General features: G+C 34.8%; 4 protein-coding genes and 1 pseudogene across 6 annotated transcripts; 2 read left to right on the top strand and 3 right to left on the bottom strand.

The window, feature by feature from the left end:
• The first annotated feature begins 6,107 nt into the window (after window positions 1-6,107).
• On the top strand, window positions 6,108-11,224 carry LOC145039534 (uncharacterized). Its single transcript, XM_078987571.1, has 4 exons — window positions 6,108-6,232; window positions 9,848-10,013; window positions 10,111-10,774; window positions 10,845-11,224. The coding sequence occupies exons 1-4, from the start codon at window positions 6,108-6,110 to the stop codon at window positions 11,222-11,224; spliced, it is 1,335 nt and encodes a 444-aa protein (XP_078843697.1).
• Window positions 11,225-14,110: 2,886 nt separating this feature from the next.
• LOC145041694 (uncharacterized) lies at window positions 14,111-17,146 on the bottom strand. 3 transcript variants are annotated; one of them, XM_078989845.1, is made up of 3 exons: window positions 16,048-17,146; window positions 14,894-15,773; window positions 14,111-14,810 (listed from the first exon to the last, which is right to left on the bottom strand). In XM_078989845.1, exons 1-2 carry the CDS (start codon window positions 17,016-17,018, stop codon window positions 15,737-15,739), a joined length of 1,008 nt encoding a protein of 335 aa, XP_078845971.1. In that variant the 5' UTR covers window positions 17,019-17,146; the 3' UTR covers window positions 14,111-14,810; window positions 14,894-15,736. The 3 variants fall into 3 exon arrangements, with proteins under 3 accessions (XP_078845971.1, XP_078845969.1, XP_078845970.1); XM_078989844.1 differs by having other exon boundaries at window positions 14,114-14,810; window positions 16,048-16,916; XM_078989843.1 differs by having other exon boundaries at window positions 14,113-14,810; window positions 14,894-17,146.
• Window positions 17,147-18,419: 1,273 nt separating this feature from the next.
• LOC145041693 (putative serine/threonine-protein kinase At1g01540) lies at window positions 18,420-21,001 on the top strand. The gene is made up of 6 exons (XM_078989842.1): window positions 18,420-19,168; window positions 19,626-19,730; window positions 19,818-19,940; window positions 20,087-20,257; window positions 20,362-20,491; window positions 20,571-21,001. Exons 1-6 carry the CDS (start codon window positions 18,579-18,581, stop codon window positions 20,799-20,801), a joined length of 1,350 nt encoding a protein of 449 aa, XP_078845968.1. The 5' UTR covers window positions 18,420-18,578; the 3' UTR covers window positions 20,802-21,001.
• A 4,515-nt stretch (window positions 21,002-25,516) lies between these two features.
• Window positions 25,517-27,274, bottom strand: LOC145039533 (E-beta-caryophyllene synthase-like; annotated as a pseudogene).
• Window positions 27,275-30,401: 3,127 nt separating this feature from the next.
• LOC145041692 (protein BPS1, chloroplastic-like) lies at window positions 30,402-32,607 on the bottom strand. The gene is made up of 2 exons (XM_078989841.1): window positions 32,299-32,607; window positions 30,402-31,620 (listed from the first exon to the last, which is right to left on the bottom strand). Exon 2 carries the CDS (start codon window positions 31,600-31,602, stop codon window positions 30,571-30,573), a length of 1,032 nt encoding a protein of 343 aa, XP_078845967.1. The 5' UTR covers window positions 31,603-31,620; window positions 32,299-32,607; the 3' UTR covers window positions 30,402-30,570.
• Window positions 32,608-72,089: the final 39,482 nt, after the last annotated feature.

Here is a 72,089-nt window from a genome sequence, read left to right as displayed (position 1 = left end):
CCTTTCAGATTGTAAGTTTGGGTCTTAGATTTGGACAAGGCTAGGTTAAGGGTAAAATGATCTTTTTACCCCAGGTATGGAGTTATGGTTATGGATTGGAACCCAACTGTTAATTGGCTGGTGTTTTGTTATTGATAGTTCGGAGATCTGTCAGCCAGCAGCCAATGGTGTTTCTGTAGGATTCAACAATGCGATGTGAGTCTTCTTATTAGATCCATGGGTTGAAAGCACCAATGCCGGCCCATTACATGTTATGTAGTATGCTAGTTGTTTCTGTGATACTTGCATGGAAGAACTCGGGGGGAGCCCGTGGCATTTGGATATCAGACCATTGTGGGAAGCCCATGGTATTCCAGGTATAAGACCATAGGGGAGCCCATGACATCCCAGATAAAGACCATGGGGGAGCCCATGGCAACTATATGTATATTGCATGATATTTTGTGGGTGTATGTTGTATGGTATTTTGGGGAACTCACTAAGCTTTGTGCTTACGATTTTCAGTTTATGTTTCAGGTACTACGGTTTTCAAATGGAATGGTTTGGGATGATTGCAGAGCACATACCACATGTTTCCGTTTTCTGTTAATTACTTTGATTTGTCAATGTTTTGATAAAACCTAACTACTCTGGTTTTATGGGAAGACATGTATTAACGATCTATTAATCTAAAAACCAAAAAAAAATTATGTCATGACTTTCAGGGCGTTACATTCAAAATAAAAAATCTTCTTGGGAATTTGTTTTCAAATACTTTACTGACAACTTGATAATTTTGTCTAAGAAAAATCATTTTGAATTATGATATTACAACTTACAGGTATGATAAACAAGAATCATACAACTAATATAATTTTATTACGACTTGCATTAAAACTTAAAACTTAAAGGTATGTTTCAATTTTAATGGATTGTTTGCTTTATTTTAAATTCCTTTTGAGTACCGAACAAATTAATAAATATTTTTATATTCAAAACAGAAAAAAAAATATTGTTTTAAATTTGGCCGATGACATCGAGTTATCTACGTTCAACTGAACATAATATAGTTCTTCATTTCTTCTCTAAATTATGTTTGTTGGTATGATCGATGAATTTCTCTTCATAGTTTGTTTGTTGTAATGTTTGCTACTTGGCTCCTTGTACTTTGTTTTTTGTTTGGCTTCCGGCTAGAGTCTTAAAGAATTTGGCATTGAAAAAACTAAAAACATCAATTGATCCCTAAATCAAATAATAAAAGTTTTATGAGGGAAGAATTCATTGGGTTGCTTGGGATACGGTGACAAAACCTAAAAACAAAGGTGTTCTTGGTGCGGGAAGCCTTCATTCTATGAATATTATTGCTCTCCTTGCTAAATGGTGGTAATGGTCGAAATTTGAGAATAATGTCTTATGGGCCTCTTTGTATTAAAGTCTTGCATAAGGTTAAATGCATTAATGGGGAACCTTTTGCTAGATGTGGCATCTCGGGCATTTGGCTCTCAGTCTATAAAATAAATGAGGAACTTGGAGAATGATATTTATCTCTTGAAGACATTTTTTATAAGAAATTGGGGGATGGAAATCTCACCCACTTTCGAAAAGACTTAAAGAATCTTTTTCGAACTTATACAAGCTTGAAGCTAATATAAATTGATTGGTTTGGAGAAGGATTTCTGGTGTAAATGTTGAGGAAACAACTGAGAAGGGGCACTAAAAGAGACAAGTTGGTTGTTTTGACTGAGGTTGTGCAGGAGGTAAAGCTTAGCGCAAACTCTGACTCTTGGCTTTGGAAGGCGGATCCCACATGTGTTTTTTCGGCCCGCTCTTTGAGGAATCTGATGTCGAATAAATTGAGGGATGACAGCCTTTTCTGTAATTTTAAGTGGGTAAGTTGGGTTCCAGTCAAAACTAATTGTTTTGTTTGGAGATTGATCTTGAATAGAGTTCTTGTGGCTTGTACTTTGGGTTTAGCCTCCATTGTTTGTCATATGTGTAACAACGAAGACTAAAATGTTGAGCATCTATTTTTCAAATGTGACTTCTCTATTCACATGTGGAAATGGTTTTTAGTTTGGAGTGGTATCTTGCATTCGATTCCCTATAACAGGTTAGAGTTCCTCATTGCTTTGAAGACTGCAACTTCAGGGAAAAACAAAAAGAAGCTCAGTTTGACCTTATATTACTCTTTGGTTCGGATGATTCAGAAGACACGAAACTCTTTGATTTTTAAGAAGTTGAGATGTTCTCCAATGTAGGCGGCAAATGATTTCCAATTGATAGCGTTTGATTGGATGAAACATAGATCACGTTTTAATTTTATTAGTTGCTTCTATTGGTGTATTTCTCCTTTTATTTAAGGCTTGTAACTTTTAATGCGTGTACTTTGTTTTGTCTAGCTTCTTGCTAGCCTCTTTTAAAGCATTTGCCGGAAAAAAAAAGTTGGGAATTTTTTTACACATCAATCTAATATTACCCTACTATACACCAATCTATTTTAATCTATTCCCAATGCAGTTTAAATTTCAAAAAAAAAAATCTTTATTAATTTTTTTAGATAGGATCCTCATTTCTTTTATTAAAAAAAAATGTTGTACACACCATTTTTTGGATGCCACAAAACTTTAATACATTATTCTTTTTAAATTAATAAAAATACCAACATAGGTCATGGGTTTATTAGTTTTTCCTAAAAAAAGTTTACTACTAATCAGTGTTTTAAAAGGCGCGCCAAAGTGCGTCATGGCGTGAGGCGCGGCGTCGCCGTTACGAAAAGCTTCATAACGTTGCTGTTAGGCGTGACGCGTTATGGCGTATGTTTTTTCGTTTGAGACACGTTTTTTTTGCTCTTTTTTATACCTTTTCTAATCGGACATACAAGTATTGTGTTTTTTTATTAACTTTCTATTATTAGTTGTTGATATAACACTTCTAAAACTAGGTATATGTGATATAAATTTATATTTATGCGGTAATATAATTATAAATTAATACAAAATCGCCGCCTTACATCACGCCTTGAAAAACGTCATGGCTCGCAATAACTCGTTAAGCTTGAGGCTTGGCTTTGCCGCCACGCCACACCTCACGCCTTTTAGAACCTTGCTACTAATAGATATATATGTTTAATTAAAGTAAAATACAAAATTTAATCATATTATGTTTTAGTTCTTTATATTTTATCTTGTAGTGTTTTTTATTTTGCAAAATAAAAAAAAAATATCTTTGATTGGTATTTATTGGTTTATTAATATAAACAATTAATTTATTATTATAAAAGGATATGGTTGTTTAGTAATTTTTTAAGTAATGATTAAAAAAAATATTTAATAATCAAATAATAAAATGTTTTAATTTTTACTTGTTTAATATATTATTTAACAAATAATTTTTTATGTATAAATAAAAACTGATTATAAAAACAAATTCATCAAAATAATATTGTTTTTATTTATCAAAAAAATGTATTTGCCATAGAAAAAATGATGTAAATATTAAAATATGAAAAACCATCCCCAAATATGAAGTTTCAAACGTTGTAAAAATTATTCTTAACTTTTTTACAACTCATAAATATTTTTTTAAAAAGTCTTTTTTTTTTTTTTTTGTGAAAAAAGTGTAATAAAATATGTTCATTGTGAAATGAATAAATATAAAGTTTCAAACATAGTAAAAAGTTTAAAGAAAGCTTGAAAAAAATAAGAACAATTATAAAAAAAAATTGTAAAAACCGTTAAGTAAAAGCTTATGTAAAAGTTTTAAAAGATTAAAATATCATAAACATTTAAAGAAAACTTAAAAATATGTGTAAGTAAAAAAAAAGTTAAAAGTAACGAAAAATATTAATAAAAAGTTTGTAAATCAATTTAAAAAGTATGATGTTTTGTTTTAAAAAAAGGACTTATAATAAATAGTAATATATATATATATATATATATATATATATATATATATATATATATATATATATATATATATATATATATATATATATATATATATATATATAAAGTTTGTAGGTTTATGAAAAAAAAAACAAAGATAAAAAAATGATGAAAATTTATTTGGAATTTTTTTAATATATTTGTATTATTATATTATAAAAACAATATTATTGTTATTTTTTTTATCTAAATAGAAAAATAAGTTTAAAAATAGTTAAAACGAAAATTATAATATTAATATTAAATTTTTAATTATTATGTTATAATAAAGTAAAATATAAAAGTTAGTAAAAATGATAATTATATCATAATGATTACTTAAAAATAAAGTTAATGACGTGTATGATGTATACAAGATGGTGTGTTAGGCTGGTGGGTATGGGTGCGGTCCAAGACCGCACTCCGTGCCACATAGGACGCGAACACCGCCCCCAGACTGCGGTTTGGTGCGGTCTTGGCCGCAATGCGGTCCTCCAGTACTGTGAGTTTTTTTTTTTTTTTTACATATCAAATTTTTTTTTTTCACAACACAATCTCCTCTATCTCTCAAATTTTTTTTTTTAAATCACCACTCTCTCAAAAATAAAAAATTTAAATGTCATGTTTTTTTTTTTTTTTTTTAAAGTAATCGCAATGTACTGTTTTTTTTTTAACTTCAAATAATAAAAAATTATGTTTTTTTATTAAAATAGAAGTTATATTAAATTAAAATAGTTAAAAAAAAGTTTTATTAAATTAAAATATCAAAAAAAAAAAAAAAAGTGTACCACCACACCCTTAGTGTGACATGAAACCACACTTGAGTGGTAAAAAGTGACATGGTGCTTATGGGGCGGAGGAGGGAATGCGGTTTCGATAGCACCACTCCCTCCAGCCATAGTAGAACTTTAAATCTAAAGATGTATGATAATGGTATCTCTATAAGAGAGGACCTAAAAAATGTTTTTAGAGGGGAATTAGTAGGTTTTAGAACCTATAACAATGGATATTTTCAATGATACTTTTTGATATTTTGGGCGATTTAAAAATTTTGGATTATAAATCAATAAATCATTGCATTATTTTTTTATTACATGAATAAATGAATAATCGCTGTTGGAGTTGTTGTAATCCATTAACTATTTAATTATTTATAATGATATCTCTTTTCAAAATTCCTTTAACTACTAGAGGGGGATTAGCACTACCCTTTCAATCATTTCCTGTTAGATTCCGTGGAAATAATTAGCGAATAATATTTTCATAATACAAATTTAGAATATTAGTCTTTTTCGTTATTTGGCTATCATTTTATTGATTTTTTTATGGAGGTTTCCAATCCCAACAAAATCTACATAATTATATGGGGACAATCACGGGGTATACCCGTATGCTATGTCTAACGTAAGAGTAACACATTATTGTTTATAAAAAAAATCATATGAATTATATTAAAAAAATCATAATTACAAATTCCTAAACGTTGCAAAGAATTATTGATTGATTTTAATGCCCAATTATTATTTCTTCTTCATTTTTTATAGCTTTGTGATTTTGTCTTACTTTGACTTTGATGTCAAACAAACTATATGTATCAGTTATAAACTTCATGCGAACGTAACAGATTTGTGATGAGTTATAAACTTCATTCGAACGTAACAGATTTGTGATGAGTTGTTGATCATTTACATCAAAAGATACGCTAAATATTATTAATACAAAATTGTGTTGCATATTAATTTTTTAGAGTTCAAATTAATATCATAATGCATAATCAAAATAAAAGAATTATTTTTCCTACTTAACTAGATGTGCCGTTCTAAAAGAAATATATAAAAAAAATTACTAGATGTTATATGTTAAGGCCTTATGGTATGATTGACTAAAACACGCATAGATTCTAATTTAGCATGCCAACCTACGTGTGAACACCATCCCAGGTATGTATAGGTGGCATATGGCGTAGTCCCATCCACGAACGAAGACAATGAATCAGGTGAGGAGAGAGAAAGCAACTGTCGCTTATTCGACGTTTAATCAACTTAAAAAACATATTATTAAGCCTTTAAATTTAAATAACTTCTTACATCTTTTACCTATATATACTACATATTTTACGACAAAATTGCAAAAATGGTCCCTGTAGTATGTAAATTTTTGGGGTTTTAGTCCAAACCCCGAGTTTTTTACGACAAAATTGCAAAAATGGTCCCTGTGGTGACTGATTATCGGAATAGGAGATGGGAAAGAGAGGGCTTTTGGTCAAATATGGTGGCTAATGGTGGTGATTCACGGTGGTCCAAGGCTACCGGTCGTGGGTTTATGGCAGGGTAATGGTGGTGCAGGAACGATGATGCAATGGTGGTGTTAATGATGATAATGCATGCTTTCTTTTATAACCACTAACGCTAAGCATAGAGGTGAAGGTGGTGAATGGAGAGAGAGAGAGAGAGAGAGAGAGAGAGAGAGAGAGAGAGAGAGAGAGAGAGAGAGAGAGAGAGAGAGACCTTTTTATAATTATAAAAATAAACAAATAGGTATTATTTTTTTAAATGGGGATATATTTTTTTCAATTGCAAAACTAGTCCCTTAAAAGTGAAAAGACAAATATACGCTCACGTGGGTGGTACATGATATAACACCTGGTTTCTGGTATGTATTTTAATCTAAGTATTTTTGCATTTTTTTTAGCTGGAACTCGGCGACGTGTATGCCCGATTCGCCGAGTAGAGACGAGATATCGAGCACGTTTAAGTTGGGGACTCGACGAGTCCATATCCTGGACTCGGCGAGTCCGCCAATCTGGATGAAATCCTAATTTCATATACAATGTTGTATAAATCATGATTATATTTCATTCATTCATACTCGTACATAGGTAAAGAGACTACATATACATATATATATATATATATATATATATATATATATATATATATATATATATATATATATATATATATATATATATATATATATATGCAATTTTTTCACCATAAAGATGTATAAATATAAATGTTCTTTAGATGGTTTGGAAAAGGGATATATTTAATATATTTTTTGATGTTCTTTTATATGTTATATGTTATTTTATGGTGTCTAACCATTATATGACTTACTAAGTTTTCCATCCTAAGGTATTATTTTGACATATACATATATGAAAACCATGCATTATGGTATGTATGGATTGAAAAGAAAAGATAGTCACACAAACATAAGTTTTTTTTTTCGAAAATAATGAAAATATAAAGGTCTTTTTCTAAGAAAAACAAAAGATCTCAAGATAATTTCTTTTAGAGAAATTTACAAAAATAGCCATTTACACTAATGATATTACAAAAATAGTCAAAAAAAATCGAAATTACAAAAATAGCCACTAATTTCGCAGATGAGAAGGTCCCATCTGCGAAATGGGCTTCTCATCTGCGAAAGTATAAGTACCTAAAGCACAACTGTGCTTTAAGTACTTGTACTTTCGCAGATGAGAAGGCCCATCTGCGAAATGGGCTCTCATCTGCGAAATACCATCGATTTTCACTATAAAAACGTTTTTTTTTCTTCATTTTTCACTCTTCTCTACACAAAAACTCTCTCTAACTTTGGGCTTATCTCGGAATTTTGGCTAGTTTTTGAAGAAAATTGAGGATTATGTCAACAATCCCGCAAATATGGTTAGATTTTAACTCTTTTAATGTCAACAATCTCTTTATTTTATCATTTGTTGTATTATTTAGTGTTAAAAAAGGGTAATTTTGTTGTGTTTGATAGTTTTAATATTTTTTTAGTATACTTGAAGTTTAAATGCAAGTAGATACAAGTAGAGACTGCGTAGATAATGTTTACAATTTGTTATTTTTGTTGTTTTTTTAGTTGTTGTATAACCTGAAATCTTGTATATTCTAATCGTATAGTTGTTTATATAAAGTGCAAAATAGTCGTTTGTATATATATTTGTCGTATAGGTATAACATTTGTATAAGTTGAAAATTTGTGGTATATATATTGTTAGAAATTGTTTGTGTTTGTTGTATAAGTAAAACATTTTTATAAGTTGAAAATTTGTTGTATATATATTGTTAGAAATTGTTTGTGTTTGTCGTATAAGTAAAACATTTGTATAAGTTGAAAATTTGTTGTATATATATTGTTAGAAATTGTTTGTATTTGTCGTGTAAGTTGAAAATTTGTATAAAGTTGTCGTATAACTTGCAAAACTGTTAGTTTGTTTGTCGTTTTATTTTTAATTTTTTTTTTTGTTTATATGGTTATAAAATGTTAGTTTTAATTAGAAAGATAAAAATTGTTTATATATTTGTCGTTTAACTTGAAAATTTGTTTAAGTTGAATATTTGTCGTTGATATATTTGTCGTTTAAGTTGAAAATATGTTTAATAAAATATTTATATAATTATGTATGATATTGTTTTCTATCGTTAATATATTAGTTGTATAACTTGGAAAATTGTTTATATATGTGTATGTTATTGTTTTTTATCGGAAATATATATATTAGTAATTAAGAAATTGTATTTGCAGTTCGTAATCATATATTTAAAAAAAATATATTTTTTAGTTATCTAATTTGTTTTTGTGTTTATGGAGAAAACGTTCCATTGAATATGCAATTCATTTATGAAGAAAACGTTCCTCAACAAAGTAGTCATTTGGGAGATTGCGGTGTTTTTCTTTGTATGTTTATGGAGCAATTGGTTTCAGGTCAACCAATACGTGTTCTTATTGAGCCAAAGAACGCAGCTTTAGAGTTCTGTCTCCGGATGGCAAAAATTATTTGGGGGTCTTGTCTTGGTCTTATGTAGTTGGATTATATAAATGTATATACACATTAATGTTGGATTTCATTATTAGTTTATTTTTACAGTTTACTCAACGGACGGCAAAAAATATAACGTTACGACAATTACAACAAATTAATGACCTACTAATTACTTAACATTACATAGAACATAAGAACGACTACAACATTTGTTTTAACGTTACAAATACAACAATTTATTGACCTAACAACTTCAAAACCATAAAAACAATATTGAAAAGCTTACAACTTGTAAACAAGAACTGCCAAGAACAACACCCAACTACAAACCAACGCTATCTTTAACTTCTTATTTTCTGATTGAAAGAGCTTATTAGAGTTAGCTACTTTAGCTATTACCATAGAAGATTGGTCCTTCTCTTCATCAACCCAACTGATAAACCCGCATTTTGGTCCCTGTTAAATTTAATATTCACAGTAAGAAAATAAATTTTTGTGATGTAAACACGAGGGTTTAAATTTGAATGATGTTAACAACATGATACCAAATATGGGCAAGCGTAAAACAATCTTCCTGGGTTTTTAGATGTTCCCGAAATCCTAACAATACGTTCTCCTCCGCAATTGCAGTATGCCATTAGCCTTGTTTTTCTTATAAATAGGAGTTGCTTTCACTGATACAGTTTTCATACTGAGTGACACCCTTTTATAGAAGAAATCATGTTACAGACAAATCTTTTTGACTATGAATTGAACTGGTTTGACTATGAATTCAAAAAGTTGAACTACGAAATCCAGACAAGTACATTCTGTAGTATTGTCTTGTCGGTCAGTGAAATTTGACTATGAAATGAACTGGTTTGACTATGAATTCAAAAAGTTGAACTACGAAATCCAGACAAGTACATTATGTAGTATTGTCTTGTCGGTCAGTGAAATTTGACTATGAAATGAACTGGTTTGACTATGAATTCAAAAAGTTGAACTACGAAATCCAGACAAGTACGTTCTGTAGTATTGTCATGTCGGTCAATGAAATTTGACTATGAAATGAACTGGTTTGACTACGAATTTAAAAGGTTAAACTATGAATTGTGAACATTAGAGATACAATATTTTCTATTTATAATCTCATTTTATTGATATTGCATTTGTGTGATGATTGTAGAGCACTTTCATCGGTTTTGAAAATGAGTACTAACATCGGAAGAAGCTTTTCTCAACTACCAATTTTCTTGCATAACCTTCAACGAACAAATCCTAATACCTTCACAGCCATCAAGAAAACCAATACCAACCGCTTTCAATTCTGTTTTGTGGCTTTAGGTTGCGTGGTATAACATACTAATTTTATTGACTTATATAATATTTCATGGTAATGTATCTCGATTAGTTTTTACTCATCACTAATATGTGTTCGTTTTTATGTAGATTCGTACCTTCCTTAGGTGCATGATATCGCTGATATATGTGGGTTATTTACCCCTTATTGGGAGCTATCTGACAACAATGTACTTCGCAGTGGCTTTAGATGGAAATCATGAACCACTACTCTTAGCAATTGGTTTGGGAACCTTAGAGTGTGAAGAATCATGGAGATGGTTCATGATGAGGTTAAAAGATTATTTAGGTGACGACATAGAGGTTGGTTTCATAAGCAACCTGTGTGATAAAATAGAATTTGGTGTTTATAGTGCCTACCCGGATTCCTATCATGGATATTGTCCTAAAGATATAGCTCGAAAGATACGTGACTGTGTGGGACATAACAGTACGGAAGTTGAATCGTTGTTTTGGAAGCCATGCAATGCATATAGCGTTGATGATTTTTACTTGTGTTTGGAAAGGTTGCAAACTGCATGTAGGAAATCACCTTTCTTTTCCTTGCTTAGGAGTCCAATTTACTGGCTTGACGATATTCCGATTTCAAAATGGACACGAGCATTTTCCCCAAAAATACGCTACAATGTTAAATCGATTGACGTCCCTGAAATTTTGCAAATTATATCCAGACGTGAGTTTCCTATAACAACGATAATTGAGTTAATCACCACGTCGATACAATCAAAGTATGTTGAACGGGCCGACGTGGCGGGTAAGGGAGATTGTTTTATTTACTTTTTTTTAATGTGTTATTATTTTTATTAAAATATCAAATTTTTCAGGGAGGTTATCTGGTGGGTTGACCCCTTACGTTGAGAGTAAAGTTCAAAAATGTGTCAACAAGTCTTACAATTGGAATGCAAGACGTTTGTATGGGGATACATATCAAGTCGATGACAATTTTGCAACCACCAACGTACAACTTGAACGAAGGGTATGTAGTTGTGGTAAATGGCAAAAAAGCGGTATACCATGTGCCCACGCTATAGCATGTCTAAGAACCCGTACATCTGAATCCATAAACAGATTGGTTGATTATAAGTTCACTAGTTATGTGTATCGACTTGCATATGGATCTGAGTTGGTGAATACTATACCAACACATGTGCATTGGGAAATACCAAATGAAACGGTGGTCCTGTTACCTCCCTCAATGCAGTAGTTATTCATGTAGCACCTTTATATGTTATGTAGTATTATGTATTAGTGTCGTGTTATGTATTAGTTATCCGTGAAACCTGTTTACATTTTATGTCGTATTATGTATTAGTTATTTATGTACCTCATTCATATTTTATGACTTATTATGTATTAGTTATTTAATTTATGTCGTATTATGTATTGGCTTTTGAGGAAACAACACATATTAAAAGAAATGGACTTTTATTAAATAGTGATGCCTACAGACATACAACAACAAGCAACTTAAATAACGAAAATCCATTACCATAACCAACATGCATATTAAAAATAAGGGGCATTCTTTAAAACATTCCATGCATCTAAGTGGGTAAACTCCCTACCATCATATTCAAAACGGTATAGTTCCAAAGCCACCTGCCGTAGAATGTCTTCATCCGTATTTGCATGTTCATTATCCAACTCGTTGTAAATACGTTGAAATTCTTTCACCTTCATTTTCAAATCCAGAAACTTGGCTTTGACATCTTTTCTTCTTCGATATTGACTACGCCCTATTAAATGGTGAAACAAATGACAGACACGAGACCAAAATGATCCAGCACGAACTTGTGGGGGACCCGGTGGAAAATCCTCCTCTACAGTTATAATCCAAGCTTGAACCAAAGCGACCTCCTCTGCGTTCCTCCATGTATGTGGTGAGTCCATAATTGCAGGGAGGGAAGTAATACGAAACAACTACAACACATATTAAAATCTATTTATAACGACTCCTTCATTTCCTGCTGCAATGGCTTGTCAATTCAAGCAGCAATGTATTGTGTTGTCATTCGTTCGGGGATGACTTGTCAACTCAAACAGTGCTCTGTTATGTTATTAGTATAGTACACTGCATTCGTCAGTTAATTTTGACTATGAAATGCAGACATATTAGAAGATTGGACTGCGATTTTGTGTAGAAACTACTATAAATTGATATTATGTTACACAAATACTTTATTAAATAAACCAATACAGCTGTTCAAATATTGTTTTTTATATTCCACTCTCTTAGTTTCAATCAAAATGAGTTCTATATCATGGAGCAATAAAGAGTTCTTGGTTCTTACACATGCTTATATTCATGTGTATAAGATAAGCAAGTTGAACGATCCAATGTTTTGGACCCGTTTAACCAATATTTTCAATGCTGAAAACCAAAGGGCTACAAGAAACGATCGTGACGAACTAGACATCTTAGCAAGATGGTATGAAATGAAAACCGAAGTTCTATTATTCAACGATCTTTATACCAAAATTGACGACACCCGTTTAAATGCTACTGAGGAGGTTATCTTGGAAGCTGCTAAGGAGGAATACAAGTCATTAAGTAACGGGTTGGAATTCCAGTTTGAAGCCCCTTGGAATATTTTGAAATATATCCCGTTTGTTTAAAATCTATTTTAGTTTATTATTTGAGTACTAGGTTATTTTCATGTAGTAGGTTATTTTCATGTATTTTTTAAGTATTTCTTATGTATTTCGTTTGTTTAAAATGTATTTTAGTTTATTATGTGAGCAACTCGTATGAGTAACTTGAGTTAATAAATGGTCATTGCATTAGTTATCACAATATATTAGAATACATTAGTAACAAGGATTCCATGAACCATTAAAAACATCACAACAATTACATGAAAAACAACGACATAATACGAACAAAGCATTAACGTAAAACACAAGTCCATGGGTTATTCTTAACACAAAATAGAGCCGTCTACTTGAAATACTGTTTATCTCTAACAACCTTCCAAACTTCCTCATATTCGAAGTCTCTGCCGTCATGCTGACAGATGTAAGACTCTGTAACAACTTCCAAGAACTCTTCTTCGTCACGATAACGAACATTGTTATGTTTCGCATAACCACATGCTCGATTGAACCATGTCACTTCTTCCTTTACATCCGTCCACTTAGTAACAACATCTGATTTTTCTCTTTTTTGCCCTTCTCCCATCTCATGGTTAAACAAAGATGTGATGCGACTCCATTCATCACCAATTAGGCAATGCGGGGGAGCAAGTAAACATACACCATCCTTAACACTTAGCCAGCATCGTGTTAGAACTAACACCTCGTTTGTCGTCCATGGCCTTTCAGAATTGGAACCAGGTACTTCATTCGAAGAACTTGCTGCATTCGACGACATTTCTAATAATGGGAATTCGTTTCGTTTAGGTGATTCGGGTGTTTGGTTTTTAGATCTTAAACATCTATTTATATAAGTAAATAGACTATGAATTAATACTATGACTACGAAATGGTTATATTTGGACTACGATTTTCAGCTTTATGCAGTGTTTTGTCATGTCAAACTGTAATTTATCTCTTGTCCCTTAAGGGCCCCACTGTTATGTGCAGGTTACTACAGTGACTTGTCATTACTGTCTATCTCTACAGGTTACTACAGTGTTTTGTCATGTCAAACTGTAATTTATCTCTAGTCATTTCAAAGTTGGACTTGTCATTACTGTCTAGTTTAATACAATATCGACTTTATTATGACTTCCTCACACAAAATCGAAATTTGCTCATGCAACGAAGTAGATTGTTATTATTGTAATTCAGTAGACCCTTTTTTACACCACTGAAAAACGGCTTGCTGAGAAGGATGAGCAGTTGATACACATTATGGTAAAAAAGGATCGTTTCGAAGACAAAATGAGAATTAGGGATGACTATATAACAATGGAGAAAGATAAGTACCCGTTGCAGTTCCCTGAGTTTTAAAATTACTTACAGATTAGGTTGCAAAAGGATCGTTTGTTGTTTTTTTAAATAACATGTTGTAACTGTTAAAAAAAATCTGCAAACTATATTTTTTAATATAAAGTCTTCACTAATTGATATAATCAACAAACTAAACAAAAATATGAAAGCATAGCAACGTCTTGTAAGATTTAATAAAAATATTACAATACATAATAAGTTAACAACTCGTCATTACTCTTCATTTCAAGGATGTTTTATATCAAAATCAGCGTTATAGGTTTGTGAGCAACTCGCTGAACCACCAATATTAAATGCCATTTCTGCAGTAGAAATTATGTGACGTGCTCCGCTACCAAACGCCCTTCCAGTACAATTATTTCTCGTGTGTCCAATTTGACCACATGTAGAACACTCTTTTATAATTGGACCCTCGCCTTGGGATGGAATGCGGTCTATGTTTCTTGGCCTGCCTGGCTGACGTTTATCCATTATTGGTGGCTTAACAATCATCAAATCATCGGGGATCTCCCATTCGGATGGCTTTGGCAGAGGGTTTATTGATTCCTCATATGTTTTCCTCAGTGTTTCGTTAAAGTAAGCATTTAATGCATACCTCGAGCAGTCTTCGTAATTGTTCACTATTAAACATCTTATGACATGACCACAAGGTATCCCATCAAGTTGCCAATGCCTACATGTACATGTCATATGTTTGAAATCAACAATCACATTTTGTGCCCCCTTTTTTACCTCACATTTCGTATTTGAGATCATGCGAACATCCCATTTGCTAAAACTTTTCTTGTTCTCTTTTACAATTTCATCCGCCCAAGGGGTAAGAATTGTTGTTGCTTCCGCTAAAAAAAGAGCCAAAATGAAGAAGTTAATATCAATAACATCAAAATTAATAAAACATTAATATTAAAATTTTACTTAATACCTGCAAAGTTACGTCTTTGAAACCACCATTGTTGCATTGTAGCACGAAAAAAATCGATCAACATAAGTATTGGCACCTTACGTGCGTGTCTAGATAATGCATTTATAGACTCCACACTGTTGGACGACATAAGATTGTATCGGTTCCCTTTAAAATGTGCTCTGGACCAAGTTTCTGGATTTATACTTTTCAAATACTCCCATACTGGTTCTTTTGTCTTTTTCATAACATCCATGGCGGCATCAAAAGCATCAACTGTGTACGCCCTACACGCCTCCCAAAAAATTCCTTTAACCGTCTTACTCTTGCCGAATCTAGAGACTATGTTGAAATACAAATGGACACAACATATTCCATGATGAGCGTAAGGAAAAACGTTGGCAACGGATGTTGCTATAGATGGAGACCTATCAGATATAATTGTAAGCTCCTGCATATTTCCTATGCAATCACGTAGTTTTTGAAAAAACCATGTCCAAGAATCGGTACACTCATTTTTGCATATACCATATGCAACCGATAATATTTGGTTTTGTCCATCCTTAGTAACTGCAAGTAACATGGTACCTTTGAACTCGCCCTTTAGGTGAGCTCCATCTACTACTAGGGTCGGTTTATAAAAATTGACAAAAGCGCGTACCTACCATACATTGTATAACACCAAAATAAAAATTAAAAATTAATATAATATGATAATACTAACCGAGCAACCGAGTGCGACGTACAAAAACTCAAAGCGATCATCAACATCTGTTTTAATATGTGTGACAGTACCCGGATTATGTTTGGCCAAGTTGTGACAATACGCCGGAAGTTTGGTAAAAGAATCCTCTTTCGAACCCCTTAACGACAACAATGCATATTGCTTCGCACGCCATGCCTGATGGTATGAGATATTGATATTCAATTGAGCATTCATATCATTAACAATTTCTTTTCCCCGATAAACTCTACTATAGTCTTCAGCCAAAACATCAGCAACATATTCACCCAAAACATATTTGTTTGCTTGTCGATGATTAGGTTGCAACAATGTTGAAGAACATGTGTGTACATCAACAAATTTATTCACTTGGAAAAGACCATCAGAATTTTTAATTGCTTTTGCTCTTAGTAACCAAGAATAATTTTTCGAAACACACACAGCTTCATACCTTGATTTGGTGGATCTACTTGTCCTCGTCTGGAAACCTTCTCGAAGACATTTTTTACCAATACACCGCTTTAAAAGTTCTTTGTTCTTAAATATACTCTCACATTGAATCTTTTGAAGATTCATGTCTACCATCTGTGTTGGGATATCTTCATTAATATCAACTGGCCATGCTGGTACAGGGGGCATACCGTGAAAAAGGTTATCGGGAAACTTAGCTTTAACTTCATCACCCAACTCATCTCTATCGGAATTGCTTTGTAGCTCGCTTATATCTAAACATACATCACCAACATCAACATAATGCCCGTAAACATGATTTTTTTCATTTTTTTGACTTGAATTTTTTTTCTTTTTTGTTTTATCTACCACACGCCTATTCATAAGTTTAACTTCTTGTTCGGAAACATCATCACAACGACCACCCACATGATTAAGATATGCACCAACATCATCATCACCAACAGACTTGTAATTCTCAGGTTCCACATAGTGAATAGGTGAATAACTAACATTAACATTTTCAGCAACACTGTGAAACTGAGGTACACTAGGAGTATTGAAAGTACCTATCGGATCGTTGCTCCCTTTATAACTGCATAAATTACCAACAACCTGGTTTCCAATTTCACCACCCCCATTAACCTCCTCAACTTCATCAACCACCACAAACACTTTCACAGCCCTTCCTCCACTACATTTGATTACGTTTATCAACATTCTAACATCCATGTCTTCAACTATAGCTATATAATAATTTAATTCAGGATGGTGGAAACGAAGACTAATTCTATATTTGTCTAACAAACCAATTTTGCTTCTTACCAAAGATACAAAATCACTATAACTAATATACTCAGAAAATATCAAAGCAAGTTCAAAAATACCTCCCTGTGGACATATGTATTCCAGATTAGTTCCATTAACTTGCCATCTCCCACCGGTTACAAGACAAACCATATATTCAATCATTTTTTGAGCAAATTGTAGAGAGAGTTCCTAAACAAATAACAACCAAAATGATATTTTTTCTACAAAACTATTTATATAGCAACCTGATTTCGTAGTCAAAACAAACCATTTCATAGTCAACCTAAAAAAAAAAATACAAAAATAACAACGATTTCGCAGATAGAGTCAAAGGATTTCGCAGATGGACCTATTCCATCTGCGAAATTACCCCTATATATACAGCAAAAAATTTATAAAAAAAAAAAAAAAAAAAAAAAAAAAAAAAAACCACCTGCGAAAGTACAAGCACCTAAAGCATAGTTATGCTTTAGGCACTTGTACTTTCGCAGATGAGAAGCCCATTTCGCAGATGGGACCTTCTCATCTGCGAAATGGGTGGTCATTTTTGTAATTTCGATTTTTTTTGGCTATTTTTGCAATGTTATTAGTGTAAATGGCTATTTTTGTAAATTTCTCTTTCTTTTATTATACTATATATCAAGTTGCACATTAATATAAAAAATAATCTGTTTTATTAATAATCAAATAACTAGAATAGAAAATCATCAAAATATATTATATTGATTGTTAATAAACAAAGAAATAAATGTAGCAATAAAAGGTTTGCATGGAAAAAGATGATGGATTTCAAACGATATAAACAAAGTGCTGTTTTCTTTTATAATTTATTTTGAGGGGACGAATAATCTTTGATTATGCAAAATAGAAGAAATATAATGTAACACAGAGATGGTTATTTGATTTATGATAATATTAATCACATGTATCATCAAGTAGAATTATAATTAATTGGGTTGGTGTTTTATTTATAAAAATAAATAAATTAGTTCTACTATGGAATCCGTGGGTAGATGTATACCTAATTAAGGAGGCAAGTTGTCTCCATCTAAATTGACTAATGGTATACGTTTTGCATAGCTATAATTTGTCGCCATCGTTTTTTATTAGCAGAATTACAACTGATTTAATTCAAAAAATTTATGATTTGTCTCAAATTAGAAAATGGACGTCTTTGGTGTTTTTTAAAGTTTTTATTTTTAAGAAAAAATCTCAAGAAAAGTAAAATTTCTATTTTATAATAGATGCTTTTAGTTTTTATTTTAAATAAAAAAATATAATTTAAAAACTATTTCAAATAGATTTTTAAAATTTTAGATTTTAGATTTTTATATAATTTTATATATTTAAAAATTAACAACTATTTATATATACTAGCTATCCGTTATATTTACTGAAAACAAAAATCTTATCATCAAGACATCGACTACATGACATATTTTCCCATTAAGCTAACTAAAATTAATATTTAAATTATTAATTATCTAACGGTCATTTACGTGGCAATTTATGTAACAAAGGGGTAAAATGTGTAATTAAACCAACTTAAGCCCTTATTTGTAGAGAGAAGAGAGAAACGCAGCTTACTCATTTAGTGAAGAGTCTGAAGACCGAAGACAAGACTTGTCGGAAAAATATTGCATAATCGCCGGAGACATTATTTTCCGGCTAAACAGAACACATGTTCCGTTGCTTGCATAATTACGCTCTAACAGTATCAAAATGTCGCTGTATGATAAAGCGTTTATAAACAGCGAGCTCTCAAAACCCACCTCGATATTCGGTCTTAGGCTATGGGTCGTCGTCGGAATCTTCGTCGGAGTTATCATTGTTCTCCTACTGTTTCTTCTCTCCCTCTGTATCACCTCTCGCCGACGAAACTCTCCGTCGAATAAAAGAAAGAAGAAATTTGAACAAACCCAAACCCTAACTACCGCTGTGTCAAAGGATATACAAGAGATCTTCCATCATGACGCAATAGCGGCGGTGGATCACCGTCTACCTGTGCCGGAGATTCAAATCGATTTAGGGAAGTCGGAGCACCGGGTGGTTTTCTCCGATCGGCAGTCGAGCGGTGAGAGTAGAGCAACAAGTATCGAAGCACCGTCGTGCGGTGGTGGCAGTAGTGTGCCTTCTTTGCCCGAGGTTTCGCATCTAGGATGGGGCCGGTGGTATACGCTCCGGGAGCTTGAAGCGGCGACGAATGGACTTTCCGATGAAAATGTTATCGGAGAAGGTGGTTATGGCATCGTTTATAGCGGTGTGTTGGGGGATGATACTCGTGTTGCAGTCAAAAACTTGTTAAATAACAGGTAATTACATTACTATCACCTTATCATCTCTAAATTTGATTTTACAGTTGATCATGTTAGCAAAAAATCAAAATTCTGTTTCACAATTGCCCATAATTAGATAACAAATGCATTCAATCGTGATTCTTCTTCATTAGTCATAATTTAAGGTCCAAATATATTGGACTTTATCAAGGTAATCTCTGATATGATGTTCATGTTGTTCTTCAACAGTGGTATCAATTGTGTCCTTTTCTTTCAAAGGTAGCAATCAATGGTGCCTTTATAATAATTAAATTCAAATGTCAGCTCCTTATAGCATCAATAATTAGAAAATCTTAGCTACTGTTTACCCACAATTCGATAATTGATTGTGCACTATTTTTTTTCCTTAAATAAACATGGTTTGGATGTTCTGTTTTATCAGTTTTCTTTTTTATTTTTGATTTTTTTTTTGAATGGAATGATTAAACATCAGGGGTCAAGCTGAGAGAGAGTTCAAAGTAGAGGTGGATGCAATCGGGCGTGTAAGACACAAAAATCTTGTTCGCTTGCTAGGATATTGTGTTGAGGGAGCCTATAGGTAACAATTTTATATTATCTAATTGCATAAATCATAATAATCACATCAAACATTATGAATCATTTCTCATATTATCTTTGTTTATAGGATGCTCGTTTATGAGTATGTAGATAACGGGAATTTGGACCAATGGATTCACGGAGAGGTTGGAGATGTTAGCCCGTTAACTTGGGCTATCCGCATGAACATCATTTTGGGAACCGCAAAAGGGTAAATCCGTCATTTTCAAAACTTGTTCAAGGGCTTTTTTAGTCTTGGAAGTCGAGAATTCCAATTCCAATGTGGATTTGGTTCCTTGTGGACAGTGGACCCTTATGTCAGTCAATTGTTTATATTTTTTAACATTTTTTTTACAGTTTGGCGTATCTTCACGAGGGTCTTGAACCAAAAGTGGTCCATCGGGATATAAAATCGAGCAACATATTAATCGATCGTCATTGGAATGCTAAAGTTTCCGATTTTGGTCTTGCCAAGCTTTTATGTTCAGAAAGCAGTTATGTTACGACTCGTGTAATGGGAACTTTCGGGTAATTTCCTTCATAATTTTACGTAAACCCTTTTCTTAATCCATTTTACTACAAATTCTCATGTTTTTTTCTTGTCCAAAAAAATAATTACTACCAATTGTTAGATATGTTGCACCAGAGTATGCTTGCACGGGTATGTTAAACGAGAAGAGTGATGTATATAGCTTCGGCGTACTAATTATGGAGATCATTTCCGGAAGAAGTCCCGTTGATTATGCTCGACCTCAAGGAGAGGTTAGTTCATAGATCTCCAGCCTCATGACATGACAGATAAATGGTACTGATACTGAGACTGATGTTATTATTATTGTAGGTGAATTTGGTGGAATGGTTGAAGACAATGGTGGGAAACCGAAAAGCTGAAGATGTGGTGGATCCAAAGTTACCCGAAATACCATCTTCAAAAGCGTTAAAACGTATACTTTTGGTTGCTCTTCGGTGTGTAGATCCAGATGCACAAAAAAGACCCAAAATGGGACACGTTATTCACATGCTTGAGGCTGATGATTTGCTCTTTCATAGAGACGACAATCGTAGTAGATAATAAATATTGTTTTATATATATATATATATATATATATATATATATATATATATATATATATATATATATATATATATATATATATATATATATATATATATATATATATATATGTTTAAGAGTTTCCTAAAGTTACATGACTATTGGAGCACACATGTATGTAATGTTATTCACATATTAATTCAATTAGTATTCTTTCATGTGTTACACTTTTATTTAGATTATGTAGGATGTACTCTTGGCTGAATCATTTGATCCTTTTGTACAAATGAATCGTAAATCAAAGTAAAGAGATTGGAATTGCAAAAGAAAGTGGATTTTGCAAGTGGTGGGGTGGTGGGCCATTTGCCAGCTATTTTTTGATTTGAGGAACGAGGAAGAAGGTAAAGCAAGTCTTTTTGTCAGCATATGGAATTGTACATCATTCAATGAAAACTGTACATTGTATTATTGGAATAGCATAAATGTGATGGAACCTTATTTGCCAGCTATATTCTTCATCGGAAAAGGTAACTCATTTATTCTAAGCAATAAGCTATGCTGGTTTGTACATCGTGCAAAGGATGGGTGTACTTGTACATCGTCTTAGATTTTGCAATGTCAGTCCTTGTCCACAAAACAACTTCATTATGCATTAAAATCATAAATTGTCAGTCCTTGTCTTCACCGTGCATTAGACCAAAGGAAGTGGATGCGGTCTAAACCGCATCCCACCCGCCACATCATCACACACACCGCCCTCGGTTGCAGTCCAGGTGAAGTCTAGGCCGCAGTGCGGCTTTCCAGGGGTGCACTCTACTCTCTCTCTCTCTCTCTCTCTCTCTCTCTCAACCAATCTTTTTTTTTTTCTCTCTCCTAACATATTACACTCTCACCTTGTGGTTTCAAATTGATAAAATGATAAAAGATATGAGTTGACATCTACGTGGTATAGGAGGGAGTGCGTTTTCAGTGACACCACTCCTCAAGCCTTAAAATATTACATTTCACGAAAGGTACTACCATCAATGTAACGGATCTGTCAATATAAATACTCACGTTTTATATAAAGCTTTTGGCTCAATTAGGGGTGTTCGTTTGGATGGATCGGTTTGATCCGATCCAATCAAGTGAATCCAAATTGATTTCGATTTTCAAAACATGAATCCGAATAGTCCAAACTAAATTCAAATCCGATCCGATCCGAACCAATTACAATTCGGTTGGATCGGTTTTTATAATTCGGTTTTCAAAAACCGAAACACTTTAACACGACATATAATTATAATATTACCCAACTTTACACAAGAAGCAAAAACAAATTATTTAGTTGTAATTTGAATTTTATAAACAACTAATAAGAAGATATATTATAGTTAAATATTTTATAGATAGAAAACTTTTGAGAGAAAATGCATATACATGTTTTTTTATCGGGTGAAATGTTTTGAATCTATTTGAAAAAATAAATTACAAAATTAATAAATAACTATAGATATATATATATATTATAAATAGATAAATCATAAATATTTATTTGGTTTTTTTGGATTATTCGGTTCTTATTTTATAAACCAAAACCAATCCGAAATCCAAAATAATAATTCGGTTTTGTTGAAAACCAATCAAAAAATCCGAATATCCGAACCAAATTGTTCAATTGGATAATTCGGTTTTATCCGAACAGTGAACAACCCTAGGCTCAATTGGTAACTAGTTGGCCTTGTGTGAGGGCAGATCATGTCAGGTTGCGGAAAAATATGTTCTTTTCTGAAGAAAAAAAATTAAAGAAAAATGAAAGTTTATTTTGTCTATTTTTCTAAATTTTTCACGGAAAATTTTTGAAAACCGATAATTATTGTTTTCCATATTTTTCTAATTTCAATTTTTTTCTAAAATGTAAATACACATACCAACTCTTATCCCACCCACCTCTACCTACTCCTATCTTAACCCACCCCCCCCCCCCCACCCACCCACACACACACACCTCTTACCCCCACAAACATACATCCATGCCCCCACGAAAACACAACTGCACCCACATTACCATTGCTACCGTTTTATAAAAATTAAAACCGATAGAAAAATACACATTTAAACATATTTTTTAATTTTTGAAAACTAAAAATAAAAAATGAATAAGTTTTAACTAAATGTGTTTCTAAATTTTAAAATGAAAACTGGAAGTGGAAAATGAAAAATGAAAAGGGTAAACGAAAAACGGAAAATCAAATTTGTTTTTCCATAACTAAACATAACCTTAGATTGCGTTTAGTTACGGAAAAACAATTTTCATTTTGTGTTTTTCGTTTTCCATTTTCATTTTCATCGGAAAATTTAGAAAACGCATTTAGTAAAAACTTTTTCATTTTTCATTTTCAGTTTTAGAAAATTAGAAAATATGTTTAGATGTATGTTTTTTTATTGGTTTTTATTTTTAAAAAACGGTAGCAGTATTAGGATGGGGTGGGGGCGGTGGCGGTAGCGGGTCAACGGCGGCTGTGGCTGCAACAATTGTGGCAATGGTGGTGATGGTGGCGGTAGGTCGATAATTATGGTAGTAGTGTTGGGTAGGTGGATGTGTTTGTGGGGATGAGGTGGTTGTGTGTGTGTGTGGGGGGGAGGGGGGGGGTGCTTGTGTGTGTAGGTGTATGTGTGTAGGGGGTGGGTGGGTGTGGTGGATTGGGGTGTTAATGTGGGGGTATGTAAAAGTGGATGGGGTAAGAGTGAGTGTGTGTTTATATTTTAGATAAATTTTGGAATTAGCAAAATATGAAAAACAATGATTATCGGTTTTTCAAAAATTTCTAACTTTTTTTTATAATTTTAGAAAACGGAAAATTTAGAAAAATAGGCGAACTAAACATATTTTCAAAATTCTCATTTTTCTTGGAAAAATTTCCCGGAAAACAGCTAATTTTTCCGCAACTAAATAGTTACGGAAAAACAGTTTTCATTTTCTGTTTTTCGTTTTCCCTTTTCAGTTTTTGTTTCTTGTTTTCAGTTTTCATTGGAAAATTTAGAAAAAGCATTTAGTTAAAATTTATTCATTTTTCATTTTCAGTTTTAAAAAATTAGAAAACATGTTTAAATATGTATTTTTCTATCCGTTTCATTAAAACGATAGCGGTGGTAAGGTGTGGGTGGGGTGGGGGCGGAAACCACTGGCAGTGGTGGTGTCGATCATGGCGACGGTGGTGGTGATGACAACGGCAGCGGGGTGGCGGCGGTGGTGGTGGCGGCGACAATTGTGGCAGTTGTGGTGATGCTGGTGATGGGGTAGTGGTGTTGGTGATGGTGATGGTAAGTCGATGATTATGGTAGTAGTGTTGGGTGTGTGGGTGTATGTGTGTGGGTAGGTGTGTGTATGTGTTTGTAGGGGTGGGGGTGGGTGTGTGTTTGTGGCTATGTGTGTATGTGTTTTAGGGGTGGGTGGGGGTTGGGATGGGTGTTTGTTTGTGGGTGGGTGTTGGGGGGCTTCGGTGTGGGTGGGTATGGGTAGGTAAGGGTGTGGTGGATTGGAGTGTTAAAGTGAGGGTATGTAAAGGTGGGAATGGAGGTGTGCTTATATTTTAGATAAAATTTAAAGTTAGAAAAATGTGGAAAATAATGATTATTGGTTTTCCAAAAATCTTCAACTTCTTTATAATTTTAGAAAACGGAAAATTTTCATTTTCCATGGAATATCTAAAAAAATAGACGAACTAAATGCGTTTTCAAAATTCTCATTGTTCTTGGATGTTTTTTTTTTTTTTTTTTCCAGAAACGGCTTATTTTTCCACAACTAAACGCAACTTTAACTTTTTAATGGTTTTTTGTCTTATTAACTAGAAAATTACAAACATACCCCTTCAATTACCCTAATAATTATGTTTTTTTTTATCATTTTATTCCTAAAAATGTAAGTCAAACACTTTTTAAAGTTGTGGAGTGTGATAGTGTTTTCATTGCTGTCAATCTTATATGGTAGTCGTTATCGGCGGTTATTACCGCCCTTCACCCTTGGTTTTACCGGCAATATAGTGTCGATAGTGGAAATTCACCGATGGTCAAAATTAAGTTTGTATGAATTTTGCCGGTAGCAATCTAAACTACCACACCCTCATATTTTTTACAAATAGCATAAATTAGAATAATGTCTTGATAAACTAACGATGTCCATCGGTTAAAATAAATAAATAAATACCAACCCAATTTTTTTTAGAAATGGATAATGACTTAAAAGGATAATATATATTTCGATTTGTATCGCTTAGTTTTTTTTTTCGTCCATATTTACCCACTTCAACTTGCTAAATTGTACACATTCAGTCATTATGACCGGTTACTCCAAATTAGTAAAAAAAAAGACTTAATACGGTAATATATCTCTAACTTGTACACATTTAGTCCTTATTATTTTTGTATACATTTAGTCCTTAATATTTTTTGTTTCAAAATAAATCTTTTTTGTTTTTGTACTCATTCAATACTTATGAATGATTTCTTTAGGTTTTCTCGCGACATCTTATGTGGGACAATCATTGATGAAGTGTGTGAGGCTGTCGATGTTTATGTGTAACGTCTCATTTTTACGAACAAAATTTTTCATTTTTAGATAAGGCAAAAGTCCCTAATTATAAATTCATTATTAAGAAAAAAACGTTTATTTCAAAATACATTTATCGAAAATCAGAGTAATATAAGAAACACGGAATCCTCAATACTGTTGATGAGTGTGTACATTCATGCCTTCACCTTCCTACGATCAACGATAAAACCTGAAAACATAAACAACTGGGTAAGCATAAAGTTTAGTGAGTTTCCGATACAACATACGTATTATCATGCATAATGGTCCCACATTCATCAGATTGGAATACCTTGGCCCAATCAGTCATCAGATTGGAATGTCAACATGCATCAGGACCAATCAGTCATCAGATTGGAATACCCGGGTTTGTTGGCATGTAGCCTTAACCCAACCGCTCTTCTCGAGCCTCCGTGCCTATAACTTACAGTCGACCCGCACCAGGTATCTTGGCCTACAACATATAGTAGGACAATCTCAACCTATCCCACCACCATATAGTTATCCCACGTAAGATGTCGTGAGAAAAAACTAAAGAAATCATAAGTACAAAAATAAAAATGACTTATTTTGCAACAAAAAAAAAAATATTAAGGACTAAATGTATACAAAAATATTAGGGAAAATGACATAAATGACCTACAAACTTTCTACGGTTTACCCATTTAGTCCCTAAAGTTTTTGTCGGGTTTTATGGGTCCTTAAACTAGAATATGACCTACTCTTTTAGTCCCTGTCAACCTATGATAGTCGGTTCAATGACCTTTTAGACCAAAAAAACTCACATTGTGCCCCCCAGAAAGCCAAAAAAATGTTTGGGAATCAAATGGTTCAAATGTTGTTTCAATTAGGAGATTTCGAGTGCACTCTTTCACCAAATTGACAAATGCGTGAAACACTTGATAATTAGATTATTATTTTCATAAGTACTTAAATTTTTATACAAGGAGATATAGAAGTATAATTTAATAGTAATAGTAAATAATTAATATTTGTACTGCATACCATCTCCATGGTATAGTAAATATGATATGCTTTTCCTTTCGGTTCTAGTACTTCCTCTGCTTCTTTGTAAACGTCCAAAAGTTCGTGATATATGAATTTCATGTACTCAGGAAGTGTATCGATGCAGCTTGCCAACCATCTATATACATTAGTTAAAATGGTCAAAATGTTGTTTAATTTAAAGAATTATGGGAACTCCTGTACGTATCGTTGGCTATTAAGTAATTAATGCATATCACATACCTTTGAATAGCTTGGGTGAATATCTCAAGCTCTTCGTATGTACCATAGTTATCATACGTGTCATCCAATATGATAGCGAGATTGCATGTTTTCATTAGAAAAATCCTAGCACAAGAATATTGAGGCTCAAAATAGACTGCCAATATCCAAAAGTAGCCTTCTACCAATCTGTCGCAAACATAAGGTAGCATGTTTTCTAAATCCAAATTCTTCCATCGTTTATTTAGACACATGAAGGCGCATGGCCCACCATAAGAAGAATTAAATGAGTAGATTAACAAATTAAGAAGAGTAGTTAATTAGACTAATTGATTAAGTATATACCCTTTGATCTAATCAATATGATTGGTCTAGCCAATATTATTACCAAGGTTTCACCCGTTCTCTGTCCATTTACATTAGAAAACTATAGAAGTTGTTAGGTTACGTACTTGCTGATTTACCTGAGCTCCTTTTTGTGAAAGGATTGAAGTAAATAGAAATCCATCATGGAAAACTATTGTAAGGGATCATTATGGGAAGCTTCTTTCTAATAGGTGGGTATGTAACGCAATGTCTCAAGCCTTGGCAACCTTTTCCAGAGAGGTTGTTATAGTGCTTGTTCTATCTGGATCTTAAGAGACGTGTCCTTACACACATGATCATTTGCTATGTTTTTAAGTTGCAAAGTCATAAAAGTGAGGGCTGCATCGTAAAGTTATCCAATATTTACACTTTTATAACATAACTATCACTTAAATCATTATTTTTTATGAATTGATCCCCGAACTTATTTTTTGGCTTTATAGGGGCACAATATGAGTTTTTTTGGTCTAAAATGTTACTGAACCGGCAATCACGGGTTGACAATGACTAAAAGAGCAGGTCATATCCTAGTTTAGAGACCTATAATACCCGACAAAAAAACTTTAGGGACTAAATTGGTAAAACCTAGAACGTTTGTAGGGCATTTATGTCATTTACCTAAAAATATTAAGGACTAAATGTGTACAAAGTGAGAAATATATTATCATATTAAGTCATTTTACCAGCTAACATGGAGTAGCCGGTCATAAGGACTAAATGTGTACAGTTTAACAAGTTGAAAGGGTAAATGTGGACGAAAAAAAAGTCAGTGACTAAATACGTACAAACCAAAAAATATATTATCCTTTTAAGTCAGCATCTCTTTTAGAAACTCACTTTTCAAAAAGTTACAAAACCAATAAGGGCTTTTTCTCAAAAACACTTATGAGATATTAAAAAGACAAAACTTCAAAAATGGTCCATGTGGTTTTCGAAAATATCAAGTTTAGTCCTTAAGTTCAAAAAAATTCACAGATAGTCCCTGTTGTTTCAAAACTTTTAACAAATGGTCATTCCACCTAACTCCGTCAGCTTTATACCGTTAAGTGAGGGGCATTTTCGTTATTTCAATACACACGGACCATTTATGAGGTTTTGCCTTATTTTTTTTAAAGGAAAAAAAATATAATTATTTAATATTAAAAGGCCCCACCCTTTCTCTCTCTCTCTCTCTCTCTCTCTCTCTCTCTCTCTCTCTCTCACACTCACACACACACACTCATATGCCCAGATTATGACCCCATCTGCAAAAATATGAAGTTGTATGATCTTTAACATCTTAAACCTCGCCGGCATCACCATTTCCATCAAAGAAACACTCTTACCCTTTCATCCCGTCGACAGTGCAGGAAAAATTAGGAACTAAAACGGAATGGGAAGAGGGCAAGAGGGTTACATGAATTTTGGGATGAACTCAGGTGTGATTAAGGGGATTTCGTAGAGGGTGCCGACTGTGATAGGGTGGAGCTGAAACTTGGTGGTGGTTGGGTGAGACCGTGTACAGACACCCAAGAAGATGAAGGTGAAGGCTGTGAAATCACCGAAGAAGACACATCCAAATCCAATTCAAAGAGGTTTTCTTCTTCAACGAAGGAGCTTGTAGATCTGCCGAAGTCATAAGATCCAAACCAGTTTTATGGTTTTCAGTTCAGACTTGAAGATCCGTTTCTACTCCGACAGGAACAGCTAAAAAGGACAATGGACACACACGATGAACACCACCGGGAATGACGAAAAACTCAAGAAATCTTGAATTATGTTGTTGTGTTTTGATCAAGAATTGATGGCGAGTTCATTGTGGGTTTTTAATCCAACTATGAATTTAGAGAAGCAGTCCGTTATCTCCACTGAAATCGATTGTTTCATAGTCAGGGATCTGAGAAAGAACATCAGTGTGAGAGTTAGGTCGTCGATGGTGGCCATGGACGATGGTTCCCATTTTGGAGTGTATGGTTTGATTTTTTTGTGACGGAGTTCTTCTTCTCCATTGAGAAGATCGTCGGAGGTGTAAGTGGTGACGGAGAAAGAAGATGAAATTCCCACCACTGCTTCACACACACACACACACACAGGGGTGGGGCCCTTTAATATTAAATAACTATATTTATTATTTTTTTATTTTTAAAATAAGGCAAAACTTCATAAATGGTCCCTGTGGTTGTGAAATAACAGAACTGCCCTTCACTTAACGGCTAAATGTTAACGGAGTTAGCAAAAAGGATCATTTGTTAAAAGTTTTGAAACCACAGGGACCATCTGTGAGGTTTTTTAAACTTAGTGACTAAACTTGATATTTTCGAAAACCACAGGGACCATTTTTGAAGTTTTGTCTATTAAAAACAAAGGTCAGTATGAAATCAAATTCGAAAAAAAAATATCATATATTTGAAGAAAGTCTGGTCCAAAAAATCATATCCGATAAAAAAAATCGAAGACCATTATAATTAATATTCTATTTGATAATGGTGTTAGTCTCTCTCTTATACATACATAAGGCTTGAGGGAGTGGCCTCGCCACCCCTCTAGCCAACAGTCTCGTCAAGAGATGTTATACCACTCCTCAATATTTGCTATGAAGCTCTTTAGCGGGAGTTGGTCAAGGGTCTAGCGAGAGGAGAGAGAAAAAAATTGAACAATATGATTGGCAAATAGGTTTGTCTCTATGAAATTGGAATTTACAGGTTAAAAAAAATATATATTATCAATTTGTTAGTTAGGTAGCAAAGTAGTAAGATGATGCAGATTTCACAATTTGGCAGTTTTAGTCCTTCGATTTTAATCTTATGATAGATTTGATCCCAACTTATAATTTCTTTTACAACATAAATTTCTAGAATTACCCTCTGCAAAATTTTACTGAAACTTTTTCATTTTAATATGAAATGTTGTGTTTTTAAAAATATAATTTTTTGATATTAATTGTTTGTGGTTTAAAAGAATTATTAAAAAATATAATTTAATTAATTTTGAAAAAGAAAAAAAAAATAGTATCCTAGAAGTGTTACCACTCCCTATGAAATATTAAGATTTAAATGTTGAGACAAAAAGATGACGTGTTACACAAAAAAATGATATGACAAGATGCTAGGAGTGCTATCACTCCCTCTAAACTAACTGTTCCAATCTGTGTTGTGTCTCATTAACAACGTAAATCAATACAATCTTTTATTAAAAGTAAATGTTATTGTAACCAACTTATACTATTTCTAAAATTACACAAATTATAGACAATTTAATTAAATAATTATTTTATTATTTTTTGTTCTAAGATTATAAAAAGTGTATTAAAACATGTTAATATTGATTTTTTTTTTGTAAATGAAAAAAAAAATCATCAAAATGAGTATATTTTGTTTTTTTATTAAAAAAACCAAAATCTCAATTATAAAAAATAAAAAAAATAAAAAAAAAAAACAATTTGGTTAAAAATAAACTAATCCATATGACATTGCCAATAAACACAAATACAAATTTAATGCTAACTATAACATATATAATAATCCAACAACAAAAACAACACCCAAAAAACTCAACAAAAACAACACATACAATTCCACAACATAATCGACTGAAAAATACATATAAACATATAAACATACAATTCAACAAAAACATTCCTTGAAGTCACATTCTAACCTGTTGGACCCCACTCCTTGGTCGTTGCAGTTGAAAATTATCCAACAACGCCATCCGACCACTCACCACAACTTTAAAAAATCGATCCATTTCTGATTTGATCTCATCCAACCCAACCAAAAACTTCTCATTATTCTCCATCAATTCACAACAATAACTCTTAAAAACTTCATCTTTAACATCACCCAACCCATCATGAAGCAAAGGGTACAACTTCTTCACATTTTCCTCAATTCTTCGAAGCTCCATCAATGGAGAAACCCCATTCGAACTATATACATTCTTGATTTCACCATTGACAACCACCTGCAACTCTGTAAAAGATTCTTGCCATAAATACAGTTTAGGAACCTGCAACTCAACAAGAACCCTAGGGAAAGTAGAAAATGCAGCCACAAATGTGGTAAAGATGAACATGGTCTGAACCTTGAGTCCATACATGGCTCTAACCAAATCTTTGGCTTTTGGTATGTTCTTGATTTTTGGCAAGTTGAGTGTTTGTTCAAGCTTGGATATAACATCACAACAATCTTGTAACTTTGAGTTGTCATAAGAGTTGTGATATTGTCTCCATTCGTGAAGTGAAGAAGATGCTTTCATTAGCTTTTGTGGGTTATCTGAATCAAGATCATGTAATGCACATTTTAGCATCACGTAACTGAATCTTTGCCTCACGATATCGGTTCCAAAAGCACTGCAAAAATCGAGTAAATTTAAACTGTTGTCTAAATACATGTCCACCCATTTTATATCCCAGCTGCATATTGGAAGCTCTAGATCTACAATGAGTTTTCTTATGTCATCAAGTGTATCACAAATTGAAGATAATGCGGATTTCATCCATGAAAAGGTGATGACATCGTTCGGATGATTTGGCTTTAATTGTTGAAATCTTTTGGCTAGATTTTTCTCGAATGCAGTTAGGAATGTTGATGGGAGATGAGAGGTTTTGGGCATCATCATCTTGAAGGGATTCCCAATTGGGAGAAATCCTCGGTGGGGTCCCTCTGAGCGACTCATGGTTGAATCTTGATGTATCTGCAAAAAAACAAAATTGCAAGAGGAAAACATATGAACCGGATCGGAAAAGAAGAACCCGAGAGACTAAGGGTGTGCTTGGTTTGAGCATTAAGACGGAATTGGAATTCGAGATTCCATTCCATGGAGTGCTTGGTTGCCAAACGGACGGAATTCAATTCCATATTTAGCTTTTCAAGGAGCCGGGGGAGAAATCTTTGTTTCCATGGCTGGCACCCGTGACTGAACAAAATCATAAATAAATTTATGTTTTCTGCTTTATCATCATAGTAATGGATAACTCGAAAACAAGGCCATATACCAATTTCAAATCATTACAAAATTCGTAGATCCATAATTTATTGGACTTGATTATTGGAACTGGCACCATCCAAGATTATATTCATAATTCTTGATTTGAGAAAAGGCAACAAATGATTACATCGAAGCATATGATGATCTAGAACTACAAAATTCACCATGAATCTAAAAAAAACAACTATAAATGTAAAGGTTAACTAATGGGATGATTAAAATTTATAAAATTATTACAATTTTATTCCAAATACTTTCTCTGACAATCTTATAAAGCGAATTCTCTAGGTTTAGAACACAAATTTTATTCGAGGACGAAACTAATAAAGCGCCAGTCAAAAGCGAAATTTATCCATCAAAAGGGGGAAATTGAGAAAATCTTACCGACAAACGATCTTGGATGGGTACAGAGAAATTCAAGTGATGAACTCCAATTAAGCTACGCTTAATCTGTATGAATATCTGAAACCATGATGAACTGAAGAAGGAGTTATATAAAAACAACTAAAGAAAACCCCCAATTCCGTTGAAATTGATAGATGAAACGTAGAATTCAGATAACCCTTGAAAAAAGTTGTATGGTTCAAAACAACCCAAATTCGATTTGATAAAAGTATAGACTTGGAAAGATAAAAAGGGGGCGCAAAGAGATGTTGCCCTGATAATCCAGCAATTCAGCAACTCTACAAGACTTTTTGTGTCACTTTGACCAAAAGCCCGTTAGCCGTGTTTGCTTTTTTGTATTATAAAAATAGGGTTGTTTGCGGTACGGTTTGATACGGTTCATCCTCAAAACTGCAAACCTGCGGTTCGTTATTTTCGGGCACCGCAAAGGTAAGAAACCGTGTTATGCGGTGCGGCCTTGTGCGGGCGGTTTTGCGGTTTTTGTGCGGTTTATGTGGTTTCACAAATATAAATATTAAATTTAGTTTTAAACATAATAAGTGTATCGTGTTTTATATTCTATGAACAAACGATTAATTGTTTGTATAAACATCTTCTTTATACATAACATCAAAATATTTTACAATATTTTAAAATTATAATATGAACTACTTTAAACACATATTTTTGATATAGTTGGTTTTCATTTTGACTCATGTTTATCAATCGAAATCTCATAAACTTTATTAAGGGTATTAAAAGTAGTAAACATCTAGCGTGTTGTGTGTGCATATATATATATATATATATATATATATATATATATATATATATGCACACACAACACGCTATTTATTTTCAAGAGGTTTAATAGTTAAACTTAGATGGGGCTATAATGTATATTCTCTTTTCCCATATATATATATATATATATATATATATATATATATATATATATATATATATATATATATATACATATATATATATATATATATATATATATATATATATATATATATATGGGAAAAGGGAATATACATTATAGCCCCATCTAAGTTTAACTATACATTATGGGAAAAGGGAATATACATTACAGCCTCATCTAAGTTTAGGTATATATATATATATATATATATATATATATATATATATATATATATATATATATATATATATATATATATATATATATATATGGGAAAAAGGAATATACATTACAGCCCCATCTAAGTTTAGGTACTAAACCTCTTGAAAATAAATTGTTTTACTATATAAAGATTACAGTTAATGGATTCACGATTAATATTTCAAGAGGTAATTCAAGATCAACACAGTAAGGTTTAGGGTTTAGGGTTAGGGTTTAGGGTTTAGGGTTTAGATTTTAGGTTTAGGGTTTAGGGTTTAGTAATGTTCACTTGGGTAAAGTAATAAACGGTAATGGAAGAAAGAAAATAGAGATGGTAAAACGATGATGAAAGAAAGAAATGTTATGGAGGATGATATATTTACCAAGTAAAACCAAACCGAGTATATTTAGCATGATAAAACGACATATTTTAGAGGTTTAGTACCTAAGCTTAGGTGGAGCTGTAATGTATATTCCATATCCTATATATATATATATATATATATATATATATATATATATATATATATATATATATATATATATATATATATATATGGTATGTTGCAGTGCGGTTTGGTAACTATAAACCGCAAACCGCACCGCATAGTGCGGTTTATGAAAACTACAAACCGCACCACGAGCGTCCAAAACCACATTATGCGGTGCGGTGCGGGCGGTTTGTGCGGTTTTATGCACACCCCTAATAAAAATTTTGTATTTATGTTTGTATTTGTAAAATATAAAGCATATGTTTTTTGGAACTTCGTTTTTTAAAATGGTTGTTTAAAAAGACACTTTATTTTATCATCGTTAAAAGACCACATATATACTTACCGTGTTTGCAATTACTAAACTGACCATTTCCCCTAATTATTTTTCGGTTTATAGCCAAAAATTAACAATATACTACCATACCCCTAATAAACAAGATTTTTTTTTTAAAAAAAGTGCATATACAAAATGTTGTTTGAAGGCTTTATTGGCAGAGAATTTCGGACGTGAAACACACACAAAATGAGAAAGAAAAAAATGAAAATTACAACATTATAAATTATAGGTCAATGGGCCGCAAAACAGTAATCGGCCCACCAAACCGTATGCGGCCCACTAATGATGGAAAACGTAGGTTATAAAAATTATATGCACTAATCGAAAAAAATATTTAACAGATAAATTATTATGGCACATGCAACCTATTAAGGATCTATGTCTTTTGTAAAGATAACATACTATGAACTATAATCCTACAAAACTTTTGTATATGAAGCCTAATTCATAAGGATGAAAACTTACATTGATGATTATGTTGGATTATATGTCTAAGCCCATAATTATTTTGGTATATACTTGATCCGATTATGAACATGATCCTTTTAGGTTGTCTTCGCCATAACAACTGATAGGATGAATTAAAGAGAAAGATGATTGATTTATTAATATATTATGAGAATAATATATTAAAAGAAAAATCATATTGTTTAATTAATATTAGTTAAGAATTAATTTTGTGGCTAAAAGGGATTAATTAAATCAAGGGAACTGATATTGTAATTATAAGATAGTTGCATAAATGGGTTAATGGACTCCTTAGAAGTTGGAGTAGACGAAATATATGGGGAAACCCATAAGAATTCGTCCAAGGCCACTAAGGATGGAGTCTACGGGCTAGAGATTAAGCAGTCAAATTATGGTTTCCTTGTTTGATAACCCTAATAGCCTAACTATATAAGGAACCCTTAAGGCCCAAAAAACGTGGCGAAGAGATCCTTAAGGGTTCTTGGACTTTTTGTGCCTTCTCATACTTCTCCTTGTTCATCTTGTTGCTCATGGTGTTTGTGATTCCATTAGAGGTGCAACATTTGAGGCACTAAGCTTTCAGAAGTCAAGATCAAGAGGATTATTGCTATATAACAATCAAGGTAAGGTCTAAACCCTTATTCACATGTTAATTCGATTATTATATGCTAGATCTAGGGTTTATGAGCTTTGGATGATTATTAAAATGAAATCATATGATTTAATTAATATTTATCAAGAATTAATTTGGAATTAATTTAGTGATAAAAAAATACTAATTAAATTAATGGGGACTAATTGTGTAAATTAGTTATATATATGGTTTGGGCTTATGATACATGATGGACTAAGTTTATGGAAGAATCCATAAAGAGTTAGCCTACTTGAATCATTGATCATGGATAAAAAGCCCAATGGTATGGATTAGGGTTTAACCATGACTCTTAGACTATATATAGAACACCAAATAGCTAAAATCGGTTACCCTAGTGTTCTTAGAGTTCCATAACCAATTTTGAGTGCATGAAACCTCTCTCTCAAGTTCTCCTTTGTCCAAGGTGTGACGTGAACCGTTTGAGGCATCACATTTGGGGTGCTAAGTTCTTAAAGGCCAAAGAAAACAAGCTACAACAATATGTAATTTTGTAACTCAATTTTATGTTGTTTATGTCAATTGTATGCTACTTGTAGGCTTCATGCTTTGAAAACAATATTGCATGTATAATTAGAGAAAACATAGATCCAAAACATTTAGGGTTATATGTGCATCGTAGAATGTTGTAATATACAAAAACCCAACATAAACACCCCTCCATGTCAGATAGCCACCTCATGGATTTGATGGGGTCCTAAGTCCCATCAAAATTAGTGGGCTTTGTGTTGTTGAAGTCCCGATATTGAAAAGCCCGACTGGGTCCTACCCCAACAGCTGTTACAGCCGCTGTGGCAGTAGCCTCAGTGAGGGTTGCATAATAATCAACGAAATACTCCACCATGATGTCTTGATAGACCCAAACATATCCGGTAACAGAACCCAAAACATCGCAGCCACCCCATCATGCAGGATATCTCGAATCCTGGCATCCATCTCGTCTAGCCCCATTTGGCCGATATTCTCGGGGATTGTGGGTGCCTCCTGTCTACCGTCTCCTGATTCTGACCTGGATCTAGTCACAAATCTTCGAGTAACCACCATGCTGAAAAATATACTAGGACGATATCAGATATTACATATAATAATCCGGGAACCAACCCCCAACAAAACCCTAGGGGTTGTGACTTCCTTGCTACGCGTATGGGTCCTGTGCTTTCAGTAGTACGAGCCCATACTACCTTACACACCTACCCATATTTGTCTTAAGTATCATCACAACGCACTAAAACTATGCGTAACCATGGCATGCACTCAAATCCTCACTCCTAAAAGAAGGCTAAATATCTCACAACTAGCGGACTTATCCCAACAACCCATCCATGAAACTTCCACCAACCCTGCAACACTCTTGTATGTTAACCATACATAACACTGGACCCTATAGACTTTCGAATACCTGATCCTACCCTAAGCCCTTCATCAAGCAAGAACAGGAAATAAGGCCAAACCAAACATTCTTAGGCTATAAGATCTTAATTATGTACGGTCGTGATGCATACACTAAGCAACTATAGTAATGATGTCAATTTCATATACGAAAAAACCCTAGGCTATCATGCATCATATAATCAGACAATTCTACCATGCAATTCCTGAAGATCCCTAGCCTAATAATAGCATGATGTTCTAACATATAACATAAATCAAATAATCCGTTAGGTATTTTGGGGTCTAACCACGAGCTCCTGCTGATCGTACACTTGCATCATTCTTTATTATTTTGAAACCATTTAAAGAAAATCGTTTTAAAATCTTGTCCTCAGTTTGAGACTGGAGACAAGCGAGTGTTTCCTCCAATTCACTCAAACCAAGGCTCTGATACCAACTTGTAATGTCCATAAAAATCATGCTAGATTTAAGTTTTTTAAAACATTTCAAAACCAATGATTATTACAAAGCTTGTTTTCAAAATAGTATAATGTCAGAGTATCCCATAATCAAATCATAAAATCATGAAATATGAGGAGATGTACAATCACGCCTTCGCCTTCCCGTGATCATCAAAAGTACCTAAAAATATAATCGATAAATGTAAGCTCGAAGGCTTAGTGAGTTACCCCAAAAATACCAATGCCATACATATATAATCATATCATATAAACCAATACAACATGCATAACGAGCCATCAATCTGACTGGACCGCCTCACAGGCCATCAGTCTATCTGGACCGCTCTCCGACCCTTCGGCACGTCCGAGCCACCTCTCATGGCCTTCAGCATGTTCAGACCACTCGCGCGGCCTTCGGCCTGACTATATGCCCTCCCAGGTCTGCAGTCTATCTAGTCTGTCGTGGGTATCTTGGCCTACAACACAAAGCAGGACCTGCATCAACCTAATCCCCCAAACCAACAAACATGTGCACATACATATAAACAAATAGTCATATAAATCTAACAGATCACTAATCATGGCAACCATCATATAACCAAGATAACGATGTACCCGATCACTAACATAGCAACCATCCTAAAACCAAGATACTGATCTAACCGGTCTCTAGCATAGCAACCATCCTATAACCAGGATACTGATCCAACTGATCTCTAGCATAACAACCATCCTATAACCAGGATATTGATCTAATGGAACACTAACATAGCAACCATCCTATAACCAGGATACAAATCATAAAACATATCGTGTAATAGACCCGGATACAAATCCGAAAAGGGTCGGCATTGGTACCTTCGATCCTGTTAGTATAGTGTGGACAACTCACCTCGTGAGTAGCTTGAAGTGATAAAGTCAAACTCCACCAAATGAAACTCCAAGTCTAACACATACATTCACTGATGATCCACTTCCATAAATTCCCAAATTAACAAAATACCCCCAGAAGTTAAACTGGTCAAGCCTCGATCATATTCAAAGTCAACAGTCAAAGTCAACAGTCCAGGTTGACCCAACTCGTTGAGTGCAACTAGCAACTTGTCGAGTTCCTTGAGAAATCAGAAAGTCATAAGACCCTAACTGACTCGACGAGTTTGTTGCTCGCCAAGTTTCCAACAAACTCGTCGAGTCCATGTGTGTCCATATGTCAGGGAAAACCCTAACTGACTTGTCGAGTCCTCTTATCGACTTGTCGAGTTCAAGAAGAATCAAATACGGGCAACCTTCATCCAACTTGTCGAGTCGGCTAAGCGACTCGTCGAGTTCATGTAGTCCATTACTTACACATATGTTTTAAGCCACCCCAAAGCTCCATATTGCAAATCCAACCTCCTAAGGCATGGTTTCCACATAAAGTTATAAACTTTACGTACATGCATGGTCCTAAATGCAAAAACTAGACTAAGGGAAAGGTTAACTCAAAGGGAAAAGCCCAAGCTTGACAAATCTCATAACTTTCTAACTATAGGGACCAAGGGGAGTCCAGATCTAAAGTTACAACTTCAGATATTGTCCCAATACTCAAAATGACTCCCAAATGTGCTAAAGATGGCCTTAAACCCAGACATAAAGAGATTTAGCTTAAGATAAACCAAGGTAACTGTTTGGGTGTCAAACCAACAAATGATGGGATAAAATAATATTAATATAACTCAAATCACTGCTATTTCTAATACTAAAGATAGTATAGAGTAAGCAGGGTCGGTCCACAGAGATACATGACTTCTTATCTTGCCATATTTTCACACATAATACAAATAATATTGAATTGGGGGTTTGTGTTTGAACTTGAATTAAACTTCATAAATAAGAAAGATTGAAAACAAACGCAGTAAAAGAAGTACATTTCCGATTCTGAATCTTATATATGTATTACGTTGAAAGACGTAATATGATTATAACTCATGTTCAATCTAGGTTGGTAAGTTGGATATTAATAAACTCTAATATCCAAATTAGCAAAAGTATTTTATTCAAAACAAGCTCTTCAAATAAAACTTCATTTAATTGATTCAATCCAAATAAGCTCTTGCATTAAATCATTAAATGACATTAGGTTCTTGCACTAATTACCAACAATGTTTAACATTCCTCCTAAGCTTGGGAATATAAACATTTAATCTTTGATTGCACTAATTTTGATCTAATTACAACCAAGTAAGTGAGTGTTACTAACATCAAATCATAAAACATATACGAATTTCATGATTTGATTAACTAGATTGACTAGAACCCTAGTTCATTGATCAAGTGAAAAAAGAGAACCAACCAAACACATGATTAAGATCAAATCAAAGATTACTAGATGTTAAACACAAGTCAAATTCAAGTAACAACCTAACAACACATACTTAAGAATTCAGATTCGGAAATGATAATAAAATCAACCACACATATCTAGGTTGAACTACAAATCAAACAAGTTCAAACTTCAAATTGACTTACAAAAAGAAATTAAAGTGTTTTCCAAGTGTTAATCTACTTGCCAAAGCTCTGAAAATCGTCTCCTCCCTTCCCAAAATCCGACCTAACTCCCATAAAAACTGATTGTCTAAATTATAAGAAGACAAAACCACTTTAAAACTGCCGAGACGTTTACACGGCCCGTGTAAATTAAAGGGTGTCATTTACACGGCCGTGTAAACAAGAAAAGTAGAATGCTTAATTCTTCCAGGTCTTTGAAGTAGAATGCCCTTACATATACATTTACACGGCCCGTGTAAATTATAGGTATACGTTTACACGGCCGTGTAAACTCTTGTGAAGCCAAATTCTTCATTTCTTCATTCTCTCTCTTCAAAGCTCCAAAACTTCTACAACTTTGTCTCTAACTCTTGATAACTTCCTCCATCAAGATCCAACCTTCAAAAGTCCCTGAAATATCCTAAAAGCGTGTGAATGGAATTGCATCATGAAAAATCCCGAAAATATGCAAAATGATGAGTTTAAACCTAAATGTAATGCACTTTTTTGAACTAAAACTACAAAATGAATGCATGAAATGCACCTAACAGTAACGACTTGTTACCTTCAAAATGATGCCAAAACAAAGTAGAGTCTGATCCACAAGCTCCTTTTTGCTCCAACTTCTTATACTTCACACCTTCTTCACACAAAGCACCAAAATCACTCTTTAAGCCTCACAATCACTCAAGAACAAGGTTAATAGCGATTAGGGTTTCTCTTAGCCGTCAAAGGGTGGTAAAGGACTGGAAGAAGGGACTTAAGGTCCTTTAAATAGGGTGCAAACCCTAAAAATTAGGGTTCATCTCCCAGCTCCTACTCAGCGAGTCCGGGTCCTCCGACTCGTCGAGTAGATCCAATGATCCACACAGGCTAACCCGCCTCTACACGACGAGTTGGGGCCAACCAACTCATCTAGTAGGTCATGAATATGTATATAATGCTTTTAAACTTGTAATTAAGAGTCGGGGTGTAACATCGTGGATATAGAGAATGTCCAAATTTGACATCATTTGAGGAAGTTATGAATTTTCTAAAATTTAGCATAGCAGTACACAACTCGGAAATCGAATTTTAGATCGATCGATTTTTAGCAGAAGTGAAGATCTTATTAATAGGAGATCAACGATATAAAGACAATCAAAAACAGACGTCGGATGACAAAGTTATAAAATTTTAACTAACTTTAACTGTCTAAGCCTGTTAAAATATAACTTTAAAAATAAAGTCAAAATTAGTTGATAGAGTCTAAACGAAATTTTCAGTTTATACCCGTACGTCAAAGGCGGTCCGGGAAGTGAAGAATTAGAAATTTGTGATATTTTTGGATTTTCCGAATCTATGCAAAATGTTTATGCCACGTGTCAAGGGGGATTTTTATATGGAAAATTCCAAATTTAACACTTTCTCATTCCCTTTTCGGTTTTATAATCATTTTTCGATTATAAAAAAGGGGGAGATATTTTAATATGAGAATTAGAAAGTTTTGGATTTTTCATATTACGCGGATTTGAAGACCGATGTGACCTTGAGAGATAGAAGTTTATGAAGTGATTCGATTTGAAATTCTGAAGTGATTTGGGTTTTCCCGGTTCATGAAGGGTTTGGATATAATGTAGATTTGTTGGGTGTGTTTTTATGATAAAATATGGGTAATTGATTTGTGGAGATTTGGATACTCCAACTTAACTTTTTATACTCAGATTGTAATGTCACACACTCTAGAGCCCGGATTGGAAAATCATTGAAGAACTGAAGATTTGATGGTCATTTCTACATTTGTCACACTTGAGGTTTCGTTCATGAAGTTGCTCGTTTTGGAAGATTGAAGTCGGGTCATCCATTCCTAACGTTAATTGGGAGAATGTTAGGGTGCAAAGTTATATATGGATTGACTTGAGAAGACCCACTTGCATATGGGATTGAAGCCTTATGACATGAGAGAGAGAGAGATAGAGAGTGTCTATGTGTGTGTGAGAGAGAGAGACTTGTTAGGATTTATATATATATATATATATATATATATATATATATATATATATGTATATATATTGGGTTGCATACCACTTGTAGAGTGTGCTTGAGAGATGTAGTTCATTGAGAGTTTTGAGTGAGTTAGTTATGTAGATTAGATCTAGTTTATTTTTGTAATCTCCCCATGATAATCGAATACATATTTTAGAACCCAAATCATCGTGTTCTTTGTGCTATTACAATTCTGCATGCCAAATAAAAGGCTCATAATTCACTACAAGATGGGAAGAAGAAGTTTTTTCATTCTTAATCACAAGTTGATAACGTGACATGTCCTCCTCAAGGTTGGAGAGGGTGAAACAGACATCAGAATGAGTAACCTTAAGTCCTACGAGTCACAAAGTATCCTCGTAATTTCAAGATCCTAACGATAAAATAAATAAATTAAGGATCCTTAATAGTAGACATCGAAAAAGGTGGTAGATGAGCTCTCTTTGAAGCTGGGTGCATCAGATTTGAAGGTTCTGTCGTTTTCAGGCAAGGCAAGGAGATTCTCAATCTTCACTTTGGTTTCTTTGTTGACGGGAGCAAGTTCTTGGAGCTTAATGGCTACAAAAAATCGCACAAACAACTATTACATCTACCCATGTTTTACCCAATACATCTAACCAATTTGATGGCAAAAAATAGTCCGTGGTTGTCATCTATACTCCGCTAGATGACTGGATCATCAATGACATCTATATCGAGGCCTCTCATTATTTTATTTGGTCACACAACAACTATTACATCTACCCATGTTTGACCCAACACATTTTGTAGATATAAAATACATATAGAGTTTAAATCATTTAAAATGTGTATAAAAATATTTCACACAGCATAAACAACAAGTATTCAAACAATATGCACACATAGCACATAATTTATATTAAGTACTTCATATCTATATGTAAGATAAAAGAGACCATGCACTCACTTGAAAAGGTGGTGATTCCGAACTCAGACAGCGCTTTGCTTCTTAAAAATAATTTCCTTCGACGAAACCTAGTATTATTATCACTAGAGTTTAGTATATTATTCGCCGAGACTAATTAATAGTCTAGCTATTATTACTATTATATAAGTGTTAAACAATACTTTTATAACCCATAATAATAGCCCAAATACTTATTATAAGTTCATAATAACGTTACTATAATTAAATAAAAGCTATATTAAAAATAGCGTAGGCGTAGCTCACTTATAGCGGGTTTTATAGAAATCTTGACTTTGCTTGGAGCAGCGTTCCCGAGCCAAAAAGCTCTTCTTCTCGGAGCCGTCGAGCACTCCGGGGCTTCCGCCTCGTGCTAGGGAGGTTCCCTAGGCTTTTCGGGGGTTTCGGGGCTAGAGAGAGGTTCTAGAGAGAGAGTAAAGAGAAGAAAAATGAGAACGGTGTGAAGAAAATGAGGGTGGGAGAAGTTCTATATATAGGATGAAAAATGCCTGAACTTGGTGCCACATATCACCATCTAGTGGCAAGACTTGGGGAGAAAGCAATGACCAAGATTGTGCCACATCACCCATTTTCACACAGCACATTTCCGACTTCTAAACTCCGTAACTTTCACATACAACCTCCGTTTTTGATGTTCTTTATATTCACGCGTAGGTAAAAATAAGATCTACAACTTTCATTTCGACTCCGTCAGCCAATTCTCGACCGATCTTAAATTTAACAGTACGAGGAGATTATACTGTTAAATGTTCGCGTAAAATTCATAACTTCTACATACGGACTCTGTTTTCATCTATTTTTTTTACCGTTGAGTTCCTATTAATGAGATCTTCAATTCTCATTTAGGTCGCGTAGGCCAAAAACCACTCGATCTAAAATTCGAGTTTCGGTATGTGCATTGCTAAGCCAAATCTTAGAAAATTCATAACTTCCTCATACGAAGTCAGATTTGGCCGTTCTTTTTTTGTATGTTCTCGGTTTAACATATACTAAAACTGTTGTTTAGATTTCTAAGGCTAAAAAGTCCTTCATCGTAAATTCACTATTTACGTCTCCGGTGTCGTGCCGGTTTTGCCTTAATACTTCAACGGACCATAACTTCTTCGTTATAACTCGGATTTCAACGTTCTTTATATGTACGGAACCCTTGAGATGCATTCTACAACTTGGTTAAGATTGTTTATTCTAAATACTATTTTGTCAAAAATTCATTTTCGACTCCTATTATCTCTAAATTGACTAGCCTGGATTTACGGGCGTTACAGATGAAATCTCATCTCTCAAAGAAAAACATTTCTTTCCAGGAACCATCATTATATTTGGTTTTCAGAACAATATGTGCTCTATTGGATTTGACTTTAAACAAGAAGCAAGAAGACCCAAACGCTGAGAGATCATAGATGTAATCTAACTCATATAAACTGATTTTGAGATCCATGGAGTGATTCAACTGATCAATCCAGAAAAGAATCATCCAGCTCACATGCATGGTCTGAATGTAGGAGATTTTTGTAACTTCGAACAACTCATAGATGGTGCTAGAAAAAAGGATAAGTCGGGCCTAAAGAGAAAGGGAACATGGGGAAGCATACCTAAGTGGGAGAGACAAAATTTAATTGGACCTTAACATCAAAAGACTTGAAGATGGTGCCATCGGGGAAATCCCCTTTTGCTTTCAAAGATGCAATATCGTCATTGTTAAAAGAACATGTCTCTTTGTAATTTAGGAGTTTTTGATCTACGAAATCGTCTTAGAAGGAGTGAGGATATTGATGCGAGAATGGAGGATCTTTTTTCCCATAGTCAATGAAGAAAAAAATTGAAAATAAGACAATAAATTTACCTTGAGGTGACTGATAAACACTCGAAGGAAAATATGAGAGAAGTAAAGGACTATCAATAACCCCTATACCCTATTTATTTGGGATCACAGAGGAAAGATAATTGATTTGACGGATAATCATGCCCAATCGAACATATAAAATTATATTCGTTAGAGTTTGAATCTCAAATTATTTATTTCAATTTAATTAAATTTTTCGCTTTAAATACTTGAAATTAATTCAGTTATTTTGCAGGTATTATTTGGGGGAAACTGTTAGGGGTAAATATCCTCAAACCTATCCAGGATTCTGAACCTTAAAGGATTCTCAAGATCCCGAAACATACATTAGGATCATGACCATCACCGGTATTATTTTTTTCCTAACAACATACATTATGATAATGTTATTGTCTCATAAACTATACCTATTATAGTTTATTATAAAATATTTTGGTTGAGTGTGTGTGTGTATATATATATATATATATATATATATAAGTTAACCTGTTTAGATGTTTTAAAAGATTATATCATATAATTTTACATCTAACACAAGTATGAAAACATTTAGTATGATAAAACCAAATTTTATATTTATTGGCGCTTTTAACGTCACTAACTGGTAAAAATATAGTTGTAAACCTTGTAAAGTTTATTTTACATTTTTGTGGATATTAAGTTAAACCAACCTCATATGTTTAAAATAATATAATTTAGGTCAAATCTTACATAAATGGTACAAATTTGTCCATGTTTTTATAAAAATTATAGAAAAATCACTGTAAGTCGAAATTTGGATCTGTAAACTCTCAGAGCTTAGAAAATGAGTCTACTTTGACCATAATTTTTTCCCTGGCCTTAAGTGGTTCCTAACCATAGTGAAAATGTTCATTTTTACAGACTGGTCCGAAAATGTTCTGAAATGATAGATATTTTTGTAAAAATCACCATAAATTGTAGAAAAACCGTATGAATGCGGGCGAGTAGTCCTTAAAATGGTATAGACCTGAACTATTTGCATATTGTATATTTTTGAAATCTATGAAGTTTAAGAAGGGTAAAACAGTCCGTGAACAGACCACAACTTTTCTGTAAAAAGCTGATATTTAAGCTTAGATATGTTTTAGTGACATAACTTGTATTTTTAGTTTGCAAAGCCTTTAGATCATCCAAAAATGATTTGTTTACTTGTATTCCCCCCTAAAACTTGGAAAAACTCGAATATGAAGGGGAATGAACTCACCTTATGTGCGTTTTCTTGATGAATGGCAAGTTGTAGAAGGAAAGTTTCAAGTCAACAACACTTGAATAACACTTTGAAGATTTGAAGATCCTATGAATAGTAACACATGATAATGTGTGTAAATGGATTGAAACTAGCATATATGTGTGTAGAATCATTAGGAGATGAAAGAAGTAGGTACCAAAAATTCAAGAACTAACTTGGAAGAAATTTGCTAGAGTAAATGAGAGCTTTTCTTGGAGTAGATGATGAAAATAATGTAGATGTTGGAAGGAAAATGACCTTTTGGCTGTGAGTTTAAGAGAGAGGGGAAAGAGGGTGGATGGGGGTGGGTAGGGTGAGTTATGAGGGGTATTATATGGTGTTGCAAAAAGTGGAGACCAACTTGTCTAGTTTTTGGGTTAGTGTAATGACATAAAGGTCGTTTGTTTAGGATGGGGAACATCATATTAACTAGTAACTTTTATTAAAAAAAAGTCAAACCTTTATAAACTCTTCGCATTTTTATAAAAAGGATGTGTTTTTGATAAAAAAAAAAAAAGTATGATATAAAGGGTGCATAAGATATTAAAATTGAATTATAAAAATTCAATTTGTTATAACAAACATTATTATTAAAATAATCATACGTTATATGAAAGTTATGTCGAATTTCCAAGTTCGTTCCGCTAAAAATTGAGTGTTTAGCCGGGTATAAACTTTGTCGCATTTGGTGATGAATTCACTAAAAATTTCGTGTTTGTAGCCTTTGGTATGAATTTTGCGCCTTAGTGTAAGGTTTATGAACTCCTCTAAATTGAGCTATGAATATTATTTATACTAAAATAATATTAAATTGAATTACCGAATTTTTATGATACTAACCTTATTTTGGGGTTATATTCGATAATTTGAAACCAAAGAGGTACTTTGTATTGTAACTTGTCAATGGTACATTAGAAACATTAGAAAATATCACATTTCTCCAAAAATTCTAATATGATTTGAGTTGACCTGGTTGACTTTTATTGACCAAAAATTGACGATTGTCACATATAATCATTGAAAGTAAGAAATATATGTATGTTATAGACAAAAACCATGTACATATGATTGAATCAAATATGGTAATCGAAGAAAAACATTGTGATCCTGGGATATTCAATTTATGGCATGATAGGTTGCGCAACCCTGGATTAACAATGATGCGAAGGATAATGGAGAATACGTATGGGTATCCATTGATTGATTGTTTGAGATGCCTTAGAACCTAGGTATTGGCTGTTAGATTGATTATTTGACTGTTGATTGCTTTGTGCTGTTTGAAACTTATATTGATATTAGTTAACTATTATACGAGTATGTAACATCCCAAAAAACATAACTAAAAATTTCATTTTTAAGTCAACCAGAATTCATCAAATATTCATATCAAAACATCAAAAGCATGCCAATGTGAAAATACTTATTAGAGTATAATACCAAAATCATAAAAATGCTAAACACGGATGGACGAGCTGCGATTAGGCCGAACCCTTCCTCTTCGAATTGGAAGTACCTGAAACATAAACTTAAATTGTAAGCACAAAGATTAGTGAGTTTCCCAAATACCACACACCATACATCATACATACATATCATACTATAGCATATATGAGTCTATTTCTCCCTTGAGTCCCTTCCGACTCTCTATGTCCCTTCCAACTCCGTCGATGTCTTTCAATTGATACATGTCTATTTCACCCCTGCAACTAAGCATACAATTATACTAGCAAGATTCATGGAGACAAAAAAACATACAAGTGTAACACCCGATTCCTGGTATATATTTAATTCAAGAAAACTTCATGCTTTACTCTGGGACTCGACGAGTTGGAGGCCCCACTCGTCGAGTATACTCGTCTTTCATCGGGGGTTTAAGTGACCGACTCGACGAGTAGGAGTTGTCCGAGCGAAACCCTAAATTTGAGGTTTTGCACCATATTTAAACAACTTATCTACTCCCATATCAGCCTCCATCGTTCCTCAAACTTCCAGAAGACCTTAAACTGAAACCCTAGCCTTGTTTGAGTGCTCTTAAGCCATTTTTGTGCATTTTTTGGTGGTTGTGAAGCTTGAGAAGAATAAAGGAGCTTGGGAGTTCCAGTTGAAGCTAGAAGATCCAAAGATTGTGTTCCATCTCCAGCTTATTTAAGGTAAAAAACTTCAATCTTGACTTTCCATGTGCTTAATAAACTTTAGGGCTCGGATTTTGGTATCTTTAAGGCATTTCTAAGCCATTTTCAGGTTGTGAGGTGTAATGTGGAGATATTGCTTCAAATCTTGGATGTTGGAAGGCTCTCATAGCATAAAGGTGCCAACTCTATGGCCATGAGAGCCCAATGCATCTTGTAGGTCTCATTTTTGGTCCTTTTGAGCTTAAAGACCCATGCATGGATGTAAAGTTTGTGACTTTACATGTTATATCGACCCTAAAAGGTCAGATCTACCCTTTAGATGAGATGAGCTCAACAAAAATCGAGTTTATGGACACAGACTTAGTGGATTCGGCGAGTTGTTCTTGAGACTCGGCGAGTCAGGTAATGGTTCCCCGACCTTTGTTGTTTTGAGGAGTCTGGTTGAGTCTAGAAGGTGACTCAACAAAGATGGACATGATTATAGACCTGGAAATCATGGGACTTGACGAGTGTATGAGTAAACTCAGCGAGTCCAAGGCAATCTCCCAACCCATGAAGATGGAATCGACAAGCTGTTCATACAACTCGATGAGTCATAGACTGAACACATTCTTATGAGGGAGATGAACTCGACGAGTCGGTTGAAGATGGTCCCGATATTATGGTTGAAGGAGGACCCTTCAAGTTGTTGCTAGACTCGAAGAGTGGTTTCGGGGGTTAAATCATTTTAGAGGAATAGGGACTTGACGAGTTGGTAGACCAACTCGACGAGTCAAGTCAACTGGAGGTTGAATTTCACCTAGATTTGAGTTGACCCTTGTAGGGGTTATGAGTATGAATTGATGACTTGGAAGAGTTGTCTTGTAGGGATTGAGGAGTCGAGGAAAGTCGATTTTCACGCCTGGGACAGTACAGACACTACGCGACATTGAGGTGAGTTACCTTCCAGTAGAAGTGGGTCTAAGGCACCAAGGCCGACCCACTAGTAGTTGATTACAGTTTAGATGGCTTGTCTTTGTGATAATTTTCTGGTTTGCTATTACTTGATATGTTATATGTGCCAAAATGCTATGTTTTATGTGATAGTGGTAGTAGGAGGGGAATAGTCCCCCAATCGGTTATTAAGACCGAAGGGTAGGTCGAACACCCCAGATATGTCTGACAGCATGTTTATGATAGGTTATTATGTGATAGTAGTAGGGGTGAAATAGTCCTCGTCACCAGGTGAGATGGACTGGAGGGTAAGCAGGCACCCCAGAATGGCCTGACATAGGTAGTCAGCACCCTAAAATGGCTTGACACGGGTAGTCAGCACCCCAGAATGGCTTGACATGGGTAGGTCGGGCACCCCATAATTGCCCAACAACACATATGATTGTATGGTATATGGTATGATAGGGGAACTCACTAAGCTTTGTGCTTACAGTTTCAGTTTTTGTTTCAGGTGCCTCTTCGTCCAAGGGGAAGGAGTCAGCGGTGTAGCAGCGCATCACACACACACACATGATTTCCGCATTGAGTTTTTTGGGGATTGTACTTTGATTTTTATTACTATTGATGATATGGTTTTGAGACACGGTGTTATGGTTTATAAATTGATATGACATTGGAAATGTTTTAGGTAAACTATTTTATAAGTTACTTAATTAAAAATGAAATTTTTGGCCTTGAAAATTGGGACGTTACAAGTTGGTATCAGAGCCTTGGTTTGAGGGATTCGAACACACCTTCGGGGGTGTCTGGACTCAAATTGAGGGCTTGAAGGATTTTAACAAGAAAATAGTTTTATAAGATCTGAGTTAAAGAATTTTGAGAAAGAACGAGGTGTGTGATGCGTGCGACCGACCGGGCTCAAGTAAGTTTTCCCCAAAATACCCATATTTGATACGTTATGTTATATGATATGATTATGAGAACTGCATGCTAGATTAGGGCTAAGGATCATGGAAGATGCCTTGTATGCTTGTTATATGATTCTGAGAATTGCATGCTAGAATAGAAGTAAGGATCTAGGAAGATGCCTTATTGTTGGATTAGTGTCTAAGTCCATAACTATTTTGGTATGTACTTGACCCGATGGTGCATGGTCCTTTTGGGTTGCCTTCACCAAAGCAACTTGATTGGAGAAATGAATAAAGAGAGAGAGGATAATATGATTTATTAATATGTTATAAGAATAATATATTAAAGGAGAAATCATATTTGTTTAATTAATATTGGTCAATAATTAATTAAGAATTAGTTTTGTGAACAAATGTAATTAATTAAACTAGAGGGGCTGATTTGTAATTATGTGATAGTTACAAAATAAGGTAAGGATTATCTTATTTATATGGTGGATGAATTTAAGGTTGGAAAGCCTTAGAATTCGAGTATGATAAGGATTCAAGGATTATCTTATTGGTTGCTTAATGGATAATCAACTAGATAAGGATAATGACTGAAACCCTATCTCTACACCTATATAAACACCCCTAGGGTCATGAATTCGTGGATCCCTTCCCAAGAGGTCCTAGATACGAATTCTAACCTCTCACCTCTCTCTTTATACCTTCTCCATTTGCTTATGGTGTTTGTGAGCCATTAGAGGAGTGACACTTGTGACTCTAAGCATTCCAAAGTCAATACAAGGAGTTTTGGGATTGTTATTGCTACATAACAATCAAGCATGTACAATAGAGAAACCTAGATCCAAGCATTAGGGTTTGTATGAGCACATAGGATGTCTTATGACCAAAACCCATCAGTGGTATCAGAGCCTAGCTTGGTTTCAATTGTATTGATGCATTGTATAACTGGAAAATCGTTTTTTGGGCTTTATGGCTGAGGAACTCGGCGAGTACCACAGTGTACTCGGCGAGTACCACAGTGTACTCGGCAAGTAGACCTCAACTCGGCGAGTACAGTGTGGTACTTGGCGAGTTCGAGCGTCAGATAATGCTTATCTCGGGATTTCTTGCTGTTTTTGCATTTAGATAGTTACCTTATCATGTTAGATCAATATAAATCCGATTTTATGATATATATGACTATATTCTTGATCTAATTAAAGATAATTATCAATTAACAAGATAATTGTTTCCTTATAAGATAATTGATTAATTATTTTGAGTAAATTGATAAATTGTTTTGCAAGAAATCATTAAACAAATCAAATATGGATAATTATGTAACTAAATGTTAGTTTAGATTATTTGTTATTTGATCCTTGTTGTTATGAAAGGTTTCATATTTTCCCCTTTAGGTTTTATAGTTTAAATTTGAACCTAAAAGTTTTGGAGTTTTAAAATTTAAATAGTTAAAACCCTAATGTTTTGAAAAAGGTTTCAAAACTTGCCCTCAAGTTTTGGAATTTAAAAGTTGATTAAAGGTTTAATTAGAAATGTTAAATTCTAAAACCCTAGTAATGTTTTGAAAAGTTCAAATCACACCCTTATGGTTTTATTAATTAATTAAGGAGTATAGTTAAAAGAGGTTTAATAAATCCATAAAAGTTTAGGTTAACCTTTTAATTGGATTAAAAGTGTAATTGTTAAAGTTAACCATATATTATTTTAAAAGTATAAAATACACCCTATACTATATATAACATTAAAAGTCTAACATTATATATATATGAGTAAAAGTCAGTCTTACCGTTAGTAGGCCTCATTCACGAAGTTGGTCTATAAGGGGTGTTTAAGGAAATTGCCTATAAAATGGCGATTGAATGGTATCCACTCTTGACTAGTGGAGGGTCGTTAGCCGAACGGGTAGGATAGGACGAAACCTTCCATTATAAGTATAATGAAATACAAAGTAACTAAATGTTTTTCAAATTCCCAATCTTAGTTACTTAGGCAAAAGTGAATTGATGCAATTCCATGAAATTACACTTTGTGCCCTTGCGAAGACGTTAGTGGAGCATGTGTGGTTTACCGGCACACTAAATGGTTCTAAGCAAAGGTAGCAAAGGGTGACTCAATGTTTGTCATAGTTCGGTGGAGCGTGTGTGGTTTACCGGCACATCGAATAGGTGATTGTAACATGTGAGGGCACCATGTAGTTTGCATGGTTATTCACACCCGCTTTGTGATCCTCGGCATCTCAGTCACAAACAAGAGGGGCATATCGAGATTTAAACATGCCATTGAAATGTTCAATGAATCTCAAAGGATCTAGGAGTTTTCATAGATTTAAAACTTAAATTTCTTTTTTGTTTTTCATGGTGGAAACTAGTGAATCGTCATTCACTTACCTTCAAATGTTCTGCAATTTGGGTTACGGCATCCCTCTCTCGAGTTGTAGGATATTGTGTTGGGACCTAGCCTTGGAATTTCATTTGGGTGATTTACCAAGGACTCAATCAATCAACTAACTTGAATTCGTTTTTCTCCCGATGTCAAAGTTCGACAACTATGGTCTTCTCAAATCCCGTGGAACAAGCATTCCACATGAAGATGATATTCCACGATTCGATCGAGGAACAAGAAATCATGCTTCACTTCCTCCTCCTCCTCCAATTATTCTCCCTAACCCACAAGATTGTAAAATTGAAAGGTTCAATATCACTCAAGCCCTTTTGGCAAGTAAACATAAAGAGGGCAAGTCGGTGTGTGCACACGTCTTAGGGATGAAGTCACACATTGATAGGTTTTTTTTTTTTTTTTGGAAAGGGATCTTCCCTAACGAGGGTTTCCGGGCCAGCTTTCGCGCACCGACTAATCCCCCGCTGCAAACATAAAGCTTTGCTTCATGCCCTGGAGTCACTGCAGGCGAACCTCCATGGCCACAAGGGCTGAGTGGTGCCAGGATTTGAACATGGGTCAATAGGTTATCCACCATATCTTCCACATGCCTTACCAAATCACCACAACCCAAGTGGTTATTATTAATCCACACACATTGATAGGTTAAGAATGATGGGATCCGTTTTCGGTGAAGAGATGGCTTTTGATTGGTTTCTTCAGTCACTTCTTAACTCATATAGTGAGTTCGTAAGAAAGTACTATATGATGAACCGCGACGTGACCCTTATAGATCTCACCTACATGCTTATTGCTGCTGAATCAACAATGGTTTGGCGCAATAGAAAAGCAAAGTTGATTGGTGAATCTGCCTTCAAGACCTCTATGGATATAGACAATGGCAATGAAAGACATGCAATGATCGAAAAGTTTGATCATAAGAGAAAGGCGATGTCTAAAGTTGTTCCATGTGTTGTTCCAAAGGAGTCAATTTGCTTTTATTGCCAAGAGAAGGGGCATTGGAGACGAAGTTGCCCTATTTACCTAAGAGATCTAAGAGATGGGAGAGTCAAAAGTATGACTACGCTGTAGGTAAGAATCCACTATCTAACTCCATTAAGTTCCTATTCATTGATTCTTAATACATGATGTGATAAGATTGCATTTGAATGTTTTGAAGGATCGGTGAAAAGAAAGGAAGCTTGATAAGAGAGCAAGATGAATCTAATCACAAGAGATGGATCTCGATCTCATGGACTTGAAGATTGGATTTTGAGCTTAGATAGTTATGATAGAGTTGTTAGAAATTTTCTTTTTACATAGTTTTCAATAGATTTTGCATTGTAAGGACAAATGTTTTTCCGCTGCTTTTATAAATAAAATAAATTTTGTTTGACTTATTTATTTATTTATTTATTTATTTACTTCCTTGCAATGAAATCGTTTTGAAAAATTGATGTTTGCATATTTCTACAACGAATGGATATGATTCTTAGTTATGGAAATGTCGAGAATTTACCAAATAGGGAGAGTTTCTCATCGCCCAAAGTTTCAAATTGGACCGAAACTTGGAATCATGCAACTTGGTTGCACGATGAATGAGAAATTTCATATTTTGGAAATTAGACTAATTCGTTGACAAAGTGTCAAGTGAAGGATTAGGAGATCGAGTACACAAAGTTGTGTGTTGATCAAGTTCACCATAAGAGTAACAAATATATTCGTCATGATTTACTAAAGGCTTAGTAAATATGATTACACTTACAAGATTAAGTGTAATTTTGAATTGATTAAAGAGTTTAGATCAATAGCAAAACGAATAAGAAGAATCAAGTAGGCAGAAAGATAAGAGTTTCTCCATTCTAAGAAGAAGGGAGAGTAGCTTTTATGCTTTATGATAGGTCTTAATGATTTAGAACCATATCTCAATTGATCCTCTAAGTGAGTCTTGGTACAATTGTATGTCCAAGAAGAGGAATCAAAGATTGAAGAAATGGTCAAATCAAGAAGTCAATCATACTTCGTTCCAAAACAAGTCTTAAAGTCAAGATTGTGACATTGAGTGAATAGTATTAAAAAGGTTTATAACATTCATCAATTGTGGAAAGTTGTGATGTCTTGGATAAGACAAAGACCAACTAAGCCCATTTTATGAAGTGTTTTGATAAAAGCTACACTAACTCTTAAATATTTGGTTGTCAACAAATGTTTATTGACAAGAGAATCTTATATGTCAAGGAGTCAGTGAGAGTCTTAATGGTCTTGAAAGGTTTCAAGAACAAATCAAATAAACCTTATTGATTATCACTAGCACACGAGTTGAGGTTTACAACCTATCGTGAAGACATTATTTTGTTTCTGTGCCAATCCAATCGAGTTAATTATGCATGTGAGTCCTATGAGTTCTCATTTGAATGCATAAAAGGCAAGGACCTTGATCAATGGAAAGTACATTGATAGGAAAAGGTGAGCTGCTTAACTACTTGGAAGACGTGGTGGGCAGCTGTGCTACCATAAGGCAAGAAATCAAGATTAAGGAAGTTCGATCAATATGAGTTTGAATTTGTCGTAAACTTTGGTTTTAACAAATTCACATGGATAGGAACACATACACCGTTTAAATCTAAGTGTCATAAGATTTCCTCCTTCATGAAAATGATTGTGAGAAAAATGCTTTCACTAAGAAAGATTTTAAAAGATAGTGATTGTAAAATTGCATTCTCGAATTCGATCATGGTTACGGCATCCCTTTCCATAATTTGAATTGTGAGGTTTAGCAATTAGTCTTAATTGTTAAGACACACATATGAACTATCTAAGGCAAAAGTGTATAAGTTCAAGAAGCCTTGATAAAAGATTATTAAAGCACTAAGTATTAGAAACATGAACTTAAGAAATTCAATAAGTATTGTTTTTCTGAAAGTTAAGATGTTTATAAATACATGTCAAAGCTAGTGGGAGCATAAGTGTTATGTTTTATAATAATCATCATGATAGTGGGAGCATAAATGTTATGATTGTATGATTATTAAGGCACGTATTGCATAGTTGGCAATATTAATTATAGAAAACAAGAGTCATACTTTGCAAAGTTGTAAAGTTGTTTTGCTATAATTAAGGGAGAGAATATTATGCTTCATTTCAAATCTAAAGGATTAGGTTGTGGAATGTTAATAAATTTAGTCAAAGGTACATAGTGTGTTCTTAAAATTTCGATTATGATTACGGCATTCCTCTTCACAATTCGAATTTTGAGAACATAGCAAATAAAACATTGTGCATCATGTCCCATACGCTATGGGTATAGGATCGATTGCAAATGCTTTAATGTTTGACCATTCTAAAATTTTCCAAATGTCTAGTGCATTTAGAGGGAAAAGGGATTAGAATTGGTTTTGACTAAAATAATTAAACAACTATCAAAGGACAATCCAAAGTTCGACGAGGATTGGTCGCTTGTGAGTAGTTGGAAGTATAGTATTGGAAATTATGGAAATGTTTCCATATTGGATGGACAATATCGACATCATTACGAATAGATAAGATTCTATTAAGAAATGAGTTGTCATATGGAAAATATGGAAGCGTGTCCATATTAGGAAGTAAATATTGAAAATCTATGTCTAGATTAGAAACTTTTATGCAGAAGGATGTTCAAAGGAATGTACTTTGAGTGAGAGACATCATATCTAAGGAATTGTCTTGTAACAATCTGTGACAACCGTCAAATTCCGGTCAATTCAAAGTCAAATCAAGTCAACAAGTCAAACCGGTCAGCTCAACTGACCCTTGTGTACTTGGACTTACGCTCAGTATCTACTAAACAAGTCGCTACTCTAATAAGAAAACATGAATCGAAAAGTACGTACAACTAGATCTCTTTAACCTAAAAACTGTACTACGTGGCGAGCCAAACTGATAAAACAATGATGCATACTCATCGGGAATGTGTAAGATCCTTAATCAAGGCTTAACAGGGTTTACGAACCATGCATTGCGATGCCGGACACTCACATTTGTCACACATGGATCCCCTCCCAATCGTTTTCACTCTGTCTCTGACTATGTCAAATCTCTCCCTAATCTCTCCACGTATGTGAAATCTCTCCCAAATATCTCTCTGTATGAGAAATCTCTCCAAGAATGTCAAATCTCTCCCAAATCCCTCTAAGTATGTGAAATCTCTCTCAAATATCTCTCTGTATGAGAAATCTCTCTAAGAATGTCAAACCTCTCCCAAATCTCTCCACGTATGTGAAATCTCTCCCAAATATCTCTCTGTATGAGAAATCTCTCTAAGAATGTCAAACCTCTCCCAAACGTATGTGAAATCTCTCCCAAATATCTCTCTGTATGAGAAATCTCTCCAAGAATGTCAAATCTCTCCCAAATCCCTCTAAGTATGTGAAATCTCTCTCAAATATCTCTTTGTATGAGAAATCTCTCCAAGAATGTCAAATCTCTCCCAAATCCCTCTAAGTATGTGAAATCTCTCTCAAATATCTCTTTGTATGAGAAATCTCTCCAAGAATGTCAAATCTCTCCCAAATCTCTCCAAGTGTGAGAAATCTCTCCCAAATCTCTCTCAAAAGTTTCCCGTAACTTTTTGGAATCATTCGGGTCATTCCGGCCCTTAACCGGGTCAAAAACGGCTTAAAACGGGGCGAAAACGAGAAAAATAGGCTTTAGGAACCGAAACCGGAATGAGAGGCTTCTTAGGACCAGAGACCGAGCCTCTGGTGGCCAAGAGACCAGAGACCGAGCCTCTGGTGGCCAAGAGAACCGAAACCGAGAGCAAGAAGCAAGTACCCGAAACTGAAAGTAAAGCCGAACCCTCCTGATGCTGAACCGAACCGAGACCGAGCCCAAGAAGCAAGAACCGGAACCGAGAGTACTGTTCACAACCGAGCGGTCGGTCCCTCTCGGTGCCTCTCGGTCCGTCCCACTCTCTGTCCGCTATTCTGCCTCTCGGTCTGCCTCCGCCTCTCTGTTCGCTAACTCGCTCTCTGTTCCCTTTTCTCGCTCTATCTCTACTCCGCCCCTCTGTCTCTTCGCGCGCCTCTCTGTCCCTTCCCAACTCTCGGTTCCCCCTCTCTGCTTTCTTCCCTCTCGGTTTCCACCCTCCTCCTCTCGGTTCCTCTCCTTTCTCTTCTCTCCTCTCGGTTTCTGCCTCCCTCTCTCTCGGTTTAGCACCAGAAGGCCGAGTCTCGGCCAGATTTCGCATAATTGCCACTTTTAGCCCATTTTTGATATTTTTGACATTTTAAGCCCGTTTTTCATGATTTTAAAGCGGGATTTTCTCCAGAAATTATATTTTAACATTATAAACTCTAAATATTCATAATTTAAACATATTTTGATGAAAATCATTATTTAAATAATAAAAATCAAATGGATGAATTATTAAAGGTGGAGTGTTGACTTTGCCTTATCCAAAGTCACAAGCAACCACCCCACACCCACTCTTTAACTAACCACACCTCTCCACCTTACCTAGATCACATCAATGTCTTTTCCACTCAATTATCCCTCTTCCCACGTTTTTGAGGGCTGATTATTCATCCTCTCTCCTCACTTCTCTCATTTGCTCTCATTTCACAAGAAGATCAAACTCCTTCCTCTCTCACTTTCTCTCTCTAGAAATTCGAGATTCAAGGGCTGATCTTGAGTTTTTCCTCCACATTTGGTAAGCATAATCCATTCTCTTTATGATTATCTCATTTATTTCCACTCAAATCATGGATATCTTAGACAAACTCTCTCATAATTGTGTTAGATCTTCGAATCTTCAAGTGATTCTTCAAGTGTTCTTGGGTTGAACACTTTCCTTCTTCAACACTTATCTACTGAAATCACTCAAGGTGAGTTCATACCCCTACATTTTCATGTTTTCTCAAGTTTTCAGGGGGGGAATACAAGTTAAAACACTAAGAACATATCTAAATTTTTCTAACAGCCTTCATCAGAAAAGTTCAACTCCATTCACGGACTGTTTTGGGCATCTTAAACATTTTTGTTTTCAAAACTGTACAAGGTGCAAATAGTTCAAGTTTTTAGCTTTAAAATGGCTACTTGCACATCTCCATACGATTTTTCTACAATTTATGGTGATTTTTACAAAACTGCCTATCATTTCAAACAACAATCCGGACCAGTCTGTGATTATGGACTTTTTCACCCAAGTTAGAGGTCATTATAAATTGTGATAAAAATTATGAGCAAACTAGACACATTTTGTGAACTCTCAGAATTTACGGATCTAGTTTTCGACTTCGTATGATTTTTCTATGATTTTTTCAAAACAGGGCAGAATTGCTAAATTTTGCCAACAGCATGTAAATATCATAACACTTTGTATTATGTTGAGCAAAGTGTATAATCATAAGTTCTAATATTTGAATGTGTTTTCTTGCTAGTTTATCATTATGAACTGAAACTAAGACATTCATATTAAATATTGTTCATTCATTTTGGAACACGCACTATTAAACTATGAAAAGTATAGTTCGATAAATTCACAACACTAATACTTTTCCATAAAAGAGTTCATACATAGTACATACATTTTAGATAAACTATAATAGGTATAGTTTATGATACATCACTCTACGCACTCGTACAAGAAGGGTACATTCATACAAGAAATATTTATATTCACACACATTTCACGTAAACTTGTTATCCTATATTGTGAGTTTCTCTATTTTTCTCTCTCTCTCTCCCCGTACGTCCGAGTGCGGGATATAATTCCTGGTAGTTATAATCAGAATCTCCTTGAGGGAGAACGTGATACTTGTATATAGATCTATATTGGGATTGACACCCCACACCTTGCTGCTAGCTACAGTTGGACCTGCAGGTCTACGGGTGACAAATGTCATTTCATTTTTCGCGACACTGAGAACGTCGTGGCAGGTTCACATAGTCATAGTATGATTATAACGGCTCACATAGGGAACAATCCATAAGTTTACGGGATTTTATTTTTAAAACCTGAATGAGTTTTATGACGATTTAAAATCACCTTTTAGCTCTATGGGTACAAATACAAAGTACCGGGTCTCTATACAAAAAGGGGTACAAATACAAAGTATCGGGTCTCTATACAAAGTTATTATGATATTAAAACTACACTTCCTCTAAAATTGTTAGACTTCAACTATAGTCGCTGAGCGTATGTGTTGAGTCATATAAGAATTTAGTCTTGATTGGCCTAGAATTGGTGGTGCCCGCCTCATCTCCTGTTCCTCGTTGGGTTGTGGACCTAGGGCAGACCCACTATATTCAACGTTTTATCTAATTTAACCCTTATATAACTTTTATACGCTGGACGATTATAGAGGAACTCTACGGGTTACACTAGGGTTCATTAATGCATCATGTAGGAATATCTCTAATTACACTTAACTAAGAAAATATTGGATTTTCTGGAAATTAAACCCTATCGATTTTACAAGGAAAAACGGTTTCCACTTCAAACAAAACTCTTATGAACTCACCAACCTTTGTGTTGACACTCTTTAAAACTACTTGTATTCTCAGGAAATCAGTGAAACAGGAAAACTTCATCGCTTTGAGGATGGGACGCTAAACCGTCAACAATTTATTTTGTCATCATAATGTAATTGCTTTTGAAACATGTAAACATATACTTTGGTGTAACTTTTGCAATTATATTTATGGTGGTTGTTTTTACTTTGAGCACTATTATACACGTTGTTGTGATACTGTACATGAAGTCCTCCACCCCCAGACGTTTCCGCCATCCTTGGTTTGGGGGTGTGACACAATCTCCGATAGAGGACTTTGTAATATCATTGGCAATAGTCTTTGAGACTTTAGTGCAGTGACATTACAAAAGGATCGTTGCATAAAGTGTTAGAATCTAGTACATTCTATAAGTAACAAGAATTTGATATTCTTACACTTAAGAAAATGGATTTGGAGTTGTAAAATGAGAAGGATTGGAAACGTGTTCAATTTGTCTATTTCACAAAAGTAAGAACCATATAAACATTGTGTGCATGCTAGGAGCATGGGACAAGTGTTGGAATTCAAGTAAGAAGTTGATTACCCGAAACGACAAATAATGAGTAATCGATATGGTGATAAATAAAACGTGTTTTGTTTATACTCAAAGGTTTGAGGCCATATGGGATTAGTATTATTCTTGTGTTTCACTTTGCATGTTTTGACTTCCAGAATAATTGAGTTTATTAAGAATAATCGAATTATTCAAACGGGCCACAGTCGTTCATATGTTGGAAGTAGATATGAATGAAGACTGTCGTAAATTGGTGTGTGGATTGTCTAGAAGAGTATTAGACATAAGCAAATGTTTGCTGCAACGTTCATGAGTGCTTATGAATATGATTTGAGCATTGGATTAAACCCACGCTCACTTGGATCACTCCATGAATTGTATTACGAGTGATTAGTGAGACGATAACATCTTATATTCTTGAAACCGAAATGTGTGAGTTGTATCTTGCGAATCGGTTGCACATTGATAATATGTAAACGCACCAGTAACTTGGTGTTATAAAACATATTGTTGTGTGTAATTCGGTGAGTGAGTGCATGCTAGCATTGTATCAAAGTTTATCCGTTCCTTTTATCCAAAGTAGGATAAAAGCGATATCTTTGGGCCCCTCGATGGTTTAGTGATGACATACGTAAATGCTCGGCCGGGCTAGGGCTAATTTGATTTGTTCAATTAGTCAGTCGTCATAAATCGGAAATCAAGATATAGTACAAAGAGAATGATTAGAAATCATATCTCATACGATATCTAGAATGGAGGAATATATGATCCCTTATCTAAGGACACGCGTATCTAATATGATCAGAGTTGACAGCGGCTTTGGAAAGCTACGATTGCAGATCGGGATCTGAAGTCATACGCAGAATAGTTGTTAGACTTATCCAAGTGGGAGACTGTTGGATTAGTGTCTAAGTCCATAACTATTTTGGTATGTACTTGACCCGATGGTGCATGGTCCTTTTGGGTTGCCTTCACCAAAGCAACTTGATTGGAGAAATGAATAAAGAGAGAGAGGATAATATGATTTATTAATATGTTATAAGAATAATATATTAAAGGAGAAATCATATTTGTTTAATTAATATTGGTCAATAATTAATTAAGAATTAGTTTTGTGAACAAATGTAATTAATTAAACTAGAGGGGCTGATTTGTAATTATGTGATAGTTACAAAATAAGGTAAGGATTATCTTATTTATATGGTGGATGAATTTAAGGTTGGAAAGCCTTAGAATTCGAGTATGATAAGGATTCAAGGATTATCTTATTGGTTGCTTAATGGATAATCAACTAGATAAGGATAATGACTGAAACCCTATCTCTACACCTATATAAACACCCCTAGGGTCATGAATTCGTGGATCCCTTCCCAAGAGGTCCTAGATACGAATTCTAACCTCTCACCTCTCTCTTTATACCTTCTCCATTTGCTTATGGTGTTTGTGAGCCATTAGAGGAGTGACACTTGTGACTCTAAGCATTCCAAAGTCAATACAAGGAGTTTTGGGATTGTTATTGCTACATAACAATCAAGCATGTACAATAGAGAAACCTAGATCCAAGCATTAGGGTTTGTATGAGCACATAGGATGTCTTATGACCAAAACCCATCAGTGGTATCAGAGCCTAGGATATATGGTAGGGACTCCTAGTAAAGCCTAGGATGAGATTAGTTGGAAAACAGTATTGGTAAGGGGACTTGGTGGAGTTAAAGAAATCTTTGAGGAAAGTACGGATAGATGTGGAAGGTAGTAGGGGCCCTTACTGTTGGAAGCAGAGGATCCGTACTCGAGACAAGGAGGGCCAGGATGGAACCAGGAAACTTGGAGAGTGTGAGAGACCTCTCGAGAGTATGTATGATCCTGATGTTTATGTGTTTATTTTCAGTATGGCGATTATGCGACATGGAGCATGAGGTTCAGGATCGGGGTCAGGATCAGGATCAGGCTCGGGTGCGGGATCCGAGTAGGTTGATGACGGGTTACATGAGTTCATTGTGTCTGAGATCATGAGAGGTATCCTTGAGGCGATCCGGTCATTTTTAGGTCGATCAAGGAGAGGATTATTGAGCTGATGGAGGATCACCTACGGATATTCAAGAGTGATTTGCCATCTATCCAGTCGAGTATGTGCACACTGTCCTTCAAGGAATTCTGGGGGAGTGGTGCGCCAGACTTTCACGGGATGAAGGACCCCATTGCTATCAGGAGATGGATCGCAAACATCGAGTCTGCGCAGTTGATGAGCTTCTGCCCGGAGGGGTCAAAGGTCCACTTTGCGGCAGGATGTTTGAAGGATAGAGCTATGGATTGGTGTGATTTAGTCCGTGAATCACTGGGAGCCCCAGCCATCTAGGCTATGAATTGGTCAGATTTCGTGACTAGGTTCAGGGCTGAGTTCGCGCCAACTGTGGAGCTTCAGCAGCTGGCCAGGGAGTTTCTTGAAATGAGACAGACGACCGAGACAGTGGTAGAGATCACTGCCAAGTTCAGGGAGAGGGCCTTGTTGGTACCTCAATATGCAGGGGCTGAGGAGATGCGGAAGACCTGTTACCACGACATGTTGGGGGCTGATATCCGGGAGCATGTCAGCTATTCAGCCTGCCCGACCCTGGAGTCCATGATTGCCAGGGCACGGGAGAGGGAGATTGATTTGGTGTACCAAAAAAAGAGGAAAGCAGAGACTGAGCATCTTACGGGTGTTTCGGGGAAGAAACCCTAGGGATCCCACATTAGGTCGAAGGGCTAGCCGGGCAAAAGTCGCTGCAGGAAATGCGGCAGGACGCATGACGGAGCTTGTAGAGTGGGATCGTTAAGCTGCTACAAGTGCGGCAAGACGGGGCACTTTGGTAGGGATTGTACTGCCCCCTGCCCCACAGTTCAGACATCAGACCTGATTTGCTTCCATTGCAATTAGAGGGGCCATAAAAAGGCCAACTGCCCTAGCTTGTCAGCAGCATTAGCAGCAGCACCGGTGGTGGCACCGACTCCAGCGACAACACGAGTTATGGATGGGCAGAAGGTCAAGACAGAGGCTCCAGTGGTGCGGAGCCGAGCATTTCAGCTGACATCCGAGGAGGCACACGCCGCACCTGATGTGGTGACGAGTATGATTTATTCTCTCTAAACTTTTATATTATGTCGTTGTGATTTTCATATGTTATGTTATGTGCTCTGTCTAGGATTGTTCCATGTGAAAGGTATTCCAGTTCAGGTGTTGTTTGATTTAGGTGCTACCCGATCGTTTGTGTATCTTGCACTTAGCAAGAGGTTTCCTAAGTCCTTGGGCATGTTGGATTACCCTCTAGAGGTCGAGATTGCCGACGACCAGTCATTGCGAGCATCATAGGTTTTTAGGGATTGTGTTTTGAGATTGTTCGAGGAGCGCTACTTGGTAGACTTGATTCACATACCTTTGTGGAGGAACAAGGTTATTATAGGCATGTATTGGCTAAGCCCCAATGGGGTGGTGATCGATTGTGCGCAACAGTTGGTACGGATCAGGACCTTAAGTGGGGGAGAGCTGGTAATTCAGGGTGAGAGGCCATAACATGGACCATCTTTATGTTCAACAGTGAGAGCTAGGCGCTATCTCTAGTAGGGGTGCGTAGGGTATGTCGCCTATGTCTTGGATACCCGGGAGGCGTGTAAGGTGACGGTGAGTGATGTGCTAGTGGTACGAGAGTTCGTGGATGTATTTCCAGAGGAGTTGCCTGGAATACCTCCGGAGAGGCAGGTAGAGTTCAGGATTGACCTAGTCCCTGGTGCGACTCCAATAGCCAATGCACTATATCGGTTGGGTCCTCCTGAGATGCAGGAGTTGTCTACACAGCTACAGGAGCTGTTAGATAAGGGATTTATTAGACCGGACAATCCACCCTAGGGAGCCCCAATTTTATTTGTGAAGAAGAAGGACGGGTCGCATCGGATGTGTATAGATTATCGGGAGATGAATAAGGTAACAGTAGAGAACCGTTACCCACTCCCAAGGATTGATGATCACTTTGACCAGCTTCAGGGAGCCTCTTGGTTCTCCGAGATTGATTTGCGTTCGGGTTATCATCAGATAAGGGTCAGAGAGGAGGATGTGCAGAAGACTGCCTTTCGGATGCGATATGGTCACTATGAGTTCGTGGTGATGCCTTTTGGGCTCACCAATGCTCCTTCCGCGTTCATGGATCTCATGAACCGCGTGTGTAGGTCGATGTTGGATAGGGCTATGATTTTTTTCATTGACGACATCTTGGTTTATTCCAAGATGCAGGAGCACCATGAGGAGCACTTGCGGAAGGTTTTGGATACTTTGAGGAGGGAGAGCTTGTATTCTAAGTTCTCTAAGTACGAGTTCTGGTTGTGCGAGGTGCAGTTTCTTGGGCACATTGTCAACTAGAACAGGATTTTAGTTGACCCGGACAAGGTGGATGCCGTGATGAGGTGGCAGGTTCGGAGGTCTCCATCTGAGTTTCGGAGCTTTCTGGGACTAGCAGGCTATTATCGGATATTCATTCAGGACTTCTCCAAGATAGTCGTGCCCCTGACTCGGCTGACGAGGAAAGCCGTGGTCTTTCGTTGGGGTCCTGAGCAGCAGGCCACATTTGAGACGTTGAGACAGAGATTGTGCGAGATGCCAATCTTAGCCTTGTCGGAGGGCATGGAGGATTTTGTAGTATTTTGTGTTGCATCCATCTCGGTTTTGGGTGCTGTATTGATGCAGAGAGGGCATGTTATCGCTTATGCTTCGAGGCAGTTGAAGCCTCACGAGGAGAACTTTCGGACGCATGATTTTGTTGGATTAGTGTCTAAGCCTGTAACAATAATTGGCAAGTACTTGACCCGATTGTGCATGGTCCTTTTGGGTTGCCTTCACCAAAGCAACTTGATTGGAGAAATAATAGAGAGAGAGAGAGGTTATTATGATTTATTAATATGTTATAAGAATAATATATTAAAGGAGAAATCATATTTGTTTAATTAATATTGGTCAATAATTAATTAAGAATTAATTTTGTGATCAAATGTAATTAATTAAACTAGAGGGGCTGAATTGTAATTATGTGATAGTTACAAAATAGGGTAAGGATTATCCTAAGGATAGGTTGGACGAATTTAAGGTGATAAGGCCTTAGAATTCTTCCATGATAAGGATTCAAGGCTTATCTTATGGTTTGCTTGGTGGGCAAGCAACTAGATAAGGATAAGGCCCGAAACCCTATCTCTACACCTATATAAACACCCCTTTGGCTCATGAATTCGTCCATACCTTCCCAAGGATTCTTAGGGACGGATTTTATACCTCTCCTTCTTTCTCTATAGCCTCTCCAATTGCTCTTGGTGTTTGTGAGCCATTAGAGGTACTACACTTGTGGTGGTTGCTTTCAAGACTTAGGGTTTGAAGATTCAAGTTGTTATTACAATATAACAACAAGAGGTATGTAATCTAACCTTCTTGGTTAATTTCGAAAATAACAATCATCTTTAGGGTTTTATTATGTGTTCATAATTTTGTGTATCTAATAGTGAAAACATAGATCCAATGCTAGGGTTGCATGTACACATAGGATTGTTTGTATAAAACCCATCAGTGGTATCAGAATCATTGTTTATTTTGTTTTCAATTAGTTTATTCAATTGTATGAACTTGACGTATTAGGGTTTATTGCCAATAAACCCTAGGAGGCTATAATTTTCAGGATTAGGGATTACAAACCCTAATTTGCAAGAGTTTGAATAAGATCTTCAAATCCTTTCCTTAAACCCTTAAATTTCGAAATCCAGGGTTTGTTTTAATCCCTTGATTTTCGAAATTAGCCTCCTCCCCAAGATAAGATCCTAAATTTTAGGGATTTGGATTATCCCATATCTTGTAATTATCTTCTAATTGTTATATAGGGTAATTATAGATTTTGCATTATCCTAACCATAATTTCGAAATCTAGAGAGATAATTAAGGGATTAGGATATCTTAAATGTATAAATGGTAATTATCCTCATGATTTAGATAATCCCTTATGATTTAATAATTAAATCAATAGTCTAATTCAAGATAAATATTAAATCAAGAGTTTTAATATTTAAAATTTTAATTTACATGTCATAAATTCGAATTTTTTTTAAGAGAAATTAAAACTAAATTGTTTTGAAAAGTTTAAAAACTTGCCCTCAAGTTTTGGAATTTAAATTTTGATTAAAAGTTTAATTTTGATGCATATTTAAATTCTAAACCCTAATGTTTTGAAATGTTTCAAAACTTGCCCTCAAGTTTTGGAATTTAAAAGTTGATTAAAAGTTTAATTTATGAATGTTAAATTCTAAAACCCTAGTATTGTTTTGAAAAATTCAAATCACACCCTTATGGTTTTATTAATTAGTTAAGGTGTATAATTAAAAGAAGTTTAATAAATCCATAAAAGTTTTGGTTTACAATTAAAAGTATAATTGTTATATTTGACCACCTAGTATCTTTAAAGTGTAAAACACACCCTATACTATATATAACATTAAAAGTCTAACATTATATATATGTATAATTAAAGTCGGTCTTACCGTTAGTAGGCCTCATTCACGAAGCTGGTCTATAAGGGGTGTTTAAGGAAATTGCCTATAAAATAGCGATTGAATGGGTATCCACTCTTACACACCGCACTCTTGACTAGTGGAGGGTCGTTAGCCGAACGGGTAGGATAGAAAAAAAAAACCTTCCATTATAAGTATAATGAAGTGCAAAAGTAACTAAATGTTTTACAAATTCCCAATCTTAGTTACTTAGGCAAAAGTGAATTGATGTAATTCCATGAAATTACACTTTGTACCCTTGCGAAGACGTTAGTGGAGCGTGTGTGGTTTACCGGCACACTAAATGGTTCTAAGCGAAGGTAGCAAATGGTGACTCAATGTTTGTCATAGTTCGGTGGAGCGTGTGTGGTTTACCGGCACATCGAATAGATGACTGTAACATGTGGGGGGCACCATGTAAGTTTGCATGGTTATTCACACCCGCTTTGTGATCCTCGACATCCCAGTCACAAACTAGAGGGGCATATCGAGATTTAAACATGTCATTGAAATGTTCAATGAATCTCAAAGAATCTAGGGTTTTTCAAAATTTAAAACTTAAATTTCTTTTTCGTTTTTCATGGTGGAAAATTAGTGAATCGTCATTCACTTACCTTCAAATATTTTGCAACTAGATTACGGCATCCCTTTTCTAGTTTGTGGCGTATGGTGTTGGGTCCTAGCCTTAATATCTCATTTGGGTGATTTATTAAGGACTCAATCAATCAACTAACTTGAATTTGTTTTCTCCCGTTTTGTAGATGTCAAAGTACGACAACTATGGTCTTCCCAAATTCCATGGAACAAGCTTTCCACATGAATATGATATTCCACGATTCAATCGAGGAACAAGAAATCATGCTTCACTTCCTCCACCTCCTCCAATTATTCTCCCCAACCCACAAGATCGAAGAATTGAAAGGTTCAATGTCACTAAACCCCTATTGGAAATGAAACATGAAGATGGTAAACCCGTGTGTGCTCACATTCTAGTAATGAAATCACACATCGATAGGTTGATAATGTTAGGTGCGTCATTCCCGGATAAGTTAGCTGTGAACTGGGTTTTGCAGTCACTTCCTGAATCATATAATGAGTTCAAAAGAAAGTATTATATGATGGATCATGACGCGAAAACCTCATTGACCTAACTTACATGCTCATTGCTGTTGAATCAGAAATGATTTGGCAAAGCAATGGAGCATATTTGTAGGGAAATTTAACCAACCATGCTTCCGTGGACGCTCTAGGAGAGGCCACATGTTTCTGCTCCCAAGGGAAAGGGAAATGGATATGAAGCTGCCCAAAGGAACCAAAGAGTCTAAGAGATGGAAGAGTCGAGAAGTGTGGCTCTGCTTCAGGTACAAAATCCACTATCTAACTCCATTAAATTCCCATTCTTTATACATAATGTGATAAGATTACATTTGCATGTTTTGCAGGATCAAAGAAAAGAAGGGAAAGTTGATGGAATAGCAAGATGAGTCTGATCACGAAGAAATGGATTACGATCTCATGGATTCGAAGATCAGATTTTGAGCTTAGGAAGTTATGATAGATTTGTTAGGAGTATTTGACTACATAGTTTTTCATTTGAATTTTGCGTTGTAAGGACATGTTTCCCGCTGCTTTGATGAATAAAATAAATTTTGGATTTTATCTTATTTGATTATCCTTGCAATGGCATATATGAAAATTGATGTTTATGTACTTTTACTATTAGCAATATGGATTTGATTCTTAATTAGATTACTTGTGGAAGGTTCAAAATTTTACTAAATAGGGAGAGTTTTTCATCGCCCAAGTTTCAAGTGGATAGAAACTTGTAATAGTGCAACAAGTATTACATGATGAATGAAAAACTATCAAATTTGGGAAATTTAGACTAGTCTTTGACAAAGTGTCAAGTGAAGGACTATGAGATCAAGTACACAAATTTGTGTGTTGATCAATTCCACCACAAGAGTGACAAGATATTTGTCATGATTTACTAAAGTTTAGTAAATATGGTTATAATAAGATTGAGTATAATTCTGAATTGATTAAAAGAGTTTCAATCAATAGCAGAACGAATAAGAAGAATCAAGTAGGCAGAAAGATAAAAGTTTCTCCGTTCTAAGAAGAAGGGAGAGTACCTTTTATTGTGATAGGACTTAATGATTAAGAACCATATCTCAATTGATCCTCTAACTGAGTCTTAGTACAATTGTATGTCTAAGAAGAGGAATCAAGAATTGAAGAAATGGTTAAATCAAGAAGTCAATCATACTTCATTCCAAAACAAGTCTTAGAGTTAAGATTATGACATTGAGTAATAAGAAGGTTTATAACATTCATCAAATGAGGAAAGTTGTGATGTCTTGGATAAGACAAAGACCAACTAGGACCTATTTATGAAGTGTTTTGATAAAAACTACACTAACTCTTGAACATTTGTTTGTTAAGAAATGTTTATTGACAAGAGAATCTTATATGTCAAGGAGTCAGTGGGAGTCTTAATTGTATTGAAAGGTTTCAAGAACAAATCAAAATAAACCTTATCTAACATCACTAGCACACGATTTGAGGTTTACAACCTATCGTGCTGACATTATCTTGTTTATATGCCATTCCAATAGAGTTAATTATGCATGTGAGCCCTACGAGTTCTCATTTGAATACATAAAAGGCAAGGACCTTTATCAATGAATGGTACATTGATGAGATAGGGTGAGTTGCTTAACTACTTGGAAGACATGGTGGGCAGTTGTGCTACCATAAGGCAAGAAATCAAGATTAAGAAAGTTCGATCCATATGAGTTTGAATTTGTCGTAAACCTTGGTTTTAACAAATTCACATGGATAGGAACACATACACCATTAAAATCTAAGTGTCATAAGATTTTTTCCTTCATGAAAATGACTATGAGAAAATGCTTTCACTAAGAGAGATTTTAAGAAGATAGCAATTGTAAAATTTCATTCTCAAATTTGATTATGGTTACGGTATCCCTCTCCATGATTCGAATTGTGAGATTTAGCAGTTAGTCTTAATTGTTTAAGACACACATATGAGCTGTCTTGGATAAAGGTGTATGAGATTAAGAAGCTTAGATAAAAGATTATCAAAGCATTAGGTATTAGAAACATGAACTTAAGAAATTCAATAAATATTGTTTTTCTGAAAGTTAAGCTGTATCTAAATAGATGTCAAAGCTAGTGGGAGCATAAGTGTTATGTTTATAATAATCATCATGATAGTGGGAGCATAAATGTTATGATTGTATGATTATTAAGGCAAGTATTGCAAGTTAGCAATATTAATTATAGAAAACAAGAGTCATACTTTGCAAAGTTGTAAGAATTGAATACTTGTTTTGCTATAATTAAGGGAGAGAATATTGTACTTCGTTTCAAGATCTAAAGCTTAGATTGAGAAATTTTAATAAATTTAGTCAAAAGATACATAGTGTATTCTTAAAATTTTGATTATGATTACGGTATCCCTCTTCATACTTCGAATTGTAAGAACGTGACACATAAAATGTTATGGCAGAAGATTGATAGAGTATCGTATCTTCATGTAAGACATTATGCATCGTGTCCCATACGCTTCGGGTATAAGATCGATTACAAATGCAATAATATTTGACCATTCTAAATTCTTCAAAATATCTAGCACATTAAGAGGGAAAAAGGACAAGAATCGGTTTTGACTAAGATAATTAAACAACTATCAAAGGACGATCCAAAACTCGCTGAGGATTGGTCGCTTGTGAGTAGTTGGAAGTATGGAATTGAATGGACCATATCGACATCATTATGAATAGATAAGATTCTATTAAGAATGAGTTTTCATATAGTAAATATGGAAATGTTTCCATAAATAGGAGTTGGAAATTAAGAATTTATGTCTAAATTAGAAAATTTTATGCAAAAGGATGTTCAAAGAATGTACTTTGAGTAAGAGACATCACATCTATAGAATAGTTTTGTAACTATTTTGATAGAGTACCTTGTGATTTGATGGCCGCGTCTTTGTGATTTTGTGCCGTAACTTCACAAGAGGATCATTGCATAAAATATTAGAATTTGACATATTCTATAAGTGACAAGAATTTGATATTCTTGTGCTTATGATAAAGAATTGGGATTTGTGAAATGAGAATGATTGAAAATGTATTTGCTTGATCTATTTCACGAAGTGATAAACCATAGAAAACCAAAGTGTGTATGCTTGGAGCATGGGACAATTGTGGTTATAATTCGAGTTATAAAGTTGATTATCTGAAACGTTAAACAAGGGATAATGAGTAATCAATATGGTGATTAAATAAAGGTGTTTTATTTATACTCAAGGGTTTGGGACCATACAAGATTAGTATTACCTTTGTGTTTCACTTTGCATGTTTTGACTTCCAGAATAATTGAGTTTATTAAGAATAATCGAATTATTCAAACGGACCACAATTAATCATACATTGGAAGTAGGTATGAATGAAGACTGTCATGAATTGGTTGTAGATTGTCTAAAGCGTATTAGACATAGCAAAGGTTTGCTACAACGCTCATGAGTGCTTATGAATATGATTTTGAGCATTGGATTAAACCCACGTTCACTTGGATCGCTTCATGGATTTTATCACGAGCGATTGGTGAGACGATAATATCTTGTATTCTTGAAACCGAGATGTGTGAGTTGTATCTTGCGAATCGGTTGCACATTGATAATATGTAAACGCACCAGTAACTCGGTGTTATAAAACTTATTGTTGTGTGTGATTTGGTGAGTGAGTGCAAGCAAACATTGAGTCAAAGTTTATCCATTCCTTTTACCCAGAGTGGGATAAAAGCGATATGTGTGGGCCCCTCGATGATTTAGTGATGAAAAACGTAAATGCTCGGCCGGACTAGGGCTAATTTGATTTGTTCAATTGGTCAGTCGTCGTAAATTGGAAATCGAGAAATAGCACATAGACTGAGAGAATGATTTTAATCTATGTCTCGTGTCTATACGATATCTAGAATGGAGGAATATAGGATCCTTTATCTGAAGTACAGGTTACTGATAAGATCAGAGTTTGACAGCGTCTTTGAGAGCTACGATTGCAAATCGAGGTGTACTTACATTTATAGTTACTAGACTTATCCAAGTGGGAGACTGTTGGATTAGTGTCTAAGCCTGTAACAATAATTGGTAAGTACTTGACCCGATTGTGCATGGTCCATTTGGGTTGCCTTCACCAAAGCAACTTGACTGGAGAAATAATAGAGAGAGAGAGAGAGGTTATTATGATTTATTAATATGTTATAAGAATAATATATTAAAGGGGAAATCATATTTGTTTAATTAATAT

Source organism: Lactuca saligna, chromosome 4 (genome assembly GCF_052625555.1).
Source record: "Lactuca saligna cultivar CGN05327 chromosome 4, ASM5262555v1, whole genome shotgun sequence".
NCBI classification, from domain to species: domain Eukaryota; kingdom Viridiplantae; phylum Streptophyta; class Magnoliopsida; order Asterales; family Asteraceae; genus Lactuca; species Lactuca saligna.
The sequence above is the reverse complement of the archived record's forward strand: the minus strand, read 5'-3'. Positions and strand labels throughout refer to the sequence as shown.

Excerpts from the sequence above, each read along its gene's own strand:
- LOC145039534 (XM_078987571.1), top strand. The coding sequence starts at position 6,108 with ATGGTCCCTGTGGTGACTGATTATCGGAATAGGAGATGGGAAAGAGAG. Across the intron at positions 10,014-10,110 it reads TTGTGGCTTTAGGTTGCGTG|ATTCGTACCTTCCTTAGGTG; the intron begins GTATAACATACT and ends GTTTTTATGTAG. Across the intron at positions 10,775-10,844 it reads TGAACGGGCCGACGTGGCGG|GGAGGTTATCTGGTGGGTTG; the intron begins GTAAGGGAGATT and ends CAAATTTTTCAG.
- LOC145041692 (XM_078989841.1), bottom strand. The coding sequence starts at position 31,602 with ATGAGTCGCTCAGAGGGACCCCACCGAGGATTTCTCCCAATTGGGAAT.
- LOC145041694 (XM_078989843.1), bottom strand. The coding sequence starts at position 17,018 with ATGATTGAATATATGGTTTGTCTTGTAACCGGTGGGAGATGGCAAGTT.
- LOC145041693 (XM_078989842.1), top strand. The coding sequence starts at position 18,579 with ATGTCGCTGTATGATAAAGCGTTTATAAACAGCGAGCTCTCAAAACCC. Across the intron at positions 19,169-19,625 it reads AAAAACTTGTTAAATAACAG|GGGTCAAGCTGAGAGAGAGT; the intron begins GTAATTACATTA and ends ATTAAACATCAG. Across the intron at positions 20,258-20,361 it reads CGTGTAATGGGAACTTTCGG|ATATGTTGCACCAGAGTATG; the intron begins GTAATTTCCTTC and ends ACCAATTGTTAG.